Below are 71,632 nucleotides of genomic sequence, written 5' to 3'. Positions count from 1 at the left end.
TGGTGAATGGAGGCCCACAAGGTTTTTTCTCAATGGAAAGAGGGTTGAAGGAAGGAGATCCCCTTTCTCCCATATTGTTTGTGCTGATGGAAGAAGTCTTAAGAAGGAGCTTGAGCAGATTGGTAGAAATGAAGAAACTGCAACCAATGGTTATCAGAAAGGGAGTTTATCCAACTCACCTAGTTTTTGCGGATGATGTTTTCATCTTCAGCAATGATTCAAAGAAAAGCTTAGAGTCTCTTCTTACACTATTTAAGGATTATCAAAAAAGCTCTGGTCAGATAATTAATAAACAGAAAAGTAAATGTTTTGTGGATGGTTGTACTCCATCAAGAAAATCTCAAATTTAAAATTTAACGCAAATGGAGCTTACATCGTTCCCTGAAAAATATTTAGGAGTTATATTGAAGTCTGGAAGAGTTATGAGTGCTACTGTATGGCCAATGGTGGAGATGATGCAAAGTTATCTAGCTGCTTGGAAAGGTAAAATGATCTCCTTCCATGATAGGCTGGTGCTCATAAAATATGTCCTTTGCAGTATTCCAATTTATAATATGACAGTCTATAAATGGCGAAGCACAGTAATTAAGATCTGTGAAAAAATCATAAGGAATTTCTTGTGGAATGGAGACAGTGAGGTAAGAAAGTATGAAACTTTTGGTTGGAGCAAAGTCTGTATACCATACAATGAAGGTGGTTTTGGGATTAGAAGACTGGAGAATGAAGATGATGTGGAAACTCATTAGTTCAGGTGATAAATGGTCAAGATGTTTTGCAGCTAAATTTAAAGATAAAAAATGGACAGTGGAGTACTAAATGGAAATTATCAACAGTATGGCCAGGATTAAAGTGGGCTTGGCAAGATTTGAAGTCAAATTTGATATGGAGTATAGGCAATGGTGTACAAATATCATTGTAGTTTGATACATGGACAGGTGAATGTTCTCTTAGTGAAAATGTTAGCTTCACTAAGACAATAAAAGACAAATTACACATGACTGTGAAGGATATTCAGGAGAATGGTGAGTGGAAAATACCAAATGAGTTACAAGATTTAATTCCATCTTCATTACCTTTAATAAGTGGAGAGCAAGACAAACTTATATGGAGTGGAGACATAAAAGGTAATTTTTCTACATCTGTTGCTATTGAAAAAAATATGAACAAAGGAACCAAAGATACATTGGCTAGGTCAAATATGGAAAAGGTTTTTACGTCCAGGTATTGCTAGTAATGTATGGAAAATACAACAAGGTGTATACATTGATGATTCAAAGCTAATCAAAAAAGGCTATTCAGTTGCTTCTAAATGCTGTATCGATCTGCCAGCAAGATCAAGAAAGTATGGAGCATATTTTATGGTTCCGCAAGTTCAGTAAAAGCATATGGAAATGGTTAGTAACTATCTTTCAGTTCCAGTCACCTACCTCATTTTCTGATATTCTTAAATTTGCAAAATATAAGAGCTCAATTATTAAACAGGTTTGGATAACAGCAGCATGTGCAATTATGAGAGAGCTGTGGTTTCAAAAAAATAAGTTTATTCATGAAAACATTGTGCCAAATTTGGAGAGTTTTAAGAGAATAATTATGAGCCTGGTATTCTATGGTGGCTACAGAATGACAGGCACAAGATGGGGGCAAGATTATGATTCTTATAGGCTTAGTTTTTTAATCTAGGCCAGAGAAATATGAAGTTCAAGATCACCAAGGAATGTCACTGGCTCAGTCCTAATGAAGGTTATATGTTATTTTGTTGTGATGGAACTGCAGTTGGTAATCTAGGAATGACTGGCTTTGGTATTATTGATAGAAATCATAATAGTCAAGTCGTTGGAACAGTCTCAGGTAGAATTGGAATTGCTAATACTTATTTAGCTGAAGAATTGGCTATTGTATCGTCCATTGAATGGGCAATTAAACTGCGATGTTGCAAAATTCTTATCGGATCTGATTCAAAGCTGTCATAAAAGAGCGGTACCTTGGTGCCTACAGTCAAGGTGGCTGAAAGTAGGGTTGCACATGGGACGGGACGGTACGGGTTTTTGCCTAGCTCAGTACCTGTACCTCCCTATAGACGGTACCTGTACCTTGTACTTGTACCTGTACCCGTGTAGTACGGGACGAGACGGGTCTTGTACCTGTTTAACTCGGTACGGGACGGGACCGGTTCTTTACCTGTACCATATGTTAAAAAAAATCCACTTTTTCCTAATAAGCTAGGTATTGAACGCATTGTGAGAACTTGAATTCACATTTTACCTCAAAAACATTGGAAAGCTTGCGAAGAAATAAATTGCGTAAGACAAGCATTCCACTTTTTACATTGACGCCCGGTCAACAAACTCATAGTACGGGAACTCCACATATTTTGGAAAAGAAACACTAAAATTAGTTAGCTGGAGACAACGAAGGAATTGCAAAGCTACATTAACAAAATACTAATATTCACAAGAAAAAAAGTAACAACGGTAAAAGAATACTTAAGCAACCACGTACACTGGCGATGGCTACAGTCTCGAGATATGCTATGAAATAAGAAAGAGCTAGAATCCAAACAGGCTCAGTAACCTGTCGAATTGATTATGGTAGGTCAGCAATATAATGCCATAGTCGACAAAGCGTCATAATTGACACCACATGGTAAAACAAGAAGCAAACGTGAGTGAGGAGGAAAGTTGTGTGCATTACCTGAGACATGATCTTGAATATGAATCAGTACACGAAAAGTTTAATTAACCAGAAGACATGCATATATACTACACCAAAGTTCATGCAGAAGGATCATAATTTGTAGCCTACGTTGTTCATCTTCCATGAAGGAAAGGTATATGAAGCTCCCAAAACAGTCCAAAAGTAGTGTTGCACCTAAAATAAGTATGAATAAAAATCCTCGGTACTATGGGACGGGACGGGACGGGAATAGCCTAGAACCGTTACTTATACCTACTCTAGGCACGGTACCAATTTTTGGTACTTGTACCTGTCCCATCTGACCGCGGTTCGGGGACGGTATCGGTACGGTTCCTGCGGTTCCGGTATGGTTCCATGGGACGGGACGGTTCCTGTGCAGCCCTAGCTGAAAGCTAAGAAAGATTTTACTGAGATTATATACGAGCCATGCTATAAAGAAGTTATTTTCTCAGTACTGAACTTGCTAAACAGGGTGCCAAGCTACCTCAGGGTGAGGTTGTAATTCATGAAGGGAAGCCTCCAGCTCTAGTATAAATTGAGTTACCTGGTAGGAAATACTATAGATTCTACTAGTCATAAAAGACCAAGCTCATACTGTAATTTTCTCAGTTTCCTAGCTTTATCTTTGGTTCTTCAAATTTTGTAATTTCTTAGTTTTTAAAAAATTAATAAAATTGTGATTAAAAAAAAAACAACACTTCCCATCAGAAAAAAAAAGTCTTAGAAAAACAGATGCAAAAAGGTTTTTCTTTACAAAATGTTACATTTTGAAATTGTGTTGTCAAAATAATTTTTTACCTTTTAACATCTTGAAACCGAAAAGCCACTTCTAAATGTATATCTAAACACCTCGTAAATTTGGATACTTCCACTTATGGTGGAATAGTTACATATTTTGATATGAAATAGTACAAATTTATCATTTTAATTTTCCTCATTCAAATTTGAATGTTTTTACGATGCAAGCAAGATATTTTTTTTTTAGATAAACAAGAGAATTATTTTATTAAGAAATGCCAGGAACTAAAAGCCTGGATAACAAAGTTTCAAGATGAATAACATCGTGATTGAATTCTTCAATGAGGAGTTTATCCCTTCTAACTACTTTCGAAATAGAATCTGCTAAAGAGTTTAAATTCCTATTGACATGAGAAACCTTAAAAGAATTAAAAGTTTTAAGCAGAAGCTTAATCTCTTGAATGATTCTCATATTCTCCCATCTCACAGCAAGAGCATCATTAATGATTGAGTTGACTACTGTCTCTGCATCAGCTACTAGATGAATATTGTCTAGTTCCATTGCCTTAGTCCATCTCAACCCCTCAAGAACAGCTCTGCATTCTCCCGCTTCTGCATCAATTATGCCAGCTGCATAGGATCCCTTGAAACCAACTCGTGCACCTGTAGTTTTATACAAGACAATGCCAGAACCGCACTCATTAGTACTAAGGTCAAAAGAAGTATTTACAAAGAATTTAAAAAAACAGGTTCTTCTAAGATATCTTGCAAGCAAACTGAATTATTAGAGTGAGACTCAGGATAGGTAGAAACAATTGATGGATTGTTATTTGAACTATCCTGAGTGTTGGATTATTATTAGATTCAGCTTTTTATCCTAAAAGATAGTGTATTTACAGAGAGGAACAACGAAGATAAAATTAATGTATTTATAAAGAGGAACAACAAAACCTAAAAAGTCTTTTTTGACTGAGATGACAAAAAGACTTGTGGTAATTAACTTGTAAAATGATATATCTTGAATCCTTGATCTTAGAATTCTGTTTGGTTCTCAAGGCAAGGGGATGAAACAAATCCTAAGGTTTGACCATGCTGACTTGACCATAGCCAAACAAAAAATTCTTATTCAATTCTCATGGGGATGAAGATAATGAATTCCAGTTTACAAATTACAGCTAATAAAATTCCCATATAGTTTGATAATTTGAAGCACTACATGGCATACCAAAAATAGCAAGAACCATCAATCGAAAATTCCAAATGATACTCTATATCGTGAGGTTGCAAATGGAGTAACTGTCAGTCCAGGTAAGGAATATAAGCTATGTACAAATGAATGTAGTCGATTTCGGCCGAAACTATTACTAGTACGTTTTTTAAGTGCGTTGGAACTTGTTTTAAAAAACAAGAAGATAAAACAATTATTTTATGACTAATCACTGACAGATATCTAGACCTTGTACAGAGGAAGGATTTATACCTACTGTCAGGGCCGGAGACTATCCTTCCTAGGGAGTAATAATCAATTTTTTAACCTGATAATACGCATGCAACTCCCAGTACCTCAAATTGCAGAAAGACAATTAAGACCTACAACTTTTGTCCCTTTTCTTGCCTCGTCTTTTCAACTGATTGGTGGTGCGAAAATGGTATTTTAATTCTTCACCGGGATTCCAGAGAGATCAATAGACCATTAATTAAAAAGCTTACAATATTATCTTCAATGGGTGGAGAACGTTTCTTATCAACAAATATACGATGAAATTGATTTTATTTTTCCCGGTATGCTTGGTTGGAGTCTGTTAAACAAGTCAGATTCAATTCAGATTTTTAAATATTGTTAACTAAATCAGATTTAATACAAGCATGCCAATGGGGAAAACTGTTCGAACAGACAAGGATTAAGGACAGATACGAATAGATAGATATACAAGAGTCACCGTTAGTAATAGCAGCATACTGCTTATATATATGGCTTTATTTTTAGGGTCTATCATATGTTATTTGTGGCCCTACTATCTCTTGCTAATCTCAGCAATTTCGTCTGCCATAACACTGACACACACTTATTTACATGACGCAAATAAATTTAGACAGTGACGGAACATATATGTCAACTATCTGTTAAAGTTCAAAAGTTCAGCTTATTAAGCACTATTCCAAGAACAGGTTGGCTCTGAAATTTGATATTCTGAGTCTGCTTTTCTTGAATAGCTTCTTGCTCAGATGACATTTCCGCTTCAGCTTTCCCTATCTCAATATTTACATCTGCAAGTTCAGTTTAAAGTTCTTGTTTTCTTGTACGGAGAGGCCAACATATTTCCCCTGCATTGCATCCAATACTTGTTCATGTCGTTCGACATCTACATCTACCTTAAATGAAGACTTCTTAAGTTCATTAAATCCTTGGCGAAGCCACTCAATATTAAATTCCAAAGTCTCAGCATCTCTGATGAATCCTTCACATCTGTCCAGCAATGCTACACTCAGTTCCGCACCAGGATCTTTAATAAACTGGTAACACATGTGAGCAACAAGCATCATTGAACTTAATGACGTTTTTTTGTTGCGATATGCCCATGCTCTTTAGAGATATTACCGTACAAAGTTTTGTACTCCTCTGGAATCTTCAAGTTGCCCACAAATTCAAATCCTTCCACTTTCTTTTGAGCGGGAGAGCTTGTAAACCCAATGAAGGAAGGAGTGACATCAATAGAAGTGTATACAGGTAACAAGGTGGGATCGGGAGTTAGGCAGTTAGAAGAGGACGCATCCCTTGTAGAGTCCATAGGTACCTTAAAAAGCTCCAACACTTCAAGCGGTTCAAATCCCGTAGTCTCCTTTCCAGAGCAAGATGACGAATTCCCAACATGTACGTCCTTGCCAAGCGAGTCCTTCACACTAGTGTAAGGTGTGTCATTCTCATTCTCTTTTGTTCCGGATTTTTGGGTCGGAAGGATGGGGATGGCAGGCATCATAGGCTCTTCTGTACTTATCTTTCTTTTTTTAGACTGATAGACAACCTGTATAATGTGGAAGAACAATCAGATGTCTAAAAGCTTGGAAAAAGTTATACTACACAATTATCAATAGTATGTACAGGAAAAAAATCCAAAGGAAAGATATCAGTATATCCTACCAGAACCTCTGCATCAGTGTCTCGAAACGACTCTGAATCTCCATCTCTATCCCTGACCATCTTATCGCCAATCCTATCTGAATTGGCTTGACGTAATTCAATTGGTGTAATCAGGTTCTGTTCACCCTTTTCTAACGGATCAATGAATGATCCAGTAAGCTGTAACAAAGAAAACAAACTCCAAAATCAACTAACGATCACTCAACAGGTTTTTTAACAGCTATTTTAATCTGTCAGGTTACGGCTACATTTTAAGTAAAACTAAAAAGTATATGTGGTATTCACATCATTAGCTAGCATCAAAATCTCAGTCTCTAAGTATAGAATTTTGCTTTATCTCTTTATAAAAAGAAAAAGAAAAAAGTATACAATTTTAAACATGACTGATACATACAACATTTCCAGTAGTACTCACATCTTGTTTCAGAGAGGTCATGCCCTCGTTCTCAATTTTGTTAGCCAGCACCTTAACATTCCACCTTGCAAAACGAGGATTCCATTTGCCTACTTCACCCTCATTTTTTCTGATGAAGTGTGTAACTTCAGCAAACCAAAACTGAGAAAACAACAAGTATTGTCAGTTGTGAATCATTTGGTTTTTCTCCTCATAAACATTCACCACAACTGATTCAAATTCAGTTACCAATATGTATACGGTACAACCTTTTACGGATATATATGGTTTTTCAGCTTCTCTTAATGCTTCCGTCAAGTGTGAATGGATCAAGTCAGGCCATGAGATTTGATCCATTGCAAAAACGTAGTTGAGATATATCCCACTTGGTAATCTGTCTCCACTCAGGTCAGGAAAGAAAATTGCAATGCAGAAATACAAAACCAGTAGTTTTACAAAATCATCTGGTTTAGTTACATCATCTTCTGTTGCATAAAGTGAATCTATAATATCTTTCTTTTTCATCAGTGTCGCGCCCTTTAGATATGTTTTGCAAAACACAGATTGTGCGCCGTGAAGTTCAGGTTTATAAGGGTTTCTTATAGTATAATCTTTCCTCCATTTGATTCTCTGTAACCCAAATATGAGTGCGAGATGTTCTGGTGTAGACTTAAATTCCTTTTCTCCTTGGAGTTGGAATACTTCTTTTACTGGATCGAAAGTGTTCAAGATGAGCTCCAGACCCTTATGTTTTTTTCTCATATGCCTTCCATTAATTCTTCCCTCATGAAATGGTCGATAGAAATTCCAGAATGGACAGTTTTTCATCGCTTCCAAGTGTTTTGGTTTTGGATTGTCTTTGTCGGTGATTTTTGCTCTAACATTCTCCGCAATCTCTACTATTTGTTCTAATGACGATCTAAAATTATTTCGTTTAGTTCTTGGCGCTGATGCAACTGGAGATCTTGAGTGTTTCATGATGATCTTGCTAAACCTAATAAACAAGAGAAAAAATATGGGTTCTTAGAGCAAATGGGTTAATGTTTAAGAGAAGAGAAGGGGAGAAGATGAAGAACAATGAAATGGCAGCACAAGAACCAGCAAATTCTATAGAGAGAGACTGTGCTTCTTGAAATTGCAGAAGCCCAATTAATACCTGCAAATTTTGTCTCTTTAAGCTAAATTTGGGCGTACGGTGATTAATCTGGCCTATGCATTTTTTTCATCCACCCATAGTGAATGACACATGTGTCTAAGTTTGACGAAACTACCATTTTACCCTCTATGAAATTTTGATACTACCAATTTATCCTTACTAAATCCTATTAACCAAAAAAAAAAAAAAAAAAAAAAAGAAACTAAACTAAACTAAATCAAATCAAAATCACTTCCATTTCCATTTCCATCAAAATTAAGAATTCAAAATCAAACGAAAACATTATTAATAATCACTAAATTCAATAAAATAGGTAATTTTTAGTTTTAGCTCGAATGAGGTACTTTTTTAATAACCCAATCCCCTAGAGTAGGTTTCAATAACATGTAATCACTCAAGCAACCCAATTTTTTAAATTAAAGTTTTTCGGGTTTATAACAATCGGTCTACGTCAATGCACTACTTGTAAACCGATTTCATTTAGAAACGGTTGTTGTATATGCCCACAAAGACCGATTGTCCTTAATGACATTCTGGATGGAGGAAATTGAACCAAAATCGGTCTACGTTAATGCCCATATAGCCCGATTCTGGTATGAAAGAGATAATTGTTTTCCCGTGTTTTTCTTTTTGTTAGAATCAGTTTACACGATATATATATAAAAACCGATTCCTATTATGCAATGTTAGGAATCGGTTTATATATATATGTATATATATATCGTGTAAATCGATTCTGATTAACCAATTTTTTTTAGTTAATACTCGAATCATAAAATGGGTATGAAATCATACTCGATTTCATTTCGATTAAAAATAAAAATGAAAATAGTTTTATATGCTTTTACCCAATTTGGAAATGAGTATAACTTTATACTTGAATTGAAAACGAGTACAACTTCTTAAACGACTTGAAACTGAGTATGAAGTCATCATTCTTAACTCGGGTATAAAATGAATTTTAATTTTATTTGATGTTTAAAAACACATAATTCACAGGAAAAAAGCAAAAAAAAATTTACCCACAATCGGTTTATGTTCATGCCCATATAAACCGATTCTGGGTAGAAGCAAGTTATAAAAAATCTCTGTATGTTTTTGAGGTTACAATCGGTTGATACCAATGGCGACATATACCGATTCTGAGTTGGTGTTCTTCGAAAAATTTCAAATTTTTCATGTTCAGATGATTCATTAACACAAATTAATTTCACATCTAACACGATACTTTACCATTAATCACCGAAATTAATACTAATTAATCAGGGATAAGCTAGCTATTAAAAAAATAGTTGGTTAAGGGAATGTTTTTTTTTTGCCACGTAGTGATAGGTCCAAATTAATCCTTATAAACCACAATTTAGCCGGGCATTAAATTAGTCAATTTTCTCACCTTTTCAACTGATTGATGTTGGGAGCTGGGACTAGGGAGGGAGGAAACGAAAAGCCTCTCGCTACTACTGGCTACTGCATTTTGGTAATTAATATGACATTAATTCTTCACCAGGATTCCAGAGAGAATTTGTCTCTTGGTATCTTTGAAATAGTTAACAAAATTTAAAAACCTGAATTAAACGTGACTTGTTCTACGGACGTAACATACCCTTACCAAGTATACCGGGAGCGTTCTCCACCCATTCGAGAAATATTAAAAGTTTTTTAAAGTAATGGTCTCTTTGGAATCCCGGTGAAGAATAAAAATACCATTTTCCCATGCAGAATAATGTTTAGGAACATAAAAAACTCGTCTCCTAATGGGATTGCAAATTAAAAAAAAGTTCTTGTACTTAAAGACTTACAAACGAGTTTCGAAACAAACCAAACCATTGGGTGACCTATCTTACAGACTTAACAAGTTCATCCGCCATAAATCTATAGACTTGCTTGCTACTGACATACACCCATTTACAAGACAGACACAGACTGTACATAACCGTTGAGTAAATACAACAAAACTGCTTCTTTCACCGCATCGTAACTATTGAGCGAGTACACAAATTCAACTAAGCACGGTCCCTAGAATAGATTCATTCCGTAATTTGATTCTCTGAGCCAGCTTTTCCTGAATAGCTTTTCGCTGGGATGAAATCTTAGCTTCAGCTTCTCTTTTCTGAATTTTTACCTCTGAAAGTTCAGCATTAATTTCGTCTTCTCTTGTCGAGAGGCTAACATATTTGATCTGCATTGCATCCAATACTAGTTCATGGCTTTCAACTTCTTTATCTATCCAGAATGAAGACTTCCAATAGTTAATAAGTCGATTTAATCCTTCACGAAGCCACTTAATATTAAATTCCAAGGCCTCCGCATCTTTGATGAATCCTTCCCATCTCTCCAGCAAGGCTTCACTCAATTCTGAACCTCGCACATTTTCCATTGCCGGGATAATCTTCAATAAACTGGTAACACATGTGAGTAACACAGCATCATTGAACTTAATGACTTTTTTAGTCGCCATATGCCCGTGCTTTTCATAGATCTTCTTATACAAAACTACATGTTCTTCCGGGATCTTGAAGTTATCCACAAATTCAAATCCTTCCACTCTCTCTTGAGCTGAAGAACTTGTAAACCCTGGGGGCGAAGGAAAGACATCTATGGAAGTTAAAATGTTTAACAAGGTAGAATCAGTAATCAGGCCCTTAGAAGAGGATGCGTCCATTGTAGCATCCACAGGTTCCTCAGCAAGCTCACCCATTTCAAGTGATCCAATTCCTGTAGTTTCTGCTCCAGAACAAGACGACATATTCCTTTTGGGTACATTTATGCCATGCGAGTGCTTCACACTAGTGTGCGGTATATCTTTCTCCTTCTCTTTTATCACGAATTCCAGGGTCCGGAGGATAGGAGTGCCAGGTATAGTCATAGGTTCAGATTCATGATTACCAATTCCCTTTCCATCACCAGGGCGAGATTCTTCTGTACTTATCTTTCTCTTTTTAGACAGAAAGAGAGGATCCTGTAAGATGTGGAACAAGAATACTAAAATTAGAAAGGGTATAAATACTGAAATTAAAAAGGGTGAGAAACAACATGAGAAAGGAGAAAAGACAACAAAATCACCGGGTCTAGGACTTCATGGCCTTGATTGCCGTCCACTCTCTCATGGAAAGAGTCCCTACGAGACAATTCCCCCCCAAGGTATTCGTTCCTTTCTTTCTCATGGATAAAACAACCTGACTGCAAAAAAAGGGTGACAAGGTTGAAAACAATTGAAAAGAAGAATGTTGTACTGCTAATAACAAGGAGTAAAACACTTCGCTGTCCACATCCTCTACCTCGGAGGTACCTTCCTCTAAGCCAAGCACTATTAACTGATTTTGATCACCCTTTTGCCACATTATATCAGACCGGACCTGAACCTGCAAGAATTAACAGGAAACAAACGACCACTGTCTCCAGGTGTACCGAATATACATAAAAGAGTGAAAAAAAATTAAAATATTTTAGGCCATACATCATTCACCACCAATTCTCGAATAATATGGGGGTATTCAGGAGATTTCGTGCATAATACACAAAGGATATGGGGTTGCTAGACATTACTTTCTATCTTTCGTCCGCACAGATTAAGCAGCCCAGGCATGATATCAAGAGCCCAAACCTACAACAATAGTAACATAAATGATATATGAATCCAAAAAGATTACACATACACAAAAATCAACTGAAGTGCCACTTACCAGCAAGGCATGTCCAATTCCGACCACCTTGTAAGCATGTTTTCCACCAGCACCACTGTTCTCTTTGTTGGCATGATATAGTTGTTGTGATCTTAATCTCCATTTTGTAATACTATCAAATGTTACTTCTCCCCAAGGGTATTTGTTAAATTCCTCCAAGTCCAACTAAATGCCAATAATTGATGTTTATGGGATCTCTATCTTGACGGCTCATTAGGAAGTTGTGCACAACCAAAAGTAATGCAAATTTAACCCTGTCTAGAGAAGGGCAAGTAGAATTATTTTTGAAGAGGAGAACCTTCACTTCTGATGCACTTACATGATTTTGGTTGGGGAAATGGGTCCTCATCAGGGTTGGCAGATTTGTGGAATACACAAAAGCTTTCTCGGGTTTCTTGAAACTAAGCCCTGTAATCAAAGCAAATTCTCTCTTACCAAAATGCAGTAGTTTTTCACCAACCTTAAAGTGCATTTCATCTTTATCATCCATTTGAATCTCCCTTGAGAGTAAGAAACGAACAATTGTGCCGCTGAACTTGGAATCTTCTGGCACGGAAAGTAGATGGCCAATTGCTGTGCCCTTAAATATGGCTTGCTCATCAACAGACAGCCGTTTCCGTATTTCCGCTAATAGCAGTAAGCTTTAGTAATTATGTATCTGCATATGCTTATTCCTAAACTCCGGAGGGTGAATATAGCTGCTACAACCCGCAAAAAGAATTACGAATCAGCCTTTATGAGTTCTTTGAATGTAAAATTGAGGGAGACACAATTAAGATAAAATTTGTAATGCATGCAAATTTGGATTTTTGCAGCAATTCACTTCACTCAATTACAAATTTTGAATTCACCTGTCAATGTCATTAGCACCTTCAACTGCTACTTTTTTACGAAGGCTTCTCCTTCTATCCATAAGTTGGGAGTCTACAAACAATAATTGTGGGTTAGTAACGATCATTTGCGAAGAAAAATGAGAGAGATATAACTCTACGTTAAGACTGAAACATTCAGTGCCAATGCTTGTCTGGCCACTTCCTTCATATATACTCAAAATTATGATTCCTTTCATATATAGTTGATATCCCCATTGACATAATAATGACAAGCCAGCAACAGATCCCCATAGAAAGCTGTCATCTAAGTGGCACAATCTAAGTTCCATTGACGAATTTTATCAAACAGTTAACATGCATGTTAAAGTTAATTTCTCCACTGATTCCAAAGAAAATAGAGTATAAGACAAATAAAGGCTGTAAACCCAAAGAATTACCTGATTTTGGAGGTAACAACAACAACACCATCAATAAATCGACTTTCCCAACTGAAATTGCAGTTTCTGAAAGATGGTTTAGAAGTCTAGTACCGAAAGAAATGGGAATCACTTATCCAAATATACACAACGAAGGCCTTCGTCCTTATTGTTCAAAGGAGGAGTTTAGTGGGTTCTGAACTGTGTTTTCATATCTGTCCATTCAGTGGTATATGCTTCAGTGACCTGACCTTAAATGAATCATTACAAGTGGTGTTACGGGCGAGACACAGGTGGCGTCAAAATGAACTCCGTGGCATCAAGGAACATAGAGCTAATACACGCGTTAGAGGGCAGTTTAGTCTACCACTCCGGGCCTCCGGCACTCCGGGTTTTATTGTGTTCTTTCGTGCGTGGGTGTCTGCATACCGCAAATAAAAATCAACCTCATAAATTATAAGCAAACCCATTTTTACGTCCAGGGGTTCAAACCCAACTGTATGGGTTTGTAATAGTCTAGTTGTGTATAATTGGGTTTGGCGTGTTGGATCAGATGGTGGGACCAGTCTGACTAGTTGGTTGGGGTAAAGGTTTGAATTTGGCTTTCGCGTAGTCTGGTATGAGGCAGGAATCGTAGTTTGTTTTAATAAATTCTTCCCTTGCTCAATGACGAGAACCAGATGGGTGCATTAAATTAGTTCAGAAATTACTTGAAGACCATAAGTTCTTATCCAGTCATCCATTAATTTGCGATTATGTAGAAGGAAATTAAGTCAGGGAACATTTAGTATTGCAACTAGAGTTCTTACTTCTAGTGGTGTTGCTCCTTGTAATGAAGATACCTCGGCAGTTTTAAAGCTTAAACATCCCACTGCATCACCACCAGTAATACCCTTTGCCTCCATTGAGTCTGCTGCTTTTGTTGCTAACAAAGATATGGTTTTAGGCAGGATTAAGAACTTCCCAAAAGGTACTGCTTGTGGAAGAGATGGCCTTCATGCTCAGCATTTCTTAGATGCTTTGAGTGGATCTGCTGCTGCTGTGGACGATGATCTTCTTACTTCCATTACTGCTTTGGTGAGTTTATTGCAAGTGTTCCATTGACTCCATCACTTAAACCCGGAGGAGATATTAGACCAATTATTGTAGGAACCATTTGGAGAAGACTTGTTTCCAAGGTAGCTGCTTCCGCAGTTAGTAAGGATATGAGTGTTTATTTAGGTGATTATCAGTTTGGTGTTGGAATACCTTGTGGTAGTGAAGCTATATTACATTCAGTTAATTGTATTTTAGAAGCAAAAGGAACAAGCAATTTAATGTCTATGTTATTGGTGGATTTTAAAAATGCCTTTAACCTTGTTGATAGAGCATCTATGATTTTCGAAGTGCGCCGTAGATGCCCCACTATATCTAGGTGAGTTGAATTTTTTTTTATGCTTCTCCTGCTAGGCTTTATTATGGCACATCTGCTTTGTTATCGGCTCAAGGAGTCCAACAAGGTGATCCACTAGGACCATTACTTTTTGCTTTAGATTTGCATCCTCTAGTGAAGAAGATTGCTGCACATTGTTCCTTGGACCTTCAGTCCTGGTACCTAGATGATGGTACCATCATTGGCGATACTTTGCAAGTCTCTAAAGCTTTCCAAATCGTCCAGTCCGAAGGTTCAGTTCTTGGTCTTCATCTTAATCTACATATATAAAACTGAATTTTTTTGTCCTACTGTTGATGAAAGAAGTCGACTTGAAGAGGTTTTTCCTGCAGAAGTGGCCAGACCAGCTGAATGTGTTAAACTTCTTGGAGGACCTTCCATTTTGAATCATCAGTTTTGTAGTGATATTTTTCTTGAAAGTGTGAAGAAAACAGTTCACTTGATGCAGGCCATTCAGAGTTTAGGAGACCCACAAAGTGATCTCTTGCTACTGCGTAATTCTGCAGGTATTTCCAATTTATATTTTACTACGAGGACTACTGCACCAATATACCTACCAGAAGCTCAAGTATTTTTTGACACTCATTTATTGTGAATGATGGGCCTGGATATGGTGTATTGCAACACAGGTTTACTACTTCGTCTATCCGTGGTGGTGGTCTGGGCATATATTCTATGTCAGTCACCATTCAACATCGTTACCTTGCCTCTTGCACTACGCCAGAATGGAGTATATTTGACGGGGCGCCTTTGGGATAATGGACAGGGATGGCATGTAGTAGAATTTTGACAGGACAATGCTATAAAATCTACTTAGCTCACACTAACCAATTGCTGGGTCCGTATCTTCTGTGCCAAAGGCAATATGAGCCACCTGTGCCAAGCCAATGAAATCGCGCCACGTATTCCTTTTTATTTTTAATATCAAAACCGGATATAATTTCCTTAATCCACTCTTCTCGGTTTGGAAACAGTATCAAAACGGATTCCGTTAATGAATTTGGGAGAGAGAATATAAATAAATTATTTTTTATAGTTAAATTTATCAGATTAATTTATTTTCATTGCTATATAGACTACATTTGCTTCAAAAAAAAAAAAGAGTTCAGGCGTTTGTTAGTGTGGCAGTCTTTCAGTTTCACTTAGAAATCTGATCTACCTACCGCTAGGAAGTGATAATGCACAATATATCAAAATTTTTAAATTATAAATATAACAATTTGAAATCAAAATTTTTGTATTAAAAGCATAAATATAACAATTTAAAAATTTCTAAATTATCTTATTAATTGAAATACAGAATATAATTGCATCAATATCCTGCTCCTTCACTCATTGGTAGCTGCGGGGATGTAGGTTATTCAACTGCTCGTTGCCTTGTCTTGTTTGTAGTTGCACTTGTTCCTGCAAATCATTATAAAAATGTACACATAATTAGATATACAAATATCAATTTGAACTAACTTGCTAATTAACTTATATAAAACAGCTTCTATGAAGCGCACAAGCTTCAATGACCCAAATCCTTGACGTAACAAGGTTCTCTTTTCAGTAGCAAAGTCCAATGAACAAGGTTCTATATAATTTATTTATATTCTCTCTCCCAAATTCATTAACGGAATCCGTTTTGATACTGTTTCCAAACCGAGAAGAGTGGATTAAGGAAATTATATCTGGTTTTGATATTAAAAATAAAGAGGAATACGTGGCGCGATTTCATTGGCTTGGCACAGGTGGCTCATATTGCCTTTGGCACCGAAGATACGGACCCCCAATTGCTATTAAAAAAAGCCGATACTTTTGTTTCTTCTTTCCTTTTCTTCTCTCTACACAACCACCACCACCAACTCCTCCTCCATTCTTTTTTTATTTTCGCTGGTTCTTCAATCTGAAGATTTCATCACCTAAAGCGATTGAAACAACTAAGTTTAATTTCATAATTGTTTTCTTATTCGATCGAGAGCTTTAATTTATCCGTTTCAAAAAGAATTTTCAGAATTTTTTGAGGTTCTCAAAAACCTAAATGCTTTTGTTTTCAGTTTGAATTTCTTATCTGATCATTCACAATCATGTTTCGATTTGTAACCTTGTTATGATTCTCATCATTTTGAACCAAATATTATGAATCATTTCGAAAACATTTCATCATCAAGTTTTAGGGTTTGTCCTTGTGATTCAACTGATTTTTTAATTGTTTGTTCTGATTTTGAAATTGATTTCATATTCGTAATTAGTGAATCTAAATCTACATTACCCACCTGATATTTTTGTATGAGAGCAACTTTCGAATCCGGACCTATTTAGAATTTTATATCTGTTATTAATTGATTGTAATAGGTTTAATTGAATGATTGATGTAAGTTGTACCTAAAATTGCAACAAGATAACAAGGTTTTCAACCTCTGATTCTCGATAACTAACACAAAAGATTCCATTGGCTGTTTCAGAATATGTTCTTAAGTTACAATTGAAACCTCAATCAAAGTTTTAAATACAAACCAATCAATTTAAAGGTAAGCCTTTACTTTCTTTATTTAATCCTTTACATGATAGTTGTATTACAATCTATGTTCTTGAATGAAAGCCTTATGCATCTGAAGTTCTGAACTTGGTGGAACTCATGTAATTAGATGTGTATCTTTGATGTCTGCACAATTTTATTAGCTTCATGTAACTTGAGTAACTTCTCAACAGAGTCAGCATCCGCTCGACAAAATAGCTTTCCAGGTGCAGTTCATGTGTTACATGTATACAATTCCGTATATGATTATTTTGGTTACTTCTGTTCTAGGAATCTACATTATTTTGCTATATCTAATAATGCATCATTGAGGTGTTGGTGTTTCAATATTTAGAATCTCATAGTAGAAGTTCATTATCACTGCACCATTGTTGACATCTTATATGTACCAATGAACAAATGGTATTTACACTTGAATGCTTGGCAATATATACACATCATTGCTTGTCGGCTAGATTATCTGAATGTCTTCTCGAATGCACTACTGTCTTTATTTTACATCTTTTTAACTGGGTGTTAGGATTAGGATAATCTTGCCTTATGTTTTAACATTGTCTTAAATTCCAACCATTAATTTTTAACATTGTCTACAAATTTTGTGTTAGTTATCCTTTTAACATTGTCTTAAATTCCATCCAAACATTATAATATTTGGTGGAACTCATGTAATTAGATCTTTGATGTCTGTGCAATTTTATTGATATCCTCTGTCAATGAATATCTTGCCTGAACTAGTTTACACAGAGTTCTGTGTTCTACTTAAAATAATATTGCCTTATGTTTAGTCTGACTTGATCATATTGGTTGTAGGTCCAGATGATCAGAACATCAGAATATCTCTCTATCCTTAATCTTGGTTGAAAACCCAATTTTAGATTTGTAATCAGAACATCTTAATCTTAATCTCTGTAGGTATGCCAGATTACATAGCTCCAGAAGTGTTGATGAAGAAAGGTTATGGCATGGATTATGACTGGTTGATAGAACTTGGTACTTGTAGCTTCACCATCAGAATCACTTATACTTACGTGAAGAGGCAAGGTTGACACCTGAAGCAAGGAATCTCATTTGTGGATTGTTATATGATGTTGACTAGAGATTAGATACTGGAGGGGCAGATCAAATAAAAGTGAGATCTTATTCCTTTTTTCGAGTCTTTTCATATCATGTAATTTTGTTCCTTGTATTCATTGTAATGGAAACGTCTCAAGCTCATTCTTGATTTAAAGATGCTGTTAAATTTACTGAAGTTCTTATGAGATTGAGCTGCTGTGCATTTGATTTGCGTTATTTCAATTCTCATAGTTTGGTCAGATGACCTTGATTCTCATAGTATGTTCATTTCAGCTGCATATTTTCTTGTGTTTTCTCAACATATTATTTTGAGTCAGAATCTACTAATGAGGTCTACTAAATATTTCCAGGCATGTTGGTAGTGTCAAAGGAAATACGTTGAGCAGGTAAAGCTGTGACTTCTCTATTGAAGTTTCCCTTTCACTTATGCCAAGTCTTTTTCTGCTATTTCTTATTGCAATTATATGATTTCAGGAAACATTGAGGGCTTTCTGGGATGCTTCATATCCTGTAAAGAACTTCACCAGTTAGTATCTGAACAATGGAAGGACATGGGAAATCAAGGAAAAGACCCATATACAGATTTCAGGTATGTTCTTGTTCTCTTGTTATGCATGTATACTTAACTAAGTGCTTAAAGTTTTGGCTGCAGAAATCTTTGCAGGATCTTCTACGAAAGCAAGAAGGTGATCGAGCGATGTGGGAGTACCCATTTACTGTAGCTATGAGTGTTGTTTATAAATGTTAAGCAGATAATAGTGAGTATCCAAACTCTTGCAAACCTTTTTTGATGTAAGATTACATCGAACATTCTTTAGCTATCAACTGATGGAAGTCTGTCCTGTGAAGCATCTTAACTTGTAATTTATAACTGTCTGAATGATTCAAACCTTCAACTGTGGATAGCTAATGAACAAAGTCCATTTTCCAATGTATGTTCTGAAGAAATTCTTCAACTAAACTACCATAAATGGAGTGATTTCTTATTTTGTTTCTTCCTTCGCCAGGCTAGCTTCCTCTCTCGGAAGTCAGAAATAAGGTTTGGTTTCTTATTTTGTTTAATTTCAGTGTTGAAGGTGATTAAATTCTAATTAATCCATAATATGTTCCATAGTGTGCTTGACGTTCCACCTACCTTTGTTTCTCTTGTTATGTCATTCTCAGAATACATTCGGACAGTTGAAAAGGGATAACAAAAGCTGAATGAATGACGTAAGTCTTTGGTTATATTGGTTTTTCAACAAGCTCAACACAGGGTGTCATGAAGCAGGATCATCCTGGAAGGTATTACAACTGGAGCATCTCCTAGTTCCTGGTCTGGAGGGGTGGTATTGAATTACTGAAATGTCATTGTTCAGCTGGTTGACAGGAGTTTAGCTACTTAGGATTAATTTTGTGAACAAATCAGTTTTGAATTCTAATACTATTTATTTATTTTTTCTTTTCGATGTAGTCTTCTCGAATGATGTTTAGGCGAAGAATTTGAATGAGATTGAACTTTTACAATATATGTCAATTTATTTTGAAGTTAAAAATGATTTTAGTTTTTCGTATTATTTTTATTTGCAATTTAAGCAGTAATTTAATAATATTTATTTATTTATTAAAAATGGTGTATTGGATCGCAATTGGATTTTAAAACTAATGACAAGTGATGCCCGTCAAAAATAATTGACAAGCGAAGCTCGTCTGTCTTAAAGATAATTCTTGACAGTATGCCACGGTCAATTAAGATTTTTGACACCTAAAAAAACGAAAGGCAGACCGACAGGCTAGGTCTGTCGATAATCTCTATTAACGACAGACCTGGCCCGTCGAAAAAGGTCATTTCTGGCGCAGTGTTGCATCCAATCTAAGCAGCTGCAGAATACTCTCTTGCGTGGTGTATGTAGCGATGGTTCCAATTACCATCTTGATTTAGACTCTTTCTTTGAGGTATGTCATCTTGATTCTGCCTCTTTCAACATTGAGTTAACTGCCCCCTATCCTGTGCGTTAATGTTGTTGAACAAGAGATGCCAAATATATATAACATGTCAGATATGGATTTAGTCTTATGGCAGTGAAATAAGTTCTCATATGCTCAGAATTATTTGTTAGCTGTGCGTATAGGTGGTCTTGGAAAATGCATTGGTCCTCGACAGTTTTGTGTTGTTCTTTGTTATCGTCTTGGTATTTCACTCTTTCCAGCTGGGACTGTTTGTTGTTTCTGTAATCGAGATATGGATTTTTTTGGTGACCATGCTCTTTACTGTGCACACGAAATATGTTTAATGTTTCGACATAACTTCGTTCGTGATGTTTTGTTTGATATATGTTATCGTGCTGGCATACACGCACAAAAAGAAGTGGATTTGGGTTTCTTATCAGGTGAAGGTGGTGCTTTAAGGCCTGCAGATATTCTCATGTATAACTGGGACACGGGTCGTGATGTGTGTTTAGATGTAACTGGAATTTCACGTTTTACAGGAGGTGGAGTTAATACCTTTGTACCAGGGCAGGTTGTATGTAATTGATGTATTTTCAAAGTTGTTGTAGTAATAAATAGAGTTCGTTCAAGACTTGTGAAGGTTGTGCTTTTAGATTTAAATTTTAAAACTAAAGAAAATAAGGCAAATTAAAACTGATTATATTAGAGAGAACGGGGTTCAGGATTTCACCATTCACCAAAATTCATGTAATTTAATGTTAATTTTTATCATGCAATTCTAGACAATATAACTCCAATCAAAAGAAATTGTGATTCTAATCATTGCCTAAATTAGATTTTTAAAACATCAATTGTTAATCGCAAGAAAGAAGTATCAAAATCCCTAAACTAAGCATACTTCATCAAGAGAAAACACAACTAATTAATAAAAATCATTACTCAATTTTCATTCGGTGCAAATAATAATAAAAGAATTGCATAAATAAATTCAAATAAATTTTACCACATAACTTTTGGAAGAATGGCTTCCTCCATCGCCCCGGAAGATTGGGTTTAGCTCATCATGTTGGAAACACACTCAAAATATGTATTCATGGCTCAAAAAGTGTTTACAAGAAGAGAAAATAGTGAAACAGGAAATCTGCAACAGAACATGCGCGTTGCAGACAGACTGTTTCAACTCTCAACTGTTATGATGAAGATAACCGTTACAAATATGAAGATAAATGTTGCAGAAGAGGATGAAGAAATTGTTACAATGAAGATAAATGTTGCAAAACAGTTGAAGAAACTTTGACAAGCATTTGAAGAAACCGTTACGACAGATGAAGAAACCGTCGCTGTTTCCCTGTTCTTCACGAGCAGCAGCAACAGAGTTCTGAAAACTCTTGATTCACGCTTCCTGAGCTCTCCTCTCGACCCCAAACTCTCCCCAATCATTCTATGTGATCGTAGGAACCTATTTATACATCTTTTCGACATTGAATCTCCCAAATCTCTTTATTTAATCCCATTATTTCTTTTATTCTCGAAAATATATTGTTTCCAAAAATCGTTTCCTACGCGTATGATACTGTATTTCTTTCCTTCTATACCTTCTTCAATCTCCATAATATCGATCAACTCTTCCAAGCACGTGCAGTACACGTTTAAATTCCTCACAACTCATGCAAGCTCATGTTTTTCCTCCAACTCCCTGTTTGGATTAAACCAAGTTATCCAGCCAAATTTGATCGAAACAAACACCCATACTAGCTCTGTTAGGACATATCACAACTACCCATGAAGTATCAGCGATTGAATCACACAAAAACTCCTCCAAACATTCGATCGAAATTCTTCCAGTGAAGTGAAATGTTTTCCCGCCAAAATTGGTTTTGAATTTGAGAAGAAGATGTCCTCCCCCTAATCCTGTACGGGTTTCCCTTTAGCACTTGCCTTATGGGGTGCAAATAGTAATTTTTGGGCGTAAATAGTAATTTTTCTGGGGTTTCTCCGGCACATTTTTGGGGTGCTTCCGGTGCATTTCTGGAGTGCCTTTAGTACTTTATCTTGGGGTGTAAAACACCGCTTTTCGAGCCAATTTTGCTGCAAGAGCTTATTTCTCTATAAATACCTACAAAGACATAAAATAACAAAATAAATACAAAATCGAGCACTAACAATACATACAATTGAGACATATTAGACACATAAATGCGTCTATCAATAATGCAGTTTCAAAAAAGCGGAACAAGTATCTTGACAATTGTACTACACATGGTTACGGTTTCGGTACTATAGCTTTCACGACGTTGGGTGAGTTAGGCGATGAGACCGTGGATTTCTTGAAGAGAGTGAAGCATTTTGTAAGCAGTCATGATGTAAATGTTAAAATTGGTGATTTTCTTTTTCATAGATTATGAGTTACTATTCAAAAAAGTGTTGGCGCCCAGTTAGTTTCTAGGTTGCCGACAAGTTATTTGTAAACTTTATTTTGTATTTTCGTAGGAATCAAAATTTTTTTTAAAAAAAAATGTCTTGGTACCTTGGCTTCATTATTTTTTTTTTGTTTTTTTTTTTCCTTTGAAGGAATGATGGACCCTTATATTTAATTTATTCGACTACCTCGTTCAATTCAAGGTATGCAATATTACATAGAAGAGGTGGTGGATAAACACACCCTCTTTTTTAATCATGATATGTTGCATATTGTGACAACAATCGTGCAATGTGATATATATTTTTTGAAATAACATAAAACCAGATATCATGGAAGAGACTAACAGAGGTCTTGATCCTATAGGTAAAACATATGGCGCTCCAAATCTTGATAAGTCCCGAAACCTGCTTGTTGACCATTAATTGCATCTCCCTCAATTATCACATCAATAAGAATAAGAATTTTCTTCAATTTAATTTTCAAATCACATACCTTTGTCACGTACATCAGAGAAGAAGCTGTATTAAAATCAATCTATTGTAATGGAAGTTCCTGAATAATCTACCACAAGAATAATAAAATGAGATTTCATCTAACGTGATATATTTTCTTTGTTCTTCCTTACCCTAATTTGGATTGGTGAGATTGTTGAGACAATATTTAAAGAAAAACTCTGTTGTAACAAATCCATATATTGATTATATCATAGAATCCCATTAGAAAGCCCCAAGGGTAATAATAAACTGATGTATAAGCGTAATTAAATTACATATGACATGTAGCCGCTATTGATATACTCCCTCTGTCCCTGTTATAAAGGCGGAGAAGGAAATTTTCAAGTCCCATTAGATAGACAGAAAACTTATTTCAATGTTATTTCTTCCATGTATACCCCTATTGAAGAGTATGGGTATCACCAAATTTACGGTATTCTTAACGATAATTCCACTACTCTAATATTTTAATGGGTATATAACTATTAATTTGATATTTTATAGATAAATTCAATTAGTTTTATTGGAATTTGCTAAGGATAAATTAGGTACAAATTGATAAAAACAAAAAAAATATCTTATTCTACGAGAAACTCTCTTTTCTGCCTATATATTGGGGATGGAGGGAATAATTTATTGAAATCAAACGAGACAAATAAAAATCTAAAACATAGATTTGCTTGGTAAGTCTGAAATCTCGGATCTAAAGCCTAGTATATTAACCAAGAAAATTATGGAAGAAAGGTACATTAAGAAAAAATAGGTTTTTTTTTTGTTTCATTTCTTCTTTTTGGTTTCGTTTGAATATTAAAAGAAAATGCACGCAATATGCGGCTATCGCTTGAATCTCACCTGCAAAAAAGATTTGTTTATAATTGTACATTACTTGCAGATTTAAAGTTTTTTTCCTTCATAGTTTGAGGCCTACGCATATTATTTGAGGAAAAAAAAGACATATTGAAGTAAAATGAAAAACCCTTATCCAATTATTTTATTCAATGACAAGTTTATTCTTGATTAATTAGTACTAATTCAGGTGATTAATTGATGTTTAATCTTGTTTACCTAGAAATAAACTATTCTTAAATCATCATCAAAACATGTAAAATTTTTATTTTTTGTTTTAAAATTCTTAACCCAGAATCGGTATAGTTAATGCACTTGTAAAACGATTCTAGGAATCGGTTTATAAGACTTTGAAACTAAACCAATTATAAAATTCAAAAGTTTTTTATGATTTTGTTTCTTCATAATCGGTTTACATAAGTGCCCACGTAAACCGACTGTAAATTTGGGCATTTCTTCAACTATTTTTCTCATAATTTCTTTATCCGATGTTTGAATGACCTCATTCTTTTTGCGTTCAAGTCATATTTTATGCTCTATAATATAAAACTAAAAAAATTCAGGGTTTGTATAGAAATTCAAACATGGTTAATGAATCGGTTAATATGGCCATTTACATGAACCGATTATGGGCTTGTGTATAATCGGTTTATTTTAACATTCACATAATCCGATTATGGTTAAAAACAGATACCCTTAAGATTTTTCGTAATTTTCAATTCTGAATGGATAAATCAATCACAAGTATATTTAAGACTAACGGGTTGCAATCGACGATGTTTAGTTTGAAATTTGAAATTTTTTTAGAAAAAAGGAGGATGAAATTTCCTTTAAACTGATCGATGTCGTTAGAGTCAATTGATAAAGTTAGATTTTAATTTTAATTTGTGAGGAATAATTTAATAGGTTTTAGTTTTGAAAGAATTAGAAAAAGTTTAAAATCTAGAAGACTAATGCTTAGGATTGAATTTTAATAGTGAGGGTAACTTAATACTTTTATCTAGTTTAGACACCCAGTATCCCCTTAGTCTAGGTGGGTGAAAAAACCCATAGACCTCATGGGCCTCAATTTTTTATTTTTATTTTTGAAGAGAAAGATTTATATTTAAAAAAGAAACTTATCTTTGGAATTTCTTAGACCATTACGCTACCCTACACATATTTTTGGAGGGTATTCTTGTTTCTAAGGCTAAGCACTATGCGAGGGGTTATCCCTTCCTATCCTCTATTAGTAGGGAAAATTTCAAAAAAACCAAGTCCTATGGTGTCCCATATCCTTACTAAGTAGGGATATTAAAGTGGATCACATATGATCTTTCTTGTAGGGAAGGGAAATGACACGAAAATTAAAATCTTGCTTTACGGATACTCAGTTTCCGTTTTTTAGTTGAAAGGGATACTCATTATGCGTTACTTTTTACACAGAGACTAAATATCCGTTTCTCGTTTTGAAAATTTTACCCTAAAATTTCCTTTTTCACTATTTTTTTTTTACTAAAACTCTTTTTACCTATTACAACTCTTTTTTTTTACTCTAAAATATATTTTTGTATCTGTACAAGTATATTCCTAACATAAAAAATAATTGGAAAAAAAAAAGGATACTCAGTTTCCATCTGACACTATTTACACGAAAACTGAAGTGTAGAGAAGGGATAAAAGCACACCATATATAGTGAGGTTGCCTTGTGACCCATATCCCTTCCTTACATATAGGGGATAGTGAAGGGATTTCCCCTACTATGACATGGCTGTTAAGTGGCCTAGAAATAATGCGTTACAGTGATGCATTAACGGCAACATGGCATATGCCAGAAATGCGGTGGCGCATTCATAATTGCAGCTAGGCCAAGGCATGTGCCAAACAAGGTTTGGACATGGCCAATGATGCGAGATTAGCATCAAGAGATGCCAAATGAGTTTGGCATATAAACTGTATGCATGAGGCGTGCAGGCATGCAAGAAACACTTGCATTAGCACACTTTCATCATTGGAAGAGTGATGCTCAGCAATGATTGGGGGACTTTGGCTGGCAGACACAATCATTGTGCAACAAGGCTAGATGACATGTGCCAGGAACATGGCCTTGACGGTTTTGAGTTGGTTACATGGAAGTTGCTTTACTTTATGTATTTCTAAAGGCTAAGACCTGTTTGAATTTTTTGGTTTTATAACGTAGTTGGATCAGTTGGAACGGTTGCCCAACTACGTGGTGTAAAGAAAATCTGTAAATCCCTGAAAGTTACTTGTAAATAGCTTTTGTAAGGCTATATAAGCCTAATCTTGTGAAGGGATTGGGTAATCCGGAACAAGAAGAGTGTATAACCCTAAGTGTGCAATAAATAAAAGGCTACGACCTAGTTTAAAGCTAAGTTCTGTTGGTGCATTTTTTCCTTGTTTTGGCTTACTGTTTATGCATCAAGCGGAGAGTGTGTATTGGGTTGGAAGCTTAAAATATTTGTGAGAAGAACCTCTATTTAGTATAGGCTGAATAGAGATTTAATCAAGAAGTTAAAGTATTGGCTAAGTGCAATTTGGCTGAAATTTTGCTGTGGAGCATAGTTTCCATAGTCAAGGTTGGTATTGCATTTTGGTTATGCGAACCTGTGACACCTACCATAGTCCTTGACCTAATAGAATGTTGTTATCAATCCCATAATCTGTCATATTTCCATGCTTCAAATAAAAAGAAAATCATTTTTTGTCCACGACAGCCTGCCTAATCTCAGCCTCTGCACACCAGTAGTGCATTCATTCAGCAGCCTAATCTCAGCCTTTGTACACCAGTAATGCATTCATTCAGCAAACATCGTCAGTGACAAACAGTCTAAGCTTCCAAAGTCCTGTGAAAATTCGGGTATCAGAGCCCTGGTTAAGGGTCTCTATGTTCACATTGAAATATAGAAGGATGATCGAGTTTGTTGCTTTTCTTGAAGTTTCTTGTAAATTGTATTTGAAGTGAAGGACCAACACTGAGAGTGTAAAGCCTGGACGTAGATCAAGCCAAAGGTTTAAAGGTATGTGACCCCTATATTCAAGAATCTGCAAGTGATAACCATACACGAAGGATGTCCTTTGAACAACTTGATGAGGGTGAAACGAGTTGCTCTAGATATCATAACTACACTAAGGGTACCGGAGACACTGCAAGTGCTGATGAGAAACAACACCATGCTGGGATGGATCAACATGATGTTGGCCCCATATCGCAACATCAGTCGTTTGCTAGGGAGCAAAGCACACTCCAAGAAGAAAATGTCTTCTGTACTGATGTAAATTGATGTGAAGATCAATGGAGAGTGGGTATTAGCGATAGCTCATACCGGTGCTACCAAGTCCTTTATTCATCCAGATGTTGTCATGGCATTGAACTTAACAGTTACTAGCGCAGCTAGCACCATCAAAGTTGTTAACGCAGAACCACAAACCAGTCGAGCGAAAGTTCACGATGCAGATACGCAAGTTGGAAAATGGAAAGGAAAACTAGATTTTCTAGTGATGGTCATGGATGATTATGACCTGATTTTGGGCATGGATTTCTTTTGCTCGGAGAACACGTCGCCATTACCTCATAGAAATGAGATATTGATACAACACCCTCAATACCTATGTTTTGTCCCTATGGTGAGGCAAAGTGAACCAGACAAGACATCTAAGCCATGTTTTTATGCGATTCAGGTGAAAGAGGGTATGCGCCTAGGCTTGGGTACTTTACTATGCGTGTTGGTTGAGATTAAACCAGGAAATGTAGTAGAAGTTTAAAATGGTATAGCTGAGGTCTTTGAATATTTTACAAAAAGATGCCTGTAGAACTGCCTAAGACACTACCACCACGACGTAAGATCGATCATATGATTGATTTGGTTCCAGGGACGAGGCCGCCAGCACAAGTGCCATATCATATGTCACCGCTAGAACTTGAAGAGATGCGCAAGAATATTTTTGAACAGCTGGAGGAAGGCTATATACAAACGTCTAAAGATCCAGTTGGTGCTCCGATTCTGTTCCAAAAGAAGCAAGATGGCTCGCTTCGTATGTGTGTTGATTATAGGGATTTGAACAAGCTAATTGTGAATAACAAGTACCCAATTCCTCTAGTGGCAGAATTTTTTGATCGATTAGACAAGGCTAAGTTCTTCACCAAATTGGATTTGCGCTCAGGTTATTACCAAGTACGCATAGCAGAAGGAAATGAGCCAAAGAAAACAATGGTAACAAGGTATGGCTCGTATGAATACCGTGTAATGCCATTCGGCTTGACGAATGCACCTGCAACGTTTTGCAACATGATGAATGATGTGTTTGCTGAGTATATCGACCGCTTTGTAGTAGTATACTTGGATGACATAGTCATTTACAGTGAGACTTTGGAAGAGCATGCGATGCATCTTCGCAAAGTGTTTCCAAAGATTAGAGAGGAAAGTTTGTATGTGAAGAAGGAAAAGTGTGATTTTTACCACCACAATTACCTTTCTTGGCCATGTGATATCGCAAAGGTGCGTGCATATGAACCAGAAAAAGGTAGCGACCATTATGGATTGGCCTAAGCCGTAGAATCTTGGATAGCTTCGTTCTTTCTTGGGTTTTCCTAAATATTACCGGCGATTTATAGTTGGATACTCAAAGAAAGTCACCCATTTAACAGATTTGTTGAGGAAGGAAAAATCATGGGCATGGACTGACGAGTGTCAACGGTCATTCGATGCATTGAAGGAAGCAGTCTCGACAGAACCAGTTCTTCGTTTTCCTATCTTCGATATACCATTTGAAGTGCACAATGATGCTTCAAACAGGGCTCTAGGGGGAGTCTTGGTACAAGATGGCCATCCGGTAGCTTATGAGAGTCGTAAGCTTAACGATGCTGAAGGGAGATACACTGTGCACGAGAAAGAGATGTTGGAAGTAATCCATTACTTAAGAACATGGCGCCATTATTTGTTGGGAACTTATTTCATCATAAGGAAGGATAATATGGCTATTACGTTCTTTTCCAGGATTCCATCCAGAAGAAACTATCGCCAAAACAAGCAAGGTGGCTTGACTTTTTGAGCGAGTTCGACTACAAGTTCGAGCATAAGACGGGAAGGCTTAATTATGTGCCATATGCGTTGAGCAGAAAGTTGGTGGCAGAATATGTTGCGGCACTGACCACGATTGAGGCAGAGTTGTTGCCTCGAATCAAAGAAGATACGAAGAATGATCAGGCATGTATGCGCCTTAGTAAGCAGATCTGTGATGGGATCGTTCGTCGATATTGGATAGATGATGGAGTTATTTATGCCAACAGAGGAAGAATTTATGTACCTAATTCAGGTGGACTGAGAAGGCAACTCTTGCCTGATACGCATGATTCTATTTGGGCTGGTCATCCAGGCATGGAACGAACGCATGCTTTGATAGCTTGTTCCTATTACTCGCCTATGATAGAAGAAGATGTTGAGTTGTATATGAAGACATGATTTGTGTGTCAACTGGACAAGACGAGAAGGAGAAACGTAGCAGGATTGTAACAACCTTTGTCGATTCCAGACAAGCCATGACAGTGCTTGTCGATGGACTTTATTAACAGGCTGCTGAAGGTGCAAAGCTTTAGCTCGATAATGGTCGTCGTTGATCGCTTTTCGAAGTACGCCACATTCCTTCCCTATCCCCATTATTGTAATGCAGACGTTGCGGCAGATCTGTTCCTCAAGAATGTAGTGAAGTATTGGGGACTTCCTCGAGATATTGTGAGTGATAGAGACTCACGGTTTACAGGAAGGTTTTGGACCGCCTTGTTTGGATTTCTTGGATCCGAACTAAAGATTTCTACTAGAAATTACCCCCAAACCGATGGTCAGACGTAGAGGATATATGCATTTCTAAAAGAGTACTTGCGTCATTATATGACGGCAAGCCAGGTAAATTGGGTGATATTAATGGATATAGCCCAATTTTGTTACAATTTGCATAAGATTTCTTCAACAGAGTTGAGTCCATTTGAGTTAGCAACATGCCAGCAACCATTAACCCCTCATGAGGTTCCAAAGGATAAGAAGCAAGGTTCTTGTCCAGCAACATATCATTATGCAAGGTCAAAAATGGAGATGACTGAGAAGGCGCGTGATAGTTTATCCAAGGCGCAGAGACGAATGAAAAAGTATGCTGATTTACATCGCAGAGATATGGAATTTGAGGTGGGAGATATGGTTTTTTTGAAGCTAACACCCCAAATTTGGAAGAAGATTTCTAGCAAGACAGTACATAGAGGCTTAATCCCAAGGTACAATGGTCCTTTTGAAGTGATGAAAAGAGTTGGTAAGGTGGCTTACAGACTTGTAATGCCAGAACGGTTGAAAGTGCATCCCACTTTTCATGTCAGCTTCTTGAAAAAGTACCATCCTTATTTGCTGGACACTTCGAGACAACAAGCGAAGCGTGTACCACCATTAATCAGATCACAATTCGACAAGCAAGTTGAGGCAATACTTGATGATCAAGTTGAGGGGAAAATCAAGAAGAATATGAGAACTTATTTTCGGATAAAGGGGAAAGGGTTGCCCGACTCTGAAGCTTCTTGGGAGAATGATACTACATTGTGGCAATTTGAAGAACAAATTCAAGCTTACCAACAACGAAAATAATCGACGAGGGCGTCGAGTTCAGATGGTGGGGGAGGTCTATGACATGGCTGTCAAGTGGCCAAGAAATAATGCACCATAGTGGTGCATTATTGGCAACATGGCATATGCCAGAAATGCGGTGGTGCATTTAGAGTTGCATCTAGGCCAAGGCATGTACCAAACAGGGTTTGGACATGGACAATGATGCGAGATTAGCATCAAGAGATGCCAAATGGTTTCGGCATATAAATTTTATGCACGAGGAGTGCAGTGGTGCAAGCAATACTTGCGTTAGCACGCTTGCTATCATTAGGAGAATGATGCTCAGCAATGATTGCGGGACTTTGGCTGACAGACGCAATCATTGTGCAACAAGGCTAGATGACATGTGGCAGGCATATGGCCTTGACGGTTTCGAGTTGGTTACACGGAAGTTGTTTTGCTTTATGCAATTATAAAGGCTAGGACCTGTTTGTTTGGATTTAGAACGTAGTTGGATCAGTTGGCACGGCTGGCTAACTGCCTGGTGTAAAGCAAATCTGCAACTGCCTAACATTTACTTGTAAATAGCTTTTGTAAGACTATATAAGCATGATCTTGTGAAGGGATTGGGTAATCTGAAACAAAAAGAATGTGTAACTCTAAGTGTGCAATAAATAAAAGGATACGGCTTAATTTAAAGCTAAGTTCTGTTGGTGCATTTGTCCCTTGTTTTGGCTTACTGTTTATGTATCAAACGGAGAGTGTATTGGGTTGGAAGTTTAAAAGATTTGTGCGCAGAAACTCTATTAAATATAGGCTGAATAGAGATTTAATCAAGAAGTTAAAGTATTGACTAAGTGCAATTTGACTGAAATTTTGTTGTAGAGCATAGTCTCCATAGTCAAGGTCGGTATTGCATTTGGATTCTGCGAACCTGTGACACCTACCATAATGCTTGACCTAATAGAATATTGTTATCAATCCCAAAGTCTGTCATGTTTCCATGTTTCAAAGAAAAAGAAAATCATTTTTTGTCCACGACGGCCTGCCTAATCTCAGCCTCTGCACACCAGTAATGCATTCATTCAGCAAACATCGCCACTGACAAACACTACCAATGCTACTATATTACAAATTTGGCAAAGTTTGTCTGCCGTAAATTTTACAGACCTACTACACCGATTTACAAGACAGACTGAGACTGTACATCACTGATTAACAAAATACTGATGTCACTTTCTCTGGCTCATAAAACTGCTCTTTTTATCACATCATAACCATGAAGTAAGTATTCAAACTCAGCTAAGAACTGACCCTAGAACAGGTTCACACCTAAATTTGTTTTTCTCAGTCACCTTTTCTTGAATAGCTTCTCGCTCGGACGAAATAGTTGCCTCAACTTCCCTTTTCTGAATTTTTACCTCTGAAAGTTCTGCATTTAGCTCGTCTTCTCTTGTTGAGAGGTGAACATATTTAACTTGCATTGCATCCAATACTTGTGAATGGCTTTCAACTTCTTTATCTATCTCAAATGAAGACCTCCAGTGGTTCCTAAGCCGATCGAGTCCTTCGCGAAGCCACTTAATATTAAACTCCAAGGCCTCAGCATCTTTGATGAATCCTTCCCATCTCTCCAGCACCGGTTCACTAAATTCAGAACCTCGCACATTTTCCATTGCCGAGATAATCTTCAATAAACTGGTCACACATGTGAGTAACATAGCATCATTGAACTTGATGACTTTTTTAGTCGCCATATGCCCATGTTTTTCATAGATCTTCTTATACAAAATTACATGCTCTTCTGGGATCTTGAAGTTGTCCACATATTCAAATCCTTCCACTCTCTCTTGGGATGATGCGCTTGCAAACCCTGGGGGGGAAGGAAAGACATCTATGGAAGCCAAAATATTTAACAAGGTAGAATCATTAGTCAAGCCTTTACAAGAGGACATTTTCATTGTAGCATCTGCAGATTCCTCAACGAGCTCACCCACTTCAAGTGATTCAATTCCCCTAGTTTCTGGTCCAGAACAAGATGACATATTCCCTATGCGTACATCCTTGTCATGCGAGTTCTTCACACTAGTGTGGAGGATAGGGATGGCAGGTATAGTCATTGGTTCTGATGAAGGAAAATGTTCAGGTTCATTATTACCAATTCCATTTCCTTTATAAGGGCGAGACTTTTCTGTACTTGTCTTTCTCTTTTTAGACGAAAAGACAGTTGCCTGTAAAACGTGGAAGTAGAATCAGATGTCTAAAAAGTACTTGAGGGATTTAGATACTAAAATTAAAAAGGCTGAGAAACAGTGAGAGAAAGGAGAAAAGACTACCCAATTACCATTTCTGGGACTTCATGAAAACCCTTCACCGTAGTATTGGTGTCTTTCTTCCTCGGAGAGTATTCTTTTCCGTGGTATTCGTGTCTTTCTTCCTCTATCCAGATAAAAGAACTTGACTGCAAAACAAAGTTGACAAGGTTGAAAACTAAGATTTTTTTTTTTATACAAAACCCTTCACCGTCCACATCCTCTTACCTCGGAGGTACCTTCCTCCAAGCCAAGCATTATTAACTGATCTCCATCACCTTTTTGCCACATTATATCCGAACGGGCATGAACCTGCAGAAATTAATAGGAAACAAAAGACCATGTCTCCAGGTGTACCGTATATACATAAAAGGGTGAAAATAAATTTAAAATTGTTTTAGGACATACATCATTATCTTCCAACGCCCCAATAATATGGGGGTATGGAGGAGATTTCGTGCATGATACACAAAGCATATGAGGCTGCCAGCCTTTACTTTCTATCTTTCGTCCACACAGATTAAGTAACCCAGGCATGATATCGAGAGCCCAAACCTACAACAACAATAAATGTTAAATCTAAAAAGATTGCTCAAAAGATAACACATTCACAAAAATCAACTGAGGTGACACTTACCATCAAGGCATGTGGAATTCCGACCACCTTGTACCACTGATATCTTTGTTGGCAGGTTTTCTACCAGCACCACTGATATCTTTGTTGGCATGATAGTGTAATCGTGTTCTTAATCTCCATTTCTTAATCCTATCAAATGTCACTTCTCCCCAAGGGTATTTGTTAAATTCCTCCAAGTTGTCAACTACATGCCAATAATCGTTGCTTACGGGATCTGTATCTTGATAACTCATTAAGAAGTTGTGCACAACCAAAAGTAGCGCAAATTTAACCCTGTCCAGAGAAGAGCAAGTAGAATTCTTTTTGAAGAGGAGAGCCTTCACTTTTGATGCACTTACATGATTTTGGTTGGGGAAATGGGTCCTCATCAGTGATGAGGGATTTGTGGAGTACACAAAAGCTTCCTCCGGTTTCTTGAAACTAAGCCCTGTAATCAAAGCAAATTCTGTCTTGCCAAAATGCAATATTTTTCTACCAACCTTAAAGTGCATTTCATCTGGTTTGTCATCCATGTGAATCTCTCTTGAGAGTAAGAAATGAACAATGGTGCCGCTGAACTTGGAATCTTCCGGCACGGAAAGTAGATGGCCAATTGCTGTGCCCTTAAATTTGGCTTTCTCATCAACGGACAGCCATTTCCGTATTTTGGCTAATAGCAGTAAGCTTGAGTAATTATTTAACTGCACATGCTTATTCCTAAACTCCGGAGGGTGAATATACCTGCTACAAAACCGCAAAAAAACAATCAGGAATCAGCCTGTATGCAATGTTCAATTGACGGAGACACATTGAAGATAAATTTTATAAGGCATGCAAATTTAGTGGTTATGCAGCAATTAACTTCACTCAATTACAGATTTCCAACTCGCCTGTAAATGTCATTAGCACCACTTTCAACTGCCACTTTTTCTGGAAGGCCTTTCCTTGGATCCATAAGTCGGAGTCTACAAACAAAAGTTGTGGGTTAGTTATGATCATTTACAAAGAAATACGAGAGACATATCTCTACATTAAGACTGAAATATTTAGTGCCAAGGCTTGTCTAGGCACTGCCTTCATAATCAAAAGTATGAAGGTTACATAATGAAAAGCCAACAACAGCATCCCACTGACATCTGTCCTCTTAAGTGGAACAAAACTAGATTCCTATGAGAAATTTCATCAAACAATGAACATGCATGCTAATTTCTCCACTGATTTCAACTTCACTTTAGAGAAATAGAGTTGAAATAGAAATGGCGCTGTAAGAATTACCTGATTTCAACAACACCATCAAAAGTAAATCGATTACGAGGAAGCCCTTAAATCTTTTTGTTCTTCAATGGAGATGGAGATTACATAGAGATCCACTGTGATTTCATGTCTGTCGGTCCGGTGAGTCATATTTACTTGAGTACTAGCAAGATATCTCACACGTGGCGTCAAAATGAACTCCCTCTCAAACGTGGCGTCAAAATGAACTTACTGCCTTCTCTCACACCATGTTCGTTTGGCAAAGATACGAATCTAGGCATCTCACAAGCTAGAATCAGGAGCCAGGCAATTAGAAGAGGACGTATTCATTGTAGCATCCACAGGTTCCTCAACAAGCACTTCAAGTGATTCAGTTCCCGTAGTTGTTGCTCCACAACAAGATGACATCTTTCTCTTTTTTGGATAAAAAGAATATGGAAGAGAATCAGATGTCTAAAAAGTCGGAAGGGTATAGACACAAAAATTGAAGAAAGTAGAAACAATTACCGTATCCGGGACTTCATGGTCTTGATTGCCATCTTCGGTCTCATAGAAAGAGTACCTGAGAGAAGATTCCCCCCCATGGTACTCGTGTCTTTCTTTCTCTGTCCGTATCTGGAACCAAGAAGTTATTTTACTGTTTTACTGCTTAGAATGAGGAGAAAAACACTTTATTCCTTCACTGTCCACAATCCTTTACCTCGGGGGAACCTTCCTCTAAGCCAAGCACTATTAACTTGCCACATTATATCGGAAAGGACATCAATCTGCAATTTATACCATTAAACATTACAAGTCTAGGTAACAAACCAACATGTCTCCAGGTGTATCGTCATTGATAAAAGAATGAACCAAAAATAAAATAAAATTAGGACATACATCGTTCACTTCCAATGTTTGAAAAAGAGGTGGATACTTGGGAGATTTCGTGCATGATACACAAAGCATATGAGGCTTCCAGCGTCTACTTTCTATCTTGCGTCCACACAGATTAAGCAGCCCAGGCATGATATCGAGAGCCCAAACCTACAAGAACAATAACATAAATGATACTCAATACAAAAAGATTACTCAAACATACGATAGCGTTCACACATCCACAAAATATCAACCGAAGTGCTACTTACGTGCAATTCCAACCACCTTGTAAGCAGGCTCCCCACCAGCACCACTGTTTTCTTTTTTGGCTTGATAAAGTAGGGGTGATCTAGATTTTGTAATTCTACCAAATGCTTCTTCACCCCAAGGGTACTTGTTAAATTCCTCCAAGTTGTCTACTAAATGCCAATAATTTATATTTATGGCATCTCCATCTGGACGGCCCATTAGGAAGCGGTGCACAACCAAAAGTAATGCCAATTTCACCCTGTCAAGAGAAGGGCAAGCAGAATTGTTTTTGGAGAGCGAGCCTTCACTTCTGATGCACTTACACAATCTTGGTTGGGGAAATGCTTCCTCATCAGGGATGAAGGATTGAGGGAAGATATAAAAGCTTTCCCAGATTTCTTGAAACTAAGCCCCGTAATCAATCAAATTCTGCCTTCCCAAAATGCAATATTTTTCCACCAACCTTAAAGTGCATTTCTTCCGGTTTATCATCCAATTGAATCTCCCTCGAAAGTAAGAAATGCACAATGGTGCTGCTGAACTTGGAAGCTGCCGGCACCGAAAGTAGATAGCCAATTGCTGTACCCTTAAATATGGCTTGCTCATCAACAGACAGCCAGTTCCGTACATTGGCTAGTAGCAGTAAGTTTGAGTAACATGTTAGTTTCCCGTTTTTATCCCTAAACTTCCGAGGGTGAATATACCTGCTAGCAATTGAGCGAGACGCATTTAAGTAAAAAAATTTGTAATGTATGCAATTGTACTGGTTACATAGCATGCGGTTACAAATTTCCAATTCACCTGTCATTGGCAGCTTCAACTGCCACTTTTTTACCAAGCCTTTTCCTTGGAGCCATATATATGTCGGTATCTACACACCCTAATTGGGGTTAGTACTAGTAGTGATTATTTGCAAAGAAAAATAAGAGATCTAATTGTACTGTGCATACTGAAATATAGAATGTTAACAAAGTGACACTGCTAAAAAGTTGTACAGCATGTTCAGTGGCCAAGCTTGTCTGGGCACTGCCTTGATCCCTTGCTGGTTGGGATTGCAGCGTCAACATGGCACCCAATTAAATAAGTGCGTAGTCATAAATTACAAAAAGTAGTGAGGATGCATAAAAAAACACATTGCACCAGAATTTTCATACCCATTCATATTCATATGCTCAATAGATGAAAAGAAATAAAATAGATTTAACATGCATGTTAATTTTCTCAACAATAACACCCATATTACTTCAATTAGACCATGAAGAAATAGAGCTACTCTAATTAAAAAACACCAGGAAATTACTTAATTAGCAAAGATCTACTTGATTTTCGGAGGTAATTAACAACAGAATCAATAAATCAATTTTCCAAACTGAAATTTCAATTTTTGAGTAGTTTGAATGGTACCTGAAGATGGGTTAGTACTGAAAATCTGAAACTGACTTGACTAAAATTACCTGAAAGCTGCCACTGTGTGATTAAGTATTTGCTCGCTGAGTCGTATTAGATGACTTGACTTTAACTTTTTATCTCGCAAGAAAATGTTGGCTCGTCACTCAAAATATGCTTTAGTGACTCAGAAGTTGCGATGTAACCTGAAAATTACACGGTTGAGACACAAACTATTTTGATCAAATTTCATTCAGAAAGCCGATCATATTTGACAAAATTGATCGGGAGACACTCTTTCAACGGAAACTACAGACACCCATTTACAAGAAAGACAGACTATATACATCATTGAACAAGTATGAAAATTCAGCTAAGCACTAATCCTACAACAGATTCATTCTGAAATGTGATTTTCTCAGTCAGCCTTTATGCATAGCTTTTCTCTCTGATGAAATTGTCGCTTCAACTTTCCTTTTCTGAATTTTTACTTCTAAAATTTGAGCATCAAGTTGGTCTTCTCTTGTGGATAGGCAATCATATCTGACCTGCATTGCATTCAATACTTGTACGTGGCTTTCAACTTCTTTATCTATCACCAATGAAGACCTCCAATGGTTACTAAGTTGTCTGAATCCTTCACGAAGCCACTTAATATTGAACTCCAAGGCCTCAGCATCTTTGATGAGTCCTTCCCATCTATCCAGCAACGCTTCACTCAGTTCTGAACCTCGCACATTTTCCATTGCCGGGATAATCTTCAATAAACTGGTAACACATGTGAGTAACATAGCATCATTGAACTTGATGACTTTTTTTGTCGCCATATGCCCATGCTTTTCATAGATCTTCTTATATAAAGTTACATGCTCTTCTAGGATGTTGAAGTTGTCCACAAATTCAAATCCTTCCACTCTCTCTTGGGTTGAAGCACTTGTAAACCCTGTGGGGGAAGGAAAGACATCAATGGAAGTCAAAATATTTAACAAGGTAGAATCAGTAGTCAGGCCCTTAGAAGAGGACGTATTCATTCTAGCATCCGCAGATTCCTCAACGAGCACACCCACTTCAGGTGATTCAATTCCCCTAGTTTCTGCTCCAGAACAAGAGATATTCACTATGGGTGCATCCTCACATGGAAAGAGTCCCTCAGAGAAGATTCTCCCCCACGGTATTCATGTCTTTCTTCCACTCTCCGGATAAAAGAAGTTGACTGCAAAAAAAAAAGGTAGAAAATCAAGAATTTGCTTTATACTGCTGTTACAAGGAGATAAACACTTTACAAAACCCTTCGCTGTTCACATCCTCTACCTCGGGGTACCTTCCTCTAATCCGAGCACTATTAACTGATTTGCATCACCCTTTTGCCACATTATATCTGAACGGACATGAACCTGCAAAAATAATAGAAAACAAACAACCATGTCTCAAAGCGTACCATATATACATAAAAAGAGTGAAAAAATAAAATTCCAAATTTTAGGAGGTACATCATTCAGTTCCAATGCTCGAATAATATGGGGGTATGGAGGAGATTTCTTGCACAATACACGAAGCATATGAGGTTGCCAGCCTTCACTTTCTATCTTTCGTCCACACAGATTAAGCATCCCAGGCATAATATCGAGATAATATCGAGAGCCTAAACCTGAACCAATAATAACATAAATGATACATTAATCCAAAAGGATCACTCAAAAGATTACACATCCACAAAAATCAACTGAAGTGCGACTTACCCACAACGCATGTGGAATTCCGACAACCTTGTAAGCAGGTTTTCCACCAGCACCACTGTTGTTTTTGTTGCCTTGATAAAGCAGTGGTAATCTAAATTTTGTAACTCTATCAAATGTTATTTCTCCCCATGGGTACTTGTTAAATTCGTCCAAGTCGTCAACTAAATGTCAATAATCGATGTTTATGCCATCTCTATCTTCACGGCCCATTAGGAAGTTGTGCACAACCAAAAGTAATGCAAGTTTAACCCTGTCTATAGAAGGGCAACTAGAATTCTTTTTGAAGAGGAGAGCCTTAACTTTTGATGCACTTACAAAATTATGGTTGGGGAAATGGGTCCTCATCAGGGATGGTAGATTTGCGGAATACACAAAAGCTTTCTCGGGTTTCTTGAAACTAAGCCCTGTAATCAAAGCAAAAATGCAATAATTTTCCACCAACCTTAAAGTGCATTTCATCTGGTTTGTCATCCATGTGAATCTCCCTCGAAAGTAGGAAATGCACAATGGTGCCGCTGAACTTGGAATCTTCCGGCATGGAAAGTAGATGGCCGATTTGAGTTCCGGAGGGTGAATATACCTGCTACAAAATTATCTTTTTTGAGTTCCTTTGAATGTAAAATTGAGGGAGATACAGATAAGATAATATTTGTAATGCATGCAAATTTAGGGGCTTATGCAGCAATTCACTTCACTCAATTAAAAATTTCTTTCACCTGTCAATGTCCTAAGCTCCTTCAACTACTACCTTTTTATGAAGGCTTTTCCTTCGATCCATAAGTTGGAGTCTGCAAACAATAATTGTGGGTTACTAATGATCATTGCAAAGAAAAATGAACACCATACTTTAAGAGTGAAATATTTAGGGCCAAGCCTTGTCTGCGCGCTGACTTCATATGTACTCAAAGTATGAATTCCTTTCATAATTGATATCCCCAGAGATACAATGACAAGCCAACAACAGAACAGAATCCCATTAAAACCCGCCCTCTAAGTGGAATAAACTAGATTCTTATGAGGAATTTCGTCAAAAAATTAACACGCCAAACAATAAATAAGGAATTTTAATGCATGCAATTTTAGGGGTTCCACAGCGATTACAAATTCCCAATTCACCTGTCAACTGCAACTTTTTTACGAAGCCTTTTCCTTGGAGCCATACGTTGGAGGAATCCACATACCGTAATTGTGGGTTAGTTATGATTATTTGCAATGAAAAATAAGAGATATATCTCTACTGAAAGTATGAGTCTCTTGCTGGTCGTGATGGCACCCAATCAACAATATTGGATGGTGAGGATGCTCAATTGATCAAAAAATCAGCAACAAGCCAACAACATATACAACAAAACGCATTCACCAGAGTTTTCTAACCCACTCTTGCTTTTGATAAGAAAAAAAAACAATTCACTGAAGGAAATCGTTAACATGCATGTCAATTTTCTCAACAATGACACTCATATCACTCCATTGATCATTTAAATTATGAAGAAAATACAGATGAAGCTAGAGGAACGGCTGTAAACTCGAGTTATTTACAAAACACCAAAAAATCAACAAACACCAAGATTTACTTGATTTCGGATTTCCCAATTGAAATTTCAGTTTTTTAGGAGTTTGGATGGTACCTGAAGAGTGACTTGACCTTTGAGTTCGATCTCCTTGTTCTTCAATGAAGAGAGTTTTGATTACTTTCAATTGAGAGAGAGTTCAGAAGTGCAGTTTAGAGACTTCAGAGTTATAGAGAATAATAATACACTTGTCACCTAAAAGCTGCCACAATAATTAAATATTTGTTAGCTCGTGACTCAAAATATGCTTAGTGATTCAGAAATTACGATGTAAGCAGAAAATTACACGGTTGACACAAAAATTATTTTGCAATTTGGGTCACTAGCAAAAGAATTGTCATGCAACCAAATTTTCCGTGTTATGGATAGAGGGAAACCATCTTCCACCCGAAAGAGAGAGTGAAAGTCTTCACTATACGGCAACCGGTTTACAGCTAAAAACTACTGACACCCATTTACAAGACAGACAGACTGTACATCATTAACTAACCATTGAGCAAGTATAAAGATTCAGCTAAGCACAATTCCTAGAACAGGTTCACACCCTAATTTGTTTTTCTTAGTCACCTTTTCTTGAATAGCGTCTCGCTCAGATGAAATAGTCGCCTCAGCTTTCCTTTTCTGAACTTTTACCTCTAAAAGTTCAGCATTAAGTTCGTCTTCTCTTGTCGATAGGCAGTCATATTTGACCTGCATTGCATCCAATACATCTGCATGGATTTCAACTTCTCTATCTATCCCGAACGAAGACCTCCAGTGGTTCTTAATTCGATGGAATCCTTCACGAAGCCACTCAATATTGAATTCCAAAGTGTCGGCATCTTTGATAAACCCTTCCCATCTATCCAGCAGTGCTTCACTCAATTCTGAACCTCGTACATTTTCCATTGCCGAGATGATCTTCAATAAACTGGTAACACATGTGAGTAACATATCATCATTGAACTTGATGACTTTTTTGGTCGCCATATGCCCATGTTTTTCATAAATCTTCTTATACAAAATTACATGCTCTTCTAGGATCTTGAAGTCGTCAACAAGTTGGAATCCTTCCACTCTCTCTGGAGCTGAAGCCCTTGTAAACCCTGGTGGGGAAGGAATAACATTTATGGAAGTCGAAATATTTAATAAGGTAGAATCACGAGTCAGGCCCTTAGAAGAGGACGTATCCATTGTAGCATCCACAGGATCTTCAACAAGCTCAACCACTTCAAGCGATTCGATTCCCGTAGTTTTCGCTTGAGAACAAGATGACATATTCCCTTTGGGTACATCCCTGCCGTGAGAGTCCTTCACACCATGGTAGCCGTGTCTTTCTTTCTCTGTCCGGAAAGAAGAACTTAACTGCAAATTTTTTTTTAAAGGTTGAAAACAAAAAATTTAGTTTCGGTTATACTGATTTTAATAGGGATAAAAATAATTTACAGAAACTTTCGCCATCCACAACCTCAACCTCTATCTCCGGGGTACCTTCCTCTAAGCCAAGCACTATTAACTGATTTGCATCACCCTTTTGCCACATTATATCTGAGCGGACATGAACCTGCAATTTTATGTCATTAAACATTACAAATCTAGGAAACAAACGGTTCTATATATAAGAGAATGTGCAAAAAGAGTAACAAAGTTTAGGACATACATCATTCATTTCCAATGTTCGAAGAGAGGGATACTTGGGAGATTGTGTGCATAATACGCAAAGCATATGTGGTAGCCAGCCTATACTTTCAATCTTTCGTCCACACAGATTAAGCAGCCCAGGCATGATATCAAGAGCCCAAACCTACAACAAAAATAACACAAAGACACATCAATCCAAAAAAATTACTCAAACGATAGCGTTGACACATCCACAAAATATCAACCGAAGTGCCACTTACTGATAAGGCATGGGCAATTCCGACAACCTTGTACTTCGTTTCCCCACCAACACCACTGTTCTCTTTGTTGGCTTGATAAAGTAGTGGTGATCTAAATTTTGTTAATCTACCAAATGTTGCTTCGCCCCAAGGGTACTTGTTAAATTCCTCCAAGTCGTCAACCAAATGCCAGTAACTGATGTTTATGGCATCTCTATCTGGACAGCCCATTAAGAAGCGATGAACAACCAAAAGTAACGCCAATTTCACTCTGTCAAGAGATGGGCAGGTGGAATTCTTTTTGAAGAGGAGAGCCTTCACTTCTAATCCAGTTACACGATATTGGTTGGGGAAATGGGTCCACATCAGGGATGAGGATTTGGGCGGAGGTACAAAATCTTTCTCCGGTTTCTTGAAACTAAGCCCTGTAACCAAAGCAAATTCTCTCTTGCCAAAATGCAATATTTTTCCACCAACCTTAAAGTGCATTTCATCTGGTTTATCATCCACGTGAATTTCCCTTGAAAGTAAGAAATGCAAAATGGTGCCACTGTACTTCGACTCTGCTGGTACTGAAAGTAGATGGCCAATTGCTGTGCCCTTAAATATTGCTTGCTGATCAACGGACAGCCAGTCACGTACTTCGGCTAATTGGAGTAAGCTTGAGTAAATTGTTATTTTCACATTTCCATCCCTAAACTTTGGAGGGTGAATATACCTGATACAAACCACAAAAACAGTAAAATTGAACGCATGCAAATTTAGGGCTTGTATAGAAATTCACTTCACTCAATTACAAATTTACAATTTACCCGTCAATGCTGTCATTAAAAGTTTTAACTGCCTCTTCTTTAGGAAGCCTTTTCCTTGGACCCATAAGTTGGAATCTACAAACAATAATTGTGTGTTAGTAATGATCCTTCCCAAAGGAAAATGACAGATATAACCAGTTTGTCTGAGCCCTGCCTTCACACTCAAAGTATAAGCCACTTGCTGGTTAGGAATGCAGTGTCCCAGGGTCTCATTGCAAAGGAGGGTCCTAGGAAAATTCACGAAATGGGCCCTATATTATGAGGCTAAATTTATTTATTTTTGGAGAAGATATATACCAAGCAAGCCTTGGCTCGAATCTCAAGGAATGGTATGTTGAACGAAAACTTCTCCATTGCACTATGATTCCACAGCGTTAATGAAATGCATTTTTCTTGAATCTTTATATTTAGCTAAAATGCATATGTTTTTCTTAATTTTTGGGTTTAGACGGCTGCCTAGTCCCTTAGTCGACCAACATGGTACCCAATCCAACTAAAAGCATAACAAGTGACAACTACAAAACCATTGCACCACTTTGAAAATTGCGATTGCAGTGTCATCACCAAAAGACCAGAAATGTACAAAAAGAAACATTATAACTTACAAGGAAAGCATAGTGTATAACTTACAAAACATCAACAACATCGAATAGCAAGGATGCTCAACTTATCAAGAAGTTCGTTAAGTTTTTAATGAAACTAGCCCAAAGAACCAAAGCTAGTGCTTTTGTTTATGAAGCCTTTCATCGATCACCCTGCAACAACCTAACCAGAAAACCACATTTGAACAGACAGAGTTTTTAAACCCGATTCAATTGCAAGGACCCAACGGGTTTTGATCAATTTCCTTTTGCTTATAATTAGAAAAGAAAAAACATCGAATCCCAACCATTTCATAGTTCATATCCCCCGAGAGACACAATGTTAAGCCATTGCAACAACAAAAGTCCCATTCAAACTCGTCCTCCATGTGGAACAAACTTAATTCCTATAAGAAATTTCATCAATCAGGTAACATGCATGTTAATTTTCTCGAAAGGTCTTGGGAATGGCTGCTGTAAACCCTAGTTACAAACACTAGTTTTAACACATAAAGGATTACTGTACTTGATTTCGGAGGTAACAACATCACCATCATATTTCCGAACTGAAATTTCAGTTTTTAAGGATTTTGAATCCTACTTACCTGAAGATGGGGTTAGAGAAATGTGAAACCACTTGATCCAAATTGCTTGATATGGTGAGGCTTTTGATCTCTTTGTTCTTCGATGGAGAGAGTTATGATAAGTTAACTGACAGAGAGTTAAAGAAGTAGTAGAGTTAGAGAGGGTACACTTGTCACCTATAAACTGCCACTTGCCCGTAAGAGAAAACTCCACGGCATTATGGCTTTATCTATGGTGCAAACTGCAAAAATCATCAGGTCAAACATGGTCAACGAAAGATGTTTTTCATTTATTTTTTTTTGTTTTGATTTCAGCACACTACCAATGCTACTATATACAAATTTGGCAAGTTGTCAAACACCCATTTACAAGACAGACAGACTGTACATCCTTTCATCGGATCATAGTAATCTCTGAGTAAGTAAGCATACAAATTCAACTAAGCACTATTCCTGCAACACATTCTTTCTGTAATTTGATTTTCTGACTCAGGTTTTCTTGAATAGCTTTTCGCTCAGATGAAATCGTCGCTTCAGCTTTCCTTTTCTGAATTTTTACCTCTGAAAGTTCAGCATTAAGCTCGCCTTCTCTTGTCGTTAGGCAATCATATTTGGCCTGCATTGCATCTAATACTTCTGCATGGCTTTCAACTTCTCTATCTATCCCAAATGAAGACCTCCAATGGTTCTTAAGTCGATTGAGTCCTTCACGAAGCCACTTAATATTGAATTCCAAGGTCTCGGCGTCTTTGATGAATCCTTCCCATCTCTCCAGCAAAGCTTCGCTCAATTCTGAACCACGCACATATTCCATTGCCGAGATGACCTTCAATAAACTGGCAACACATGTGAGAAGCATATCATCATTGAACTTGACGATTTTTTTAGTCGCCATATGCCCATGCTTTTTATAGATCTTCTTGTACAAAATTACATACTCTTCTGGGATCTTGATGTTGTCCACATATTCAAACCCTTCCACTCTCTCTTGAGCTGCAGTCCTTGTAAATCCTGGGGGGTAAGGAATGACATCTATCGAAGTCAAAATATTCAACAAGGTGGAATCGGTAGTCGGTAGGCCCTTAAAGGAGGATATATTCGTTGTAGCATCCGCAGGCCCCTCAACAAGCTCACCCACTTCAAGTGATTCAGCTCCCGTAGTTTCTGCTCCAGAAGAAGATGACATATTCCCTGTAGTTTTCGCTTCAGAGCAAGATAATATATTTTCTTTGGATACATCCTTGCCACGCGAGTCCTTCCCACTACTGTCGAGTACATCATTCTCATTCTCTTTTGCCACGGATTCCTGGAGGATGCGGTTGGCAGGCCTTATAGGTTCTGATGAAGCCATATGTTCAGATTCATAATTACAAATGCCATTTCCTTCACAAGGGAGAGATTCTTCCGCACTGATCTTTCTCTTTTTGGACAGCGAGGCAGAAGCCTATAAAATGTGGAAGAGAATCAGATGTTTAAAGTGGAAAGGTATGAATAAAAGAAAATCAAAATGGTGAGAAACGGCTACACAGTTATTTATAGTATGTTCAACATTAGCAGTACTCCAGATTGATCGATTATATTGTAGGCAAATGATATAGGAAAAATAATCCAATGGGAAGATATCTGAAGTATATGCTACCAGATCCACCAAACAGCGAGCCGCATCTCTATCTGGAGACGACTCCCAATCTGTCTGGAGGATAGGGACGGCAGGTATAGTTACATGTTCTGATGAAGGAAGATGTTCAGGTTCATAATTACTAATTCTCTTTTCTTCACCAGGGCGAGACTCTTCTGTACTTATCTTTCTCTTTTTGGAAAGAAACTCGGGAGCCTGTAAATGTGGAAGAAGAATCAGATATCTGAAAATTTGGTAGGATATAAAAAGGGGAGAGACACGAAGAGAAAGTAGAATCGACTACACTATTACCAGTTCTGGGACTTCATGGCCTTGATTACTGTCTTCCTTCTCATGGAAAGAGTCCCTCAGAGACGATTCTTCCACATGGTGTTCATGTCTTTCTTTCTCTGTCTGGATAGAAGAACTTGACTGTGAAAAAAAGTTGACAAGGTTAAAACCAAGAATTTATTTTTCTGTTATACTGCTTATGACAAGGAGTAAAACATTTTATAAAACCCTTCCTGTCCACATCCTCTACCTCGGGGGTACCTTCTCCTAACCCAAGCATTATTAACTGATTACCATCACCCTTTTGCCACATCATATCTGAACAGACATGAACCTGCAATTTTATGTTACTAAAAATTACAAATATAGGAAACAAACAACAATGTCTCCAGGTGTATCGTGTATACATATGGACAAAAAGAAATTCTTTTTAGGACATACATCATTCACGCCCAATATTTGAATAAGAGAGGGGTAGAAAGGAGATTTCGTGCATAATACACAAAGCATATGAGGCTGCCAGCTTCTACTCTCTATCTTTCGTCCACACAGATTAAGCAGCCCAGGCATGATAGCGAGAGCCCAAACCTACAATAATAATAACAAAAATGATCCAGTACATCAATGCAAAAAGATTAATCAATTGATAACGTCTACGTATCCACAAAATATCAACCGAAGTGCCACTTACCACCAAGGCATGTGCAATTCCAACCACCGTATAACTCGGTTCCCCACCAGCACCACTGTTCTCTTTGTTGGCTTGATAAATTAGTGGTAATCTAAATTTCGTAATCCTAGGAAATGTTACTTCACCCCAAGGGTACTTGTTAAATTCCTCCAAGTCGTCAACTAAATGCCAATAACTAATGTTTATGGCTTGTCTATATTGACGGCTCATTAGGAAATTGTGTACAACCAAAAGTAATGCCAACTTCACCCTGTCTAGAGAAGGGCAAGCAGAATTGTTTTTGGAGAGGAGAGCCTTCACTTCTGATGCACTTACACGATCTTGGTAGGGGAAATGCTTCTTCATCAGGGCTGAAGGATTGAGGGACGATATAAAATCTTTCCCGGATTTTTTGAAACTAAGCCCTGTAATCAAAGAAAATTCTCTCTTGCCAAAATGCAATACTTTTCCACCAACCTTAAAGTGCATTTCATCTGGTTTATCATCCAATTGAATCTCCCTCGAAAGTAAGAAATGCACTATGGTGCCGCTAAACTTGGAATCATCCGGCACTGAAAGTAGATGGCCAATTGCTGTACCCTTAAATATGGCTTGCTCATCAACAGACAGCAGGTCCCGTACTTCGGCTAGTAGCAGCAAGCTTGAGTGATTTATTACTGTCGCACTTTTATCCCTAAACTTCTGAGGGTGAATATAACTGCTATAAATTGCAAAAAAAAAATAACAGCTGCACATTAGCCTTTCCCGAGTACTTCGAATATAAAATTAATGGAGAGACATTTAAGATACATTTAAGATATAATTTGTAATGCATGCAAATTTTGAGGTTATACAGCAATTCACTTCACTCGATTACAAATTCCCAGTTCACCTGTCAATGTCATTAGCACCTTCAACTGCCACTTTTTTGCGAAGGCTTTTCCTTCGATTCATAAGTTGGAGTCTACAAACAATAATTGTGGGTTAGTAATGATCACTTGCAAAGAAAATTGAGATATACATAACTCTACAACGTCAAGAGTGAAATATTGAATCCTAAAAACAAAGTGACAAGGTAAATAACCATTACAGCATATGTTTAGTGTCCAAGGCTTGTCTTGGCACTGCTTCATACTCAGAAGTATGAATCCCTTGCTGTTGGGATGGCAATGTCATCACCAAAGTCCGGATATGTATAATAAACATTTTCAGGAAGCATAATATAACTTACAATGAAAGGAGAGTGTACAATTAATTACAAAACATGGACAACAATGGATGGTGAGGATGCCCAATTGATAATGCATGCATATTTTGGGGTATACAGAAATTCACTTCACATGATCACAAATTCCCAACTCACCTGTCAATGTCATTAGCACCTTCAGCTGCCACTTTCTTACGAAGGATTTTCCTTCGATCCATAAGTTGGAGTCTACAAACAATAATTGTGGGTTAGTAATGATCATTTGCAAAGAAAATGGAGAGATACGTACTACAACATCAAGCGCGAAATATTGAATCTAAATAACAAAATGACAACGCTAAGTTACTAATTCAGCTTGTTTAACGGCCAAGGCTTGTCTAGTAATGCCTTCCTCAAACCCAAAAGTATGAAACCCTTGCTCGTTGGGATGGCAGTGTCATCACCAAAAGACAGGATATGTATAATAACTGATCATGAAGTTGGTCAAGTTTTGAATGTCACAAAGGCAAAAGCTAGTGCTTTAGTTTATAAAGCCTTTCATCACTCACCCTGCACATATTACTATGAGAAATTTCATCAATCAGCTAACATGCATGTTAATTTTCTCAACAATAACAATCATATTACTCCACTGATTTCAACTACAATATAAAGATAGTAGAGTTGAAAGAGGAAAGGTCTTGGGGATGGCTGCTGTAAACCCTAGTTACAAACATTAGTTTTAACACATAAAAGGACTCTGTACTTGATTTCGGAGGTAACAACAACAACAACAACATCGATAAATCGATTTTCCCAGCTGAAATTTCAGTTTTTGTAGAGTTGGAATCGTACCTGAAGATGGGGTTAGAGAAATGTAAAACCACTTAGACCCAAATTATGGAGATGAGACTTCTGATCTCGCTGAAGATGGGGAGATTTTTGATTAGTTAATTGAGAGAGAGTTCAGCAGTAGAGTTAAAAAGGTTCAAATAATACACTTGTCACCTATAAACTGCCACCTGACCGTAAAAGAAATCTCCAAAGGCGGTGCTTTCTCTTGCCTAGCTCTGTGCCGCTTCATTGTATCACTAAAAATTCTTTGTGTAGCCACGTTTTTTTCTGTGCTGCGTTCAATGGCACTCAGCAAGGGATGCAGTGTTAGCAATGGGTTCATCATCACCTTTCGTTTGGCTATATTGTTTTCATCCCTTTTGTGTAACAAAAATTCTGAATGTAACGAGAGAGTTTAGATAAAACCAAGGGTACATTATTTATATGTCTTTATTTTTGAATCCCAATAAATATCCTGGTTAAATTGGGGTCTATGTCATTTAATTGGGGCCTATGGATTTCTTCATCACCGAATAGAAATGATAAGGGGTATCTAAAAGATCATAAAATTACTAAGTTAACCCTTAAAGAAACCTTAATTATTCTAACACAAATACAAACACTAAATCATAACTTAATTAACAAATCCTAACCAATCAAAACTCATTTTATTTTTCAATCTCCATCAAAATTAAAACTAAATCCTAATCAATCACAAACAACAATTAAAATCTAATTTCTTTTTATTAAATAATAAGAAAACCCAAAATCAGACAATTCAAGTGATTGAGTTAAAATCCCCTTTAAACCATTCCATCTAAGAGATACTCTACAATGATTTACCACTAAATCTTTAAAAAAAATCTGAAAACCCACCAGAATCGGTCTATATGTTCACCATAGTAATACGATTGCAATAATAATCGGGTTTTAATGTGAACCTACTGTTGATGTTGGTTTTTTGATTAGGGTTAAAATCGTAAAACCTTAGTCTGACGTGATGTCACTCTGTAAGGAAACGGAGCCGTGAGTACCAATACCTCCATTAGCGCATTTATTGAACCTTTCAATACGTCTACGAGAAATTTACTAGGGTACCTTTTTTTATATATATCTATACGCTATGTTCCATGACAGAACCCTCAAGTATCGGCTGGCATTGTCTCCGCACATGTCAGCCGCGCATGCTAGCCAAGTGTGCCAACCATGCCAGCCACACCCCTGCGCCAAAGGCATGCCAACCATGCCAGCCGCACCACTGTGCCAACGACATGCCAACCATGCCAACCACACCTCCGCGCCAAAGGCATGCCAACCATGCCAGCCACACCTCCGCGTCGACGGCATGCCAACCACAACCCCTCGCCAAAGGCATGCCAACCATGCCAGCCGCACCAACGTGCCAACGACATGCCAGCCGCACCACCATGCCAACGACATGCAAACCATGCCATCCACACCTCTGCGCCAAAGGCATGCCAACTATGATTGACGCACCACCGCGCTAAAGGCATGCCAACCATGCCAGCCGCACCTCCGTGCCAACGGCATGCCAAGCATACCAGCCACACCACCGCGCCAAAGGCATGCCAACCATGCCAGCCGTACCACCGTGCCAATGGCATGCCAACCATGCCAGCCACACCTCCGCGCCAAAGGCATGCCAACCATGTCAGCCGCACCACCGTGTCAATGGCATGCCAACCATGCCAGCCACACCTCCGCGCCAAAGGCATGCCAACCATGCTAGCCGCACCACCGTGCGAACGACATGCCAACTATGCCATCCACACCTCACGCGCCAAAGGACCAACCATGCCAGCCACACCGCCGTGCCAACGGTATGCCAAAGCCATGCCGGCCATGCCTCCATGCCGCTGGCTGCCAAACAGAGGGTTGCAACAATCAACGGCTACCCTTCCCTCTGAGATGCAAATCTCAGCCGTACAAGTTCGCCACCAAACGCGTGGCAACTTCTGGCCCAATGCCAAATTCCACGGTTTAGGCCAAAACCCTAATTTGGCCGCGCCTAAAACATGCCAAAGCCATGCCGGCCATGCCTCAATGCCGCTGGCTGCCAAACGGAGGGTTGCAACAATCAATGGCTACCCTTCCCTCTGAGATGCAAATCTCAGCCGTACAAATTCGCCACCAAACGCGTGGCAACTTTTTGGCCAATGCCAAATTCCACGGTTTATGCGAAAACCCTAATTTGGTCGCGCCTAAAATATGCCAAAGCCATGACGGCCATGCCTCCATGCCACTGGCTGCCAAACGGAGGGTTGCAACAATCGACGGCTACCCTTTCCTCTAAGATGTAAATCTCAGCTGTACAAGTTCGCTACCAAACGCATGGCACTTCTGGCCCAATACCAAATTCCACGGTTTGGGCCAAACCCTAATTTGGGCCACGCCAAGAGCATGCACGAGCCATGCTGGCCATGCCTCCATGCCGTTGGCTGCCACACGGAGGATTGCAACAATCAACGGATACCCCTCCTTCTGAGATGCAAATATCAGCCGTACCAAACCAAACGATTTGTGGCAACCTCTTGTCTGCGATGCCAAAATTCCACGTTTTGCGCCAAACCCTAATTTGGCCGCGCCAAGAGCATGCACGAGTCATGCGGGTCATGCCTCCATACCGTTGGCTGTCAAACGGAAGGTTGCAACAATCAAAGGCTACCCCTCCTCCTGAGACACAAATCTCAGCCGTACAAGCTTTACGCCAAACCACACGACTTGTGGCAACCCTTTGGCTACTCTGCCAACTCTTTGGTCACGACACCCTAATTGGCCACGCAAAGAGCATGCACAAGCCATGCCAGCACCGTAGCCACGACACTAGCTACCAACGGAAGGTAGCCACAATCAACGGCTACCCTTACTCTCAAGATGCAAAATCTCGGCCGTCGAAGGTCCCCACCAAACCGGAAAGCCTCTCAATTTTAACTTGCCAAACAATAGCAACATGCTGCACGTTTTCCACGAAAACACTCGATACATCAAGACATGTCACAAATTGGGGGATGCTCATCATGGTATTGGTCTGGCGGTTTACAGCATGCGGCGTGCAATATGCCCGTTACAAGAAAGTGTCATAAGAGTAAGGCGGTTAGTAATGACAGGAAATAATGGTGAAACGTATCTTCATTACGGAAACATCAATTCCAGGCGTTGCCCGTTACCATTATCTTCTATTACTCAATCGTTTCCACTTCTTACGAGGCCAGGGTACATTTTTTTGCGACTTGTATAAATAGGTCTCACCTATTTCCATCAAACAACATGTTTCTGTCAAGAGAATACAACACTCAGAAACAACATGCTACCATCGCACCACAAGTTCAACATTGGAAGAAATTTACATGATTTAAACTACAAGCATGATTATACTTGTCCAGGGAAATATTGTCAACAATAGGAGTTGAAAGGAATAACAACAGTATTTGATCCCATAAAAAATTGGGTCAACAATAGGAGTTGATCCCATAGATGGATCAACAACCATAGTTGATCCCATAAAAAATTGGATCAACAACAGGAGTTGATCGCATAAAATGGATCAACAACAACAGGAGTTGATCCCATAAAATGGATCAACAACAACAATTAATCCCATAAAAACATATAAACAAACAACGATTGATCATCACCTGTAGCTTCGTAAACAACAACAACTTCAAGGCCAAGCTCTCCATTTGAAGCTAAACACAAAAACAACACCAAAATCTCCCTTTCTACTTCTATAATGCTTATTTCAGTCATTGCCACCACCTGCACCTGCAATTTCTTTCTCTACACTTCAATTCCTTGTAATACATTCTACAAACACCATTAATTCGAGTCATTCATTATCAAAACCAGTGCATATCCATCCATTTCACTAGAAATCCCATGACACCATCGCAAAAAACACCACTGCAATTCACAGATTCACAAACACCATTCAAAACAACATTTATCACTGCCCTAACATCCACCACCACTGCCGCAAAACACAAACAACCACCACTACAACTATACCTTCCACCACCATCAAAAACATCCAACACAAATACAATTATAATATTTCCATTACCACCAACTTAAAAAAAACGTCAACAACAGTAGTTGATCCCATTTAAGGGATCAACAACAGTAGTTGATCCAATAAAAACTGAAGTAAGTAGGTTACTGAAATGACAATTGCTATACCTGGAACACCATCAACATATTGAACTCGATCTCGAACGGTGATTCAAACCTCCATTAAAATAGCACCAATAGTTCCCATCACCAACTGTGACCCAAATCAAATAGAAACTTCATCTTCTTTGCCAATCTACTCGATCTCAATCTTAATTTCATCTTAGGAACCCTAATTTCACATTCCGTTCTTCAATCTCTCAGTTTAGATTTCACAACAGCGGAACATATTAACCTCAATAAATTTGTTGATAGCGGTTGCGAAGGTAACAAAGGTAATAGTGCTGGTTTTGGTGGAGGAACTCGAGATGATGATGATCTAACTCGATTCTAATCTTAATTTCATCTCAGGAACCCTAATTTCACCTTTCGTTCTTCAATCTCTCAGTTTAAATTTAATAGAAGCAGAACATATTGACCTTAATAGATCTGTTGATAGCGGTGTCGGAGGAAGTGGTGGTGCTGGTTGTGGTGGAGGCGATCAAGATGGTGGTGGTGATGTCAACGATGAAGATGGTGGTGGCGACGGAGATGAAGATGGTTATGGTGACGAGATGAAGATATTGTGTTCGTGTTTTATTGAGAAGTAAAGAAGGAAGGGTGTGGAATTGAGTATATAATACATAAAGGTTAAAAATAGAAACCATGAAAACAATTTTTTTGATAAAATTTCAAGTATGCCATTAGGGACATTTATAAAGTCTATTAGGGATATTTGTGAAATACCATCAAAAAGAGGGACAATAGTTCAATTTCCACTAAAACTAAAACCTATCTCTCACATATAGGTCCACAAAACCGGACCCTGTATATCCTCAGGGACCGGGACCTACTCTATTGAGTGAGTAGGTTTTTAATTTTTTTAATTAGACGGTATGCCTAGAACCGTTGTCTTTGTGATTGTTGATAGACACATTTATGTGTTTGATTTATGTCAACTTCATATTTTATTAGTACTTAATTTTGTACTTATTATGGTGTTTTATGTAGATATTTTTGGAAAGAAACATTTTGGAGAAATTGGGTCGAAAAAAACTGAAGGCACCCGTAAAAGTACTAAAGGCACCCCAACTTTGGATAACGACACCTCCAGAAATATGATAAAAAACACCTGAAAGATTGAAAAAGGCACCCCAAAAATTTCACTACTTACACCTCAAAATTGCTATTCGGACCCCCTTAATTACTAAAAAAACAAATTGTTGAAGGCATCCCCGGACTGGATAAGAGGACACCTTTCTTCTTTGTTTGAGTTGATATTTTTGGCGAGAAAATGGGTTTTGTAGAGGGGAAGGAGAACAAAATTAGGGTTTGAAAATCAGAGGTGTTTGAGTGAGACTAAATCGCTGAAACTTTTTGGATTTGCAAAAACTAAGCTAAAAAGGGGTGGTAAGATTGTTGGTTTCAATTATAATAGGCTGGAATCATGGATTTGGAGAAAATATCATTCTTGGGTTTATTTTGCTCCGGGAAGTTCTGTAAGGATTTTGGACGCGATTTAGAGAGATTCAATCACTGGATTTGGATGAGTTATACTCTTTTGGACGAGTCCAATTTTGCACACATTCCTTTAAAGAATGTGCACGTAACAAAATAATCTAAGTGGTTGGCTTGGCTTGGAACAAGGGTTATCTATTTAATAAAAACAAATATTTTTTATTTTAATTTGAATTTAATCTTAAAATAGGTAAGAAGGATGTACTTATTCCCTAAAATATAGTGTAAAAATTGAAAGATAATTAACACATTTTTATTAATCGGTGGTATTCAACAATCAACTAATCATGTATATCTTGTTTAAAAGACGCATGATCATCATGCTTGATAAGAAAATCATTGACATCAACTATTAGTGCATCCTGGCTAAGTGTTTGGTTTCTTTTTTGGAAAACGATAGTAATAACTATTAAAATCTTGTTAGCTTGGTATTTGATCATAGTTAGGGAGCACTTCTTTTTTTCTAGAAAAAGAACCTGATCAACAAGTATTTTCGATTAAATTTTGTACAAAAAAAAGATATAAGTACATTAAACAAAAATCTTAAGAAGAAGATGAATGGTGAGAAATCCTATAATAGATGGATTTGTATGTCGTTGATGCCTATTTGATCGACTTTGACAGATTCCAGCAGATGAAAATCACTTAAATAGAAATTGCATTGGAATCACGTTGATTATCACGGCTTGTTTAAGCAAAGCAAACTTTTGGGATTAAGTACCAGTTTCCCTTTTTATGCTGGATTTGATATTATGGTATATATTTATTTCCTTATTTGGATTATAATTAAAATAAAAGAAAAGAAAAAGTTAATGTCCCTAAATGCTTAACTGTTAATTAAGAGTAGCCAATAAAATCGGCTTGTTGCGTGCAAACTCTTTAAAAGAGCGTGCACAAAATTAGATTATTGGACTTTTTTGGGGTTAAACAGAGATGATATGTTTGTTTAATTCGATAAAATTGACTGAGTAATCTGTTTGGAGATAAAACAGGGAAGTATGTTATCGGGAGAAGATATTCACGGGATTTCATGTGAGAAATGTCAGTTAAGATCTGAGTTTGAAAAATAGAAAATGGGTTAAATGGACGGAAACCATCAAATGTGGGCGAGATGGATGGGAAAAATATTGTGCTGGGTCAAATGGACGAAAGACACGTCATTTTAAAACAGACAAGTGTACCCTTAGCCTAAACTTCATCTTCTTTCGATACAAAAAGAAAAAAGCTTCAGAAATTTAAATTTTATTTTGAGAATAGATCTGCTTCAGAAATATTGTGCTGGGTCAAATGGACGGACAAACGTCGTGTTTCTCCAAAACCATCATCAACAACACCATTAATCCACAAAGAATTTTCTAATCCCCTAATTTAATTGAAAATTTTCAAATTCATAAATTAATAAAATTAGGGTCTTGTGTGAATTGAATTATATATGCTCAAATTGGTGAGTATCAAATCCTAATTGTCTTTCTGATTATATTTGATTTCAAAATTGTTTTCTTTTTAGTTTACGAATTTTTCATCTTAGTATTCACTTTGATATATGTTTCCTAGTTCTATCATGTGTTATCACCGGATGGAATTGGTTTCATCATTTGTTATCATCGGATGAAATTAGTTTCATCATGTGTTTCTACTGAATGAGCCTAGTTTTATCCATGTGTCATCATGTGTTGAAAATCTGTTACTGTAGTTCATTTGTGAAATACAAACTATATCAAGACTAGTTGTTAAATGTACATATTGTGGTGGCGGTGGTTGTTCTTACAAATGGTGATTCACCACGATAGCATTGGTCGTGATCAAATATGGTATTATCTATCAACATCTAATTCAGGAAGAGTCATCGGAGGAGGAGAAAGAAGATATATTTGAGGAAAAAGCATGTTTTTCTTTGAAATCGAAGGTCTTCGCAACATTTGAAGAAGACAAGGACATACTTGTCCGTTCCAAAATTAATTAATAAACAATATTCTGGGTGAAATATATAAAATGGATAATTGAACAATATTTTTCTGATTCATGTCCATATAAATCGTATCAAAATGTATAAGTCTTTTTCACCCATAAATTATTGATTTTGGTCTTTTTAACCAATTTTGTGTTTGTCACGAAAAACTTTCTAACGAGAATGACAAGATTTTAAAGATATTATTCAGATGAGAACGTTACCACACATAACGTTCCCGAGACATGAGAAACTGAAAGGAACACGTATTGAGACACAAAAATATCACACACGAAAGAAAAGCTAACAACCAAGTTGTATTGCTCCGTCACATATGACAGGAACAACACACACGTACATGCTTATAGCAGACATCTCCAATGACAAGCACGTACAGTAGAAAACAATCTGGACCCAATGTTTGGCGGTTTCCTGCGAATGACCGATAACTTGCTCATCGTTTAGATAAATACACCAAACAATTATCCTTAGGACAAACTGTAGGAATATAAACAATATCATCGCATCCGTCCGTTCTATGCCTCTTAAAATCTAATACAGATGTGCACAGTGCAATAAACAATACCAAATGATTAAGTGCGTATCTTTGTCCAACACATTGATGAGAACCAGCACCGAACACCTAAAAGTTTCTCTTATACAGTTGATTGTAATTTCATTTTACTTTGTTCCACACAATTAGTAAGTATCTCCACTAACCCAGTCACTGCAAGCCGAGCTTTTCGAAATAGAAACCAGGTAAGTCTATCGGTAATGCCATGGTTCCCTCATTGAACACATCATAATCGATGTTCAATTTCTCACGAGATTTCTCGTTCAAATAAGGACCAACAAATACGGATTGATAAGTTTCAAGATTCATGTCGCGACATAGAAAGCGCAACGCTAATGGTTTATTACCATTTTGGATTGATATATTTACCCATTTCGTCAGATGCTCGAGTATTATAGTTTGTTGTAGGGAATAGATAAGTAGATAAAGCTTTGTGGGTAAAATTTGGAATGATTCGGCCGCGGAGATATCTATGTTGTTGACCTGTTAAGAACATAAGATTACGTTCACCAAACAATGTTTTCCCGAAAACAGTACAATCAAAAGAAATGCATCTGGACGGACATTTGCAAAGACTTCATTAGAAAGTTCAGAATTTTAAATGAAAATGAAGAAGCGACCAATAATATAATATAATTTGTCGAGAAGCCCATCTTTAGCTGATCATCCCAGAATTTTGTTGGGTTTCTGACAAGTTGAATGATATCACCAAAAAAGGGTAAGATAAATTGTGGACCTGGTGATGATTTCTTCTTCTTGATGCATGTGAATTGTTCAATTAATATCAAGAGAAAAATGATACACAGTAAGTATGGTATGATTGATACGAACATACCCCAGACTGAAATTGAGCTCATTTTTTCCTTTTCTTATATAAACTTATATTGGAATAATGGGTTTTCAAAATAAATAAACTCAAAAAACTATTAGATCGATCCGAGTGAAGAAGAATCCAAGGATCCAGTGAGATGAAGTCAAAGAAAGCGTATACAGTGTAGTAGGAAAAGATTGCTAACAGTAAAAGGGTGCGAGTCTATAATGATATTAAGCATAAGTATATATAGAACTAATAGTTAACATTCACTCAGGTAACACAAACAAAGGGGAAAGAAAACACAGAAATAGAAAGGGACATGAAGCCGAAACTCTAGAGAAAAGAAGAGAGAGAAGGCAAAAGAGGAAATAAAACGAAAAAGTGATAGTATTTTTTTTCTAAAAATGGAGGTAGTATAATTTAAATCTATAGACATGCAAGATTTTTTTGTCAGCGCCTATTACAGTTTTTAAAAAGACTGGCCTGAAATTCCATTAGTGATAGGACTCACAGTTCGCCCGCACTTTGCCAATAAGATTGCACAAAATTTTGTGCATGTGAGAATACCTGAACTGAGCCGTGCAGAGATAATACAGCCAACTAAAGGTGTAAATACAATAAAACTTAATTTAGATCGTTAAATTCTATCAATTTAGATCGTTAAATTAATAAATTATTAATATATCGAAACATACTAAATTTCTATTTCAATTTCAAAAATAAATGTGGATATCATCTTCGTATAATAACAAATATCCAGAAATTTTATTTTCTAGTTAGATATTGATTATATGTTAAAAATTCGTATAATAAGAAGAACAACATAACAAAATCACTCTGAAATTACTAAAAAAAAATTAGAGACGAAGTCCAATGTTATACAATTGTGAACAAGAAACAAATAACTTTGAAATCTTATTTCTAAAAAGGCACCATAATGTAGTATTATTATATTGATTATTAATTTATATATTAGTTGGGCCATATCGGAAGTTGGGACTGGCATAAAATATTATTTTAGCGAAGTTGTTAATTTATCGCAGATTAATTTAATGAAGTTTTACTGTAAGACTTTCTCTAACACCTTCGTATTTATTTTTCGATCCCTCCTAGTTTGTAGAATCCAACCATTCGATATGGATTTATGTTAATTGGGGGTCTAAAATCCTATGTGTCATGAACTATGAAGCACGAATACTTCAAAATCAGTGACGTATCCGTGTCGAACGCCGTATCGGTGTCAGATACTTTGGGACACTTGGGGATACGTGTCGGATACTCCATTTAATATATCTCTTTTTATTGATTACAAAAAGAGTATGGGATACCTCTCGGATACTCTAAGAGGGGATACTTCCTATAATATATAATTGGAGAATATATAATTTTTATCATTGGAGAGAAATTTGAGCATATATAATTTTATCCATTCAATGAAGAGAAACAAGATTGTACCCCAACGTGCTGAGGATTTAATGTTTGTTTACAGTAATATTCATCTCCTTTCATGAAAAAGTGAAAATTATACGAAAAGAGAAAGTGGAATGTGAGATATCAGTGAAGATAAATTTGATACACTAGACGGTGTGAGAAAACTTGAAGTTGCAAATCTTTCACTTGATGAGCCACAACAAGAAATAGTGCTCTTTGATGAAGATAATATTAATGTTAGACTGCTTTTATCTGTTTTATTTTAATATTCCATAAAGTATCTAATTTTTATTTTTGTTTTATATGATTCTTTTTACTAAAATGAATTACAGTATTATAAAATTAAATGATTTTAATAAATACACGTGTCTCGTATCCCCATTTTTCAAAAATTGACAAATACCAGTATTCTTATCCCGTATCAGTATCCGTGCTTCATAGGTCATGAAAAAAAAACATATTCACCCTCTACTGGAGATGCTCTTAAAGCATCTCCAATAGTGGATGTTAAAAATCCTACGTGGAATTTTTATTAAGACCCTTGTTTAGAAGAATTTACATATAGAGAAAATATAGGACCATGTAACTAATAATAAACTATCTCCAACAATATAGAGGTTTAGCCCTTAGAAAATCTTACGTGATGAAATTTTAACCGTTTATCGTATTTTAATTAATTATTAAAAAATCAAAAATATGACATGGAGGTCATTGTGAAGGTCTAAATAAGACTTTCTTTAAAGCCTTCGAAATTAATATTTCATCTCTCCTTTTTTTAGGACCTACCGTTGGAGATGAATTTGTCTTAAATGAAGGTTTAATATTTTACGTGTCATTAAAAAATAAATCTTCCCCTTGTATTGGAGATGCTATTAAAAACCGAAGTAGAAATACCACTATAGTCAAAAACTCTTCGAACCTATGCCCAAAGACCTAAAGGATAATCACATTCGAACATGAGGTTAAAAGTAGTTTATCTACAATGTTTAACCGAGCATAATAAGAAGACCGAAGCCAACTGTTAACTGTACATTTCTGACTTCAAACCAACATGAGATTGAAGACTTCTTATTATTTTGTCGGTTTTTGAAACTCTTACTGGTTTGAAGTTAAATTTGGAGAAATCTACTATGATTAGTGTGGGTGCGGACAATGTAATCAATGTTCTTTCCAGGGAACTAGGTTGCAAGGCAGAAGATATTCCCTTTACTTATCTTGGTATGCCAATTGGGGCACATTGGCGTAGTACTTTAGTTTGGGAGTATGTTCTGGTTAGAATGGAGAAAAAGTTGATAAAATGGAAGAAGAAGAAACTGAATAGAGCAGGTAGACTTGTTCTTATTCAGAGTTGTCTTGCTAGTTTACCAATTTATTATTTGTCTCTCTTTCATTTGTCGGCTAGTGTGGAAAAATGAATGGTTAGAATCATGCGCAACTTTTTGTGGGGAGTTGTGGAAGGACGAAGGAAGTTAGTTTGGGTTGGTTGGACTAAGATTTGTATGCCAAAGTCTAACAATGGATTGGGAGTGAAGAATTTGAGGTTAGTCAATCGGGAGTTGTTGGTTAAGTGGATATGGAGGTACTCGAAAAAAAAAACCAGCCTATGGAAGACGATAGTTCAAGAGAAGTTTAAGAGAAACAAGAGATTGCTAATGCCAGATGTTGATTCTACTTCTCAATGCAAGAGTTTGTGGAAGAATGTGGTGAACATGGTACCTATGATTCAAAATATGGTACAATTTACAGTTAGAGACGGTAACGGAATTAGATTTTGGAAGGACAAATGGCTTGATGGAGGTTGCTTGCAAGACATTTTTACGGAGGTGTTTAAGGTAGTGGAAGGTAAAGATGCTACTGTGGCTGAGATGATTGGAAGAAACGGTTGGCAATGCGTTTTCAAGAGAGCTTTGAATGCTAATGAGCAGCTTGAATGGGATCTCCTTCAGCGTGATGTTCGTATTCCTAGTCTTGAGGAAAATGAAGATGAGATGTCTATTATGGAGAACTTTACTACATCCAAGTGTTACGAAACTCTTTGGAAAAGCAATATCCCTAATAAGGTCAGTTTTATAATTTGGGCTTCCTTTCATAATTCTCTTCCAACTAGAGACATGTTAAGGCATAGAGGAGCGGATATTGAAAGTGATTTGTGTGTTTTCTGCAACACCGAAAGAGAAACAACAGATCATATGTCTTTGCATTGTTCTTATTCTTTTAAGATATGGAACTACTTCATTAAAAGCTTTTCGGATTTCATGGCCAATACCGGTGACACTTTTTGATTTGTTTGAAGCTTGGACTACAAATGTTTTGCAGGGTAGAGGTAGTTCAATTCGGCGGATTATACACTACGCAATATGTTGGAGATTGTGGAAGAAACGAAACAGAAGAGTTTTTGGAACTGCTAGGAAAAAGGAAACAATTGAGATTATTGACCTTGTTAAACAACTTGTAGTTATTTGGTCTTGTGATTCAGATACGTTTAAGTATGTAATTCCTAGTCTCATTTGGAGTAATTGGGAAACTCTCATGATTGTGTAACTCCCTTTACTTTGTGTAATGGTTTTCTCTTTTTCTTAATATAACCTTTTCTTCGGAAAGAAAAAAAAAGAACTGTTAACTGTACATGCACGTTGTCATCTGTTGGCAATTTGTGATGTAAATCTTCCAAGCAATCCACTTTGTTCCCTGAACTTCTTGACTAGCATTCACCCCATATCCGGACATATGGGATGGGTTTCCCAAATCTCACCGGCTCACCCCACATCCCCATATATATGGTGAAATGGAAACCTTTTCATTTTCATATCGTGTCTCCCATTCGAGATAGGGGAAAACCTCGCCAGTATGAGCTCCGTCTTGGGAGGATACCCTGTATCTACCAGGTCCCCCATTCTAGTTTCTAGGTTTTCGAAGATATTTGATCTGCCCCGAATTATTGAGTTTGATACCAAGCATTCAGAAAACTCCAGAAAACCATATATACCATAGTAGTTGTTTTTCACTTGTCTTAAAAGATGACGTGAGAATTTGGAATCCTCAAAGTCTTACCACACAGCTTGCTTTAACGAAACTCAGTGCTCCAATATACTCATTGGGTGACCGAATAGATTCAATTGAGTTAGATAGCTCGCATAATACTTAGGTGTCATCAGCAATCATGCCCACTCCGTAGGATATTGCCTTAAAACAATGTCAAAATTATGTTTTTGTATGATCAAATTTACATTAAAGTTTCACTAAAAGGCACTTATGGCGATGGTTGTCTATCTATTTAGCTTGTGTATTTTCTTCAATGTTCACCGATTATATTGGCAGAAACGGATAAGAATGTCAAGGGAAAAACACTTGCCAAGATGCTGTGGCACAGAAACGGATAAGAATATCAAGAAAAAAACACTTGCCAAGATACTGTGGCAATAGTCACATTGAATGGCGTCACCTTATGCAGTTTGTTAAGAGTGTCAAGTAGTATTTCTTTTGTGTTTGGAAGATTTGGATGAATCTTGGAATAGATAGTTCATTTCATGAATGTTAATTTGGTTTAGCGTTCCATATCGCTATTACTCCCGATTAAAATTTAGTATCAATTGGGCGTGATCGATGTGTGCCTCATGTACGCAGTTCAGTCGTTGACGTTAGAATACGGCCAAGTATCAATTGGGCGTGATCGATGTGTGCCTCATGTAGGCAGTTCAGCCGTTGACGTTAGAATACGGCCAATTGTCAATTAGTGGAGAGGCCCTAAGGATCCAATTCAAAATCAATTGGCAATTAGTGGAGAGGTCCTAAAGATTATAAACCTCAGGATCTTAGATTGCCCAACAATGTGGGACTAATAATCTTCAATAAAGGCGTGATTAAGTGACTCGCAAATAGCCTGCTCTGTCTGATACCATGTTAGAAAACGGGCATCCAATTCAAAACCAATTGACAATGAGTGGAGAGACCTTCAAAATTATAAATCTCAGAATCTTAGATTGCCCAACAAGTGACTAATAATCTCAACAATTGCTTCCTTTTAATTCCCACTTTACATGACAGCTCTTCTGTCAGCATCATAAAGGGTCAACTTGTAATAATAAGATAAAATCAACGTTCATTTATAATGTCAATCGTCACTGGCATATATAAGAGATGTCATCTTTTGTGTACTCATTTATAATACACAAAATTGGTTAAAAAGATCAAAATCAACAATTCCTAGATGAAAAAGATATGTAAAATTTGATACTGTTTAAATGGACAAGAGTGTAAAAATAGCCAGGATATAAACAGTTTCATCCTACCCATTTTGAAATACTTTTTCTTATTTTCAATTTACATCAGGATGCATCCAGTTTCATCCTCGCTCTTTTTTAAGTTTAAGCCAGGATGAATTCAGTTTCATTCTTACTATTTTTTTGGTGTCCGTTTCACCCATACCAATTTTTACTCGTCCATTTAAACCATGTTTTAAAAATATTCGAACAAATGATCCATTTTCCGATTATAATAATAGGTCTGTTGGAGTTTTTGAAAAGTATAAACAAATCCATCATTTGGTACGTAGCATTCGGAAATCTTGGATAAGTATAGGCAGACCAGGAAACAGGCTTACTGCTCTAATTGTCTTTAATTTATAAGAAATCAAACTTGTTGCCATTTTGTTATTAAAATCATTATTACTAGAAGCTGAGAAGGGTCGTGATATATCATATCTTTATTCAATTTGTAATAAACATACATATCAGTATACTGAATATTGAATCTTATTCCCGTTTTGGATCCCGGCCCCGTTTTTTTTTTTGGTAGCATTGGCTTCTCAGAAGCTGAGAGTACATTTTTTATACAAAGTGGCCTTTACAAGGAATAATTTCTTATATAACATTATTATCTTAAGATGATCAAGTGGTTATTGTCGTATTGGAATAGTAAACATCATTGCAACTTGGCTGACTTCACCTACATTGTATTTTGGACTTTAATTTATTTATTTTTTGTCTCTATGGGTTCTCATACACAGTTAATGTATTGGAGTGCAATATTTTCACAAAAGAATCCTGAATATTTTTAGATCCTGAAAAGTTCGATCCGGCTCCATGACCTACTCCGTACACATTTTCTAGCGATTGGCAGATGGCCTGCATTATGTCGTAAGTTAGCCATTGGATTAAAAGATTACGTACCCATCCTCTATATTAGATTCAGTAGCAACTAGCAACTATAGATGGCATGCACCAGTTCCAGCACCAATAATTAAATAAAGTGTTATACAGAACCACATTTCATCGCAACAAAATTTAGTTTCCTTTTCTATTCATGCGTCATGTAATAGCATTAACATTTTGTTTCCTTTTCTATTCCCACTTTGTAAAACGTCAGCCCTTGCGGCAGCATCATAAAGGGTCAGCTTAATAAAATATAATCAACTAACGTTTATTTATATCACCTTAATGTCTTTGCCACTGGCATAAGAGATGTCATTTGTTGTCTGTTCGTTTATAGAAAGTAAAGGAACCTAACTGGTACACCAATTGATGGATATTATATATCAATGATCGGTGGTACACCAATTGATGGATATTATATATCAATGATCGGTGAGTCTTGGGGAAGTATAAACAAACTTGATGCATATGAAATCCAAGTTGTGGGTGTTCTGCAATGAAATCATAATTACTGACAATTGACATGCCACCAGACATTCACCACAATAAAAAAAAAAATGGTACACTGGACCAATATATATATATATATACTCATTTAAAAGCCAAATGTTGGTTCTCGTCTCTTGTTTTGTTTCACACATTAAAGATGGGAAGATGCAAGAAACTGGAAAAGATAAAATTTATATCTATAGATTTTATAAAATAAACAAGTATTCGTTCTCGGTTTCAGTACTAATGATAGATATCATCATCTATATAGTAGTTCTCTTAATCCAGATACCACCAAGTCATAATCATCATCACACATCAATTGATCCTAATGTTATTAGTGGATCATGTGGAGCTAAGAAAACCCTCGCATCCAGCTGCATTAGGCCACTACTAATTATAGAGATATGTATAAGTCCATTTAGTTGTAGACCACGTGCAAGGATAGCCATATGCATGACGTCCATCTGTTCGATTTTCTTAAGAAGTGAAGGTTAGCTATTAGAAAATACAACCCCCGTGTTTAACATCTCAGTCTCTTTTCGTTCCACCGGCCTGATGTTTTGATTCTCTTCGTCTCTCAGTAATCCCACCAATAACTGCCAGTACAGTATCGCTACCGCTAATTAACGCAACACCACTTCCAATTGAGAGGACTATCCCATATGAGATTTTGGGAGGTTTATGACCAAGTCCTAGAAAGAAGAAAACGAGTAAATTTTTGATGGGGCATTATGTGGATGGGGGTATGGGGGACTAATAGGAAGGCGCCATCTGTCTTACTTGTCAACTGTTCTAACAGAACTCAACTTCTCATTGTTTAAAGAAAGGACATTTTCGGATCTTAGATTTCTTCTCCGGTGAACTACTTGAATTATCAGAGAATCTACTAACACCAATCACCAGCCGAAAAAGATGATGAGATCTTCGCATTGTAAACCAAAAACAGATGATGAGATCTTCGCATTGTAAACCAAAAACACGTTCTATAGTTGTTCCCAAAAACAAAACAAAAAATTGGAACATAATTCTCCATTAACTGATCATAGTATTTTACAGAACCTAGGATCAAAAAATCATGTTTAACCCCATCAAGGGTTTACTAAAGATCATAGTATCTTTTACATAATCTAAATCAGGGACCCAAATCACGTTCAACCCCATTCAAGGGTTTACAGAATCCAACCCAAAATCCTAGAAATTCAACAAATTTGAATCAAACCCATATTTGTTTATTTTTAGAAAATTGGCCCCCGGTCAATCATAACGAATATATTTCTACTTCACAAATCGAAACCCTAAAACTTGATGATCATAATAAACTATGATTCAAAATGTGCTACTGCATTTCAAACCCATTTTATGATTGTACTGTTGATTGATTTTTGATCTCTCAATGAACAAGACTTGAACCGTGGAATACAGACGTGGAAATAGATTAGCAGGAGTTAAGTGGTAATGAAAGTTGGGTGAGAAATATGGAGGTGGTGGAAGAGAAGCAGAGGTGAACACCGAAAATGCCCTTTCTTTGAACGATGAGAAGTTGAGTTCGGTTAGAAACAGTTAACAAGTAAGACAAATGGCACCTCTCTATTCGTCCCCCATATCCCTATCGACATAATATCCCCATCAAAAATTTACTCGAAGAAAACATATAAGACGATCAGTGCACATGTGATTTTGCTCTTGCCTTGTTTCTCTGTAAATTATGTATTCGTGATTTTTCTTTATATCTTTAATTCTTCCTATCTTTTCAATCTAAACGTGCTTTAAACTCACAATTGTAATTGATCTTCAGTTGTTATGCACTTAGTAATAACTCAATCAAGTGAAATTATTCGGTTGTTGTTGCTGATGATGCTAACGCCACTATTTTCCTTTTCTTTTGATGGGAACTAACCGTAACCGAATAATAACTACCGTACCTCTCTGGACAAATACCGAATACTATACCTCATGTAAGTGCGGAAATTTCTAATCTCGTCAAACTCGGGTAACCGGTTTTGATCCATCTCGGCCGAGATTTCCGGCTGAATATCGTATCGGCGATATAGTGCCACTCGTCTCGGCTGAGAGCCGAAACCGATATTATCGGTCGAGATTGACTACACTGGTTTTACCCAATATGAACTAAAGTTTTATATCATTCACTCACAAAAATGAGTAAGTATCCTTAGATCCGTAGGTCTTAAGATCAAATCACACCAAGACCAAACCCTCTTTTATTAAGACTCGTTTTCTCCAACAATCCCCAAATGAATGAAATCTTGGTACAAAAACGAAAAATCAGAGAGTAGAATATACCATATATGCAAAGGTGTCCATAAGGTCTTGAACCCATGCTTAATGAGAAGTTACCGGAACTACTTGCTAGAGATAGTGAACGCGATGTCTTGAACTGCTAGTGATTATTGCAATTCGCGATAGCAACCACGCATAATATCCACCTGGTGTTGCTAAATTCGTGTCGGTTTGTCTATTTTTGTCCTGCATGTATCCCGTTTCTCAGATTGCTCTAGAGAATTAGCTCATATTTTCATAGTAAGCGGCTCACTTCCTCGTTCAGATAGATGAGTTCCATCAAAAGTATTACTGCGACACCCACTTCAATTTTAAATTGAAACTATAGAACTTATTAAGACTTTTTAAAAGTCATCCTTCACATGCATTCACACTATCACAACAATGCGGAAGGGACAAAGAAGTGCATAACTCCTCATTCAGATATTGCATATCTATATTTCGTCAAAGGATCTGCGACGTTCTCCTTAGACCTCACATGGTCAACAGAAATGATACCAATAGGGATAAGCCATCTCAAGAAATTATGTCTTCTAGAAATTAGTCAGGTGTGATAGAGTCTCTACAAAGTGATAGAGACTTGAACGCTCTCGATAGGTTTGGTCGCTAGGAAAAATCTTTGTTTCATGGGTCATATGGTCGAAGTTTTATTTCTTACTTCTTTTTAAGCCTCAACTAGGGTGAAAAGAAGAATAAGGAATTTGTTTTCGAAACAAGAAAAAGAAGATAAAAACATTAAACAAGTTAACAGAAAGAGAAAATTAAACGTCAACACCGCGTTGGCAGTGGGTTTGACCAGTGGGCTAGATATAATTATTGTAATAATTAAAGAATGAAAATTAAAAGAAAATCAAAATATACCACGACTTCTCAAACATCAATTATTAAAACTCCACACAGTTAAAAGAAACTAAAGTTCCCCTAAAACAATTTGAAGATGCCAGTATTGTTGTAGTATAGCGATAAAGTTATTGGATAATGATATCATTGACCTGATGTTGAAACTCGCCAGCACCAAATTCTTTACCGACCAAAAAGATAAATAATTGAACACGCACTTCCCACTCCGTCGAATGACCGATAACTCTCTCAAAGTTTAGACAAACACACCAATCAATCATCTTTAAGGCTAAGTGTAGGTACATAAGCAATATCATCGCAGCCGTCCGTTATGTGCCTCTTAAAATCTAGAAATGATGTGAACATTGCGATAAACAACACCAAATGGTTCGTGGCGTATCTTTGTCTAACACATTGATGAGCACCAGCACCGAACACCAAAAAAATTCTCTTATATAATTTAGTTGATCTTCTTGACGATTTTCAGAAAACCGGTCCGGATCGAATAGTTCCGGTTCAGTAAAACCTTGAAATGACGATTCAAAAGTCGAAGGAAATACCATGGTGCCTTAAGGAATTGTGTAAGATTCTGTTAATTGAAAATCTTGGCCAGCAATATGAGGTACTAATGGTGCCGTAGCTCTATATCGCATTACCTCTCTATCTACAGATTCAGTATATTTCATTTCTCTCAAGTTTTCAGCTGTTATTTGCTTGCCAGACTCCGAGGACCATATTCTACTCACTTCTAGGCGAACTTCCAATAAAATATCTGGGTTCTTCTCTAATAATGTCACTGCCCATAGTAGTGGTGGAGTTGAAGTATCTTGAGCTGCGAATAAGAAATTGAATAGATGTCCACCAATTTCGACATCGCTTGAATGTGGCACTTCATTTGAATCAGTCCCATTTTCTTGAATTTCTTTCAAGAGTTGTTGCATCCAAAAATCAACCAAACAAACTGGTTTTTCCCCTGATTGTATTTTCGTTTTACTTTGTTTCACACAATTAGTAAGTGTCTCCACTAACCGAGTAACTGCAAGCCGAGCTTTATGGAATCCAAACCCAGGTAAGTCTATTGGTAATGCAAACACTCCCTCGTTGAGCACATTATAGTCTACGTTGAATTCCTCGCGAGATATCTCGTTCAAATAACGACCGACGAATACAGCTTGAGAACTATCAAGATTCATGTCGCGACATAGAAAGCGCAACGTTAATGGTTTATTACCATTTTGGGTTGATAAATTTACCCATTTGCTGAAGTATTATACTTTGTTGTATAGATATATAAGTAGATAAAGCTTTAGGTGTAAAATTTGGAGCAATTCGGCCACGGAGTTCTTTATGTTCTTGACCTGACAAGTAAATAAGACTATGTTCACCAAACAATTTTTTCCCCAGAGGATGACCAACCAAATGAAATGCATCAGGACGAACATTCGCAAAGACTTTATGAGAAAGTTCAGACTTTTGAATAAAAATTGTGAAGTGACCAAGAATATATATTGATGAGAAGCCGAGATTCGATTCTTTAGCTGCTTTAATTAGCTTGATCTTCCCAGAATGGCATTACCTAATAAAGGTAAGATAAATATTGGACCTGGTGATGATTTCTTCTTCTTGATGTATGTGATTTGTTCTATTAATATGGAGAAAAAAATGATACACAGTGTGCATGGTATGATTGATGATACCAACATACCCCATATAGATATTGAGTTCATTTTTTTTAAATGTAAATTAAATTGGAAATATGGGTTTTCAAGAATCGATAAACTGAAAAAACTACTCGATCAAATCAAAGAAAGTGGATATTGAATGGGAAAATGGTGTAAGTATAGAGTGCATAAGATCTCCAACTTGTAAGAGAGGGTGTGAGTATATAAGGTTACTAAGCATGAGTATATATAACACTGAAAGCTAATATCCGCTCTGATAACACATATGGCCCACCCTGAGGGATCTTCTCTTTTCCTAGCTTGTTCCTCGTCATTAGAGAAGGGGAAGAAAGGAAAAATCAGAGGCATAAATTCTTCCAAGGGTAAATCAGAGAGAACTTTCAATCAAATTAGTCGATAATTGCACACCCTAAGAGCAACTGCAGTGGTGCGAATATAACCAAAGACCAAAGAGGGAAAAAAAGACCAAATTTTGGGTTTGGTCTGGTGTGTGACACTGCGGTGGAAAAACTAAATTTGGTCAGACGTACATTATACGTTCGCCTGGTGTGGGGCGTGGACTATAGCAACGCCTGGTGTGGGACGGGGACTATACGTTCGCCCGGTGCAGAAAGATTCAAAAAAAAAAATAAATAAATAAATAAAATAAATGGGGCGGAGGTATTAAGCCCGCCCCATACATTTGAAAGTTTTAAAGAGTGGGGCGGAGGTGTAAACCACGCCCCACACAAAAGACAAAAAAAACAGGCGTGCACTATACGTTCGTCTGGTGTGGGGCGTGGACTATACGTCCGTCTGGGGTGGGACGTGGACTATACATCCGCCTGGTGATGAGGCGTGGACTATATAAACGCCCGACTATATTTGGGTTTGGTCTTGATCGCCGACCAAATTTGGTCTGGGTTTTAGTCTTTGATCAAATTTTGATCGATGGTCCATCCCACTACGCCTATCCACTGGACCAAATATTTGGGTTTAGTCGTCCATTGTGGACGCTCTAAATTATTTTCCATCAAACCACAATTGTTCAAATTCCAAAAATTAGAAATTATTCTTTAAATTTATATATTATCAATATATCTAGAAAATAATGAATTATTACGTTATGGATTATGCAATATATAATATTTTTTTAAGACAATAGGATTGGGTTGTCCCAAACTTATTAATTTATAGAAATTTTGCTGTAGTTGTTTTTAGAATTAGGAATTCTCACATTCCCGCAGCACCATAATGCCTGCTCTAGTGAAATTCAGTACTCCAATATGCCCATAGAGCGACCGATCGAATAGATTCACTTTTCATTCATTTCCGTTGGATGAAGCAAACCTTGACTACTTAAATTTAAATATTTTAGAACAATACTTGTTTGCTATTACTGGTAGTTGAAAAATCATGCGCACTCTATAGGAATCTGCCTAACAATGTTAAAATCATGTCTAATGGGACACTTATCTTTTCAGTGTCACTGTAAGTTCGTTTTGGCATTTTCACTAAAAGGAATCTACGGCGACAGTTGTCTCTCTCTAAAACAGTCCTCTCATTCGGTCGTTTTTTACCATGTGAATTTTTTCTTTTTTCCTTTTCTTGATAATCAAATCATAAATATTTCATTCCATAAAAAAAAAACGTTTACACGATGGTTTTTAAGAAAAACAAGTACATCAAAAAGAAAGAAACAAATACAAGTAAGATGCAACAAGAGAATAAATCGCGAATAGAAGAGCGATCTACAACAACGGCAACACCCAAATTTTGTATATAGAGATTGGAAAATGGATGGTATTCGAAATTATAATTCGACCATTTTGATATGTTTTCTTCTTTGAAAAGAGATGCTCCTATGAGAGAGGAGTAATTTGCCCAAAAATTCTTCAGGTGTAACGAGTAACCCGGAAAACCAAGATCTATTTTTCTGATGAAGAACTTGATCTTGACCACG

At 37.1% G+C, this 71,632-nt stretch overlaps 4 protein-coding genes, 2 long non-coding RNA genes and 2 pseudogenes across 11 annotated transcripts; 1 reads left to right on the top strand and 7 right to left on the bottom strand.

Moving 5' to 3' along the window:
* Positions 1-9,882: 9,882 nt before the first annotated feature.
* Positions 9,883-13,443, bottom strand: LOC113323758. Of its 3 annotated transcripts, XM_026572100.1 has the most exons (7): positions 13,075-13,443; positions 12,656-12,728; positions 11,805-12,502; positions 11,668-11,725; positions 11,400-11,483; positions 11,185-11,301; positions 9,883-11,080 (listed from the first exon to the last, which is right to left on the bottom strand). In XM_026572100.1, the coding sequence occupies exons 5-7, from the start codon at positions 11,460-11,462 to the stop codon at positions 10,121-10,123; spliced, it is 1,140 nt and encodes a 379-aa protein (XP_026427885.1). In that variant the 5' UTR covers positions 11,463-11,483; positions 11,668-11,725; positions 11,805-12,502; positions 12,656-12,728; positions 13,075-13,443; the 3' UTR covers positions 9,883-10,120. The 3 variants fall into 3 exon arrangements, with proteins under 3 accessions (XP_026427885.1, XP_026427884.1, XP_026427883.1); XM_026572099.1 differs by having other exon boundaries at positions 11,400-11,725; positions 11,805-12,505; XM_026572098.1 differs by having other exon boundaries at positions 11,400-11,725.
* A 2,870-nt stretch (positions 13,444-16,313) lies between these two features.
* On the top strand, positions 16,314-19,588 carry LOC113323476. Of its 4 annotated transcripts, XR_003347636.1 has the most exons (7): positions 16,314-16,998; positions 17,919-18,135; positions 18,431-18,466; positions 18,555-18,669; positions 18,733-18,838; positions 19,088-19,119; positions 19,245-19,588. It is a non-coding gene; the product is annotated as an uncharacterized LOC113323476 (long non-coding RNA). The 4 variants fall into 4 exon arrangements; XR_003347634.1 differs by having other exon boundaries at positions 18,555-18,838; XR_003347635.1 differs by having other exon boundaries at positions 18,733-19,588.
* An 11,950-nt stretch (positions 19,589-31,538) lies between these two features.
* Positions 31,539-38,808, bottom strand: LOC113321686. Its single transcript, XM_026569593.1, has 6 exons — positions 38,798-38,808; positions 33,306-33,332; positions 33,077-33,223; positions 32,897-32,980; positions 32,701-32,817; positions 31,539-32,587 (listed from the first exon to the last, which is right to left on the bottom strand). Exons 2-6 carry the CDS (start codon positions 33,306-33,308, stop codon positions 31,655-31,657), a joined length of 1,284 nt encoding a protein of 427 aa, XP_026425378.1. The 5' UTR covers positions 33,309-33,332; positions 38,798-38,808; the 3' UTR covers positions 31,539-31,654.
* On the bottom strand, positions 38,046-38,615 carry LOC113321687. Its single transcript, XR_003346837.1, has 3 exons — positions 38,522-38,615; positions 38,343-38,425; positions 38,046-38,244 (listed from the first exon to the last, which is right to left on the bottom strand). It is a non-coding gene; the product is annotated as an uncharacterized LOC113321687 (long non-coding RNA).
* A 2,043-nt stretch (positions 38,809-40,851) lies between the features above and the next one.
* LOC113323945 lies at positions 40,852-44,359 on the bottom strand. Its single transcript, XM_026572290.1, has 6 exons — positions 44,199-44,359; positions 43,013-43,087; positions 42,222-42,918; positions 41,981-42,124; positions 41,789-41,884; positions 40,852-41,685 (listed from the first exon to the last, which is right to left on the bottom strand). The coding sequence occupies exons 2-6, from the start codon at positions 43,075-43,077 to the stop codon at positions 40,852-40,854; spliced, it is 1,836 nt and encodes a 611-aa protein (XP_026428075.1). The 5' UTR covers positions 43,078-43,087; positions 44,199-44,359.
* Positions 44,360-44,542: 183 nt separating this feature from the next.
* Positions 44,543-49,061, bottom strand: LOC113320223. Its single transcript, XM_026568156.1, has 11 exons — positions 48,951-49,061; positions 48,798-48,857; positions 48,120-48,191; positions 47,649-47,720; positions 46,778-47,477; positions 46,528-46,674; positions 46,337-46,420; positions 46,108-46,227; positions 45,817-46,011; positions 45,116-45,621; positions 44,543-45,013 (listed from the first exon to the last, which is right to left on the bottom strand). Exons 3-11 carry the CDS (start codon positions 48,179-48,181, stop codon positions 44,614-44,616), a joined length of 2,286 nt encoding a protein of 761 aa, XP_026423941.1. The 5' UTR covers positions 48,182-48,191; positions 48,798-48,857; positions 48,951-49,061; the 3' UTR covers positions 44,543-44,613.
* A 7,657-nt stretch (positions 49,062-56,718) lies between these two features.
* On the bottom strand, positions 56,719-57,963 carry LOC113321356 (annotated as a pseudogene).
* A 10,015-nt stretch (positions 57,964-67,978) lies between these two features.
* Positions 67,979-69,872, bottom strand: LOC113320460 (annotated as a pseudogene).
* Between the last annotated feature and the right edge of the window lie 1,760 nt (positions 69,873-71,632).

This window comes from Papaver somniferum, chromosome 11 (assembly GCF_003573695.1).
Source record: "Papaver somniferum cultivar HN1 chromosome 11, ASM357369v1, whole genome shotgun sequence".
Taxonomy (NCBI): domain Eukaryota; kingdom Viridiplantae; phylum Streptophyta; class Magnoliopsida; order Ranunculales; family Papaveraceae; genus Papaver; species Papaver somniferum.
This window is presented reverse-complemented; position numbering and strand designations above follow the sequence as displayed.

Excerpts from the sequence above, each read along its gene's own strand:
- LOC113323945 (XM_026572290.1), bottom strand. The coding sequence starts at position 43,077 with ATGGGTCCAAGGAAAAGGCTTCCTAAAGAAGAGGCAGTTAAAACTTTT. Across the intron at positions 42,125-42,221 it reads GAATTGCCCATGCCTTATCA|GTTTGGGCTCTTGATATCAT; the intron begins GTAAGTGGCACT and ends TTTTTGTTGTAG. Across the intron at positions 41,686-41,788 it reads CCCCGGAGATAGAGGTTGAG|TTAAGTTCTTCTTTCCGGAC; the intron begins GTTGTGGATGGC and ends AAAAATTTGCAG.
- LOC113323758 (XM_026572099.1), bottom strand. The coding sequence starts at position 11,462 with ATGTGGCAAAAGGGTGATCAAAATCAGTTAATAGTGCTTGGCTTAGAG. Across the intron at positions 11,302-11,399 it reads TAGAGGAAGGTACCTCCGAG|TCAGGTTGTTTTATCCATGA; the intron begins GTAGAGGATGTG and ends CTTTTTTTGCAG. Across the intron at positions 11,081-11,184 it reads GCCATGAAGTCCTAGACCCG|GATCCTCTCTTTCTGTCTAA; the intron begins GTGATTTTGTTG and ends CACATCTTACAG.
- LOC113320223 (XM_026568156.1), bottom strand. The coding sequence starts at position 48,181 with ATGGATCGAAGGAAAATCCTTCGTAAGAAAGTGGCAGCTGAAGGTGCT. Across the intron at positions 47,721-48,119 it reads GGTGCTAATGACATTGACAG|ACTCCAACTTATGAATCGAA; the intron begins GTGAGTTGGGAA and ends TATTGTTTGTAG. Across the intron at positions 45,622-45,816 it reads CTCGCTGTTTGGTGGATCTG|GCTTCTGCCTCGCTGTCCAA; the intron begins GTAGCATATACT and ends CACATTTTATAG.
- LOC113321686 (XM_026569593.1), bottom strand. Across the intron at positions 32,981-33,076 it reads GGGCGTTGGAAGATAATGAT|GTTCATGCCCGTTCGGATAT; the intron begins GTATGTCCTAAA and ends TAATTTCTGCAG. Across the intron at positions 32,588-32,700 it reads TTCATGAAGTCCCAGAAATG|GCAACTGTCTTTTCGTCTAA; the intron begins GTAATTGGGTAG and ends CACGTTTTACAG.